The 72,089-nt window shown below is 35.4% G+C and overlaps 3 protein-coding genes and 1 pseudogene across 3 annotated transcripts; 1 reads left to right on the top strand and 3 right to left on the bottom strand.

The window, feature by feature from the left end:
• Positions 1-11,925: 11,925 nt before the first annotated feature.
• monDomV1R-ps1223 (vomeronasal 1 receptor monDomV1R-ps1223 pseudogene) lies at positions 11,926-12,900 on the bottom strand (annotated as a pseudogene).
• A 14,056-nt stretch (positions 12,901-26,956) lies between these two features.
• Positions 26,957-27,859, bottom strand: monDomV1R1262 (vomeronasal 1 receptor monDomV1R1262). Its single transcript, NM_001166788.1, is given in 1 exon segment — positions 26,957-27,859. A coding segment is annotated over 1 exon segment (903 nt).
• Positions 27,860-53,565: 25,706 nt separating this feature from the next.
• Positions 53,566-54,462, top strand: monDomV1R1263 (vomeronasal 1 receptor monDomV1R1263). Its single transcript, NM_001167511.1, is given in 1 exon segment — positions 53,566-54,462. A coding segment is annotated over 1 exon segment (897 nt).
• Positions 54,463-65,146: 10,684 nt separating this feature from the next.
• monDomV1R1264 (vomeronasal 1 receptor monDomV1R1264) lies at positions 65,147-66,043 on the bottom strand. Its single transcript, NM_001167512.1, is given in 1 exon segment — positions 65,147-66,043. A coding segment is annotated over 1 exon segment (897 nt).
• Positions 66,044-72,089: the final 6,046 nt, after the last annotated feature.

Raw genomic sequence — 72,089 nt, 5'->3', positions numbered from 1 at the left:
CCCACTACTCTCTTTTATAAGCCGAACTAGGATTTTTCCTAATACTGCCTTTTAATATAATGGAACAATTGGAAGTCCAGTGTCATTGGATTTAAATATATATGCTAGGGGGTAGCATATAAGAAAACATTAGGTTACAGGGAATTCCCTAATGGAAGGCTTTGAATCTGAAATAGAACTTATTTTATTTGTTCCTGAAGGCAATATGGAGCCACATGAAATTATTGAGTAGGAAGGGTGACATGACCAAAATGAGCTTTTAGAAAATCACTTTATAGCCTAAATGGAGGATAAATTGGAATAGGGAGAGATTTGATACAGACAAACCAAGAGCAGACTATTTTGATAATTCAGGAATGAGCTAATGGGAACTTACACCATAATGGTGGCAGAGTCAGAATAGAGTAGATGATATATTGGAGAGAATTTGTAAAAGGTGAAATTGATAGACATTTGGCAACAAATGATATCAGTGAAAGATAGAAATAGTGAGGAATCCAAAATGACTCCAAGATATTAAGCCTGGGGGATTGGGAGGATAGTGTTGCCCTCTCTATGGTAGATAAGGAAGGTAGGAGGAGGATAGAGATTTTATGGGGAAAGAGGAGTTCCATTTTGCACATATTGAACTTAAGATATGTAGTAGAATATGCCTCAGTTAATTAAAAGCTAAGTAAGAAATAGGGTTAATTGATAAAATTTATTGATAGATAAATAGGAGAGAGTTGAATGGGTTGGGTTTATTTAAGTCAGAATGGAATTTTTACAGAGAATGTGTGAACCTTAAAAAATTCTCAGACTCTACTTCATAAGGTTTGGTTAAGACCATTCCCCATTTAAACAATGAAGGGACTTAGATCAGGAATGTGAGACCTCTACTCCACCCCTACTTAAGCATACTTTAGGGGAAGAAACTCCTTGCTGAACAATGAAAAATACTTCAACCCATACTTATAGTAAGGCAAAAGTTCTTAAGCTGTGCCTATTTTTAGATCTAATACAAAAGGGTGCTAAGTACCTATAAAGGTCAGGCAACTTGTGACCTTACAAGGAGCAAAGAGGTGAGAACTTACTCAGAGGTCTTTTCAAGTGTGAACTTAATCAAAAGTTTAAGTCTACTTAGCTGTGAATTAAGAATGGTCTGTCCTTTGGAAAACGTCTACTGTGATTGGTAGATGTGAGAACTTAGGGGAGGTGACACAGGAGAAAATTCCCTTTAAAAGGAGATGAAAAGCTGAGAGAGGGGAACTCTCTCATATACTATTATAAGAAGGAGAGGAAGAGAGTATTAATAGCTAATACTTAAAATTTACTCTCAGTGATATCAATTCTGAGAGGGAAGAGCAGCTAGATCAATTGGGGCATCGAATTCTATCTTACCCTACTGGGAAAGTGAGAAGGGAAAAACCAAGGTGGGGAGTGGGGTAGGGAGTACAAAAAGGGAGGGAAAGATATGGGGGAGGGAATTTAAAAGACCCTAAAAAATAACAAAAAGTGAAGGGGAAGAAAGGGAAGTAAAATAAGGGAGGTATTAAGGGGAATGATTAAAAGCAAATCACCAGTTTTAACAGGAAATAGCAAAAAAAAAGAAAGGGCTGAACTAGGAGATGATATTAAAATGTTGGAAAATACAGAGGTGGAAATCTTAACTCTGAATGTGAATGGATTGAACTCACCAATAATATGGAAGCAGAGTGGATTAAAAACCAAAACCCTACCATATTTTGTTTACAAGAAACATACATGAGACAGATGGACACACACACAGGGTAAAAGTAAAAGGCTGGAGCAAAGTCTGTTGGGCTTCAACTGAGTAAAAGAAGGCAGGAGTTGCAATCACAATATCTGACAAAGCCAAAGTAAAAAGAGATCTGTTTAAAAGAGATAGGGAAAGTAATTACATCCTGATAGAAGGCAGTATAGACAATTGGGAAATATCAATACTCCACATATATGCACCAAGTAGTATAGCATCTAAATTTCTAAAGGAGAAAGTAGTAGAGTTGAAGGATGAAATAAATAGTAAAACTATACTAAGGGGAGACCTGAACCTTCCTCTATCAGATCTAGATAAATCAAACAAAAAATAAATAAGAAAGAGCTAAGAGAAGTGAATGAAATGTTAGAAAAATTAGAGTTAATATATATGTGAAGAAAAATAAATAAGGAGAAAAAGAAAAATACCTTCTTTTCAGCAGCATATGGTATATTCACAATGACTAATTATGTACTAGGGCATAGAAACATGGCAAAAAAATTGGAAAATGAGGGGATGCCCTTCAATTGGGGAATGGATGAACAAATTGTGGTATCTGTTGGTGACAGAATATTATTGTGCTCAAAGGAATAATGAACTAGAAGAATTCCATGTGAACTGGATTGACCTCTAGGAATTGATGCAGAGTGAAAGGAGCAGAACCAGGTGAACATTATACACAGAGCCTGGTACATTGTGGTGCAATTAATTGTAATGGACTTCTCTACTAGCAGCAATGCAATGATCCAGGACAATTCTGAGGGACTTATGAGAAAGAAAATTATCCACATTCAGAGGAAGAACTGTGGCAGTAGAAACACAGAAGAAAAACAACTGTTTGATCACATGGGTTGAGGGAGATATGTTTGGGGACATAGACTCTAAAGGATCACCCTAGTGCAAATTTCAATTATATGGAAATAGGTCTTGATCAATGGTACATGTAAAACCCAGTGGCATTGTGTGTTGGTATGGGAGGACTTAGGGGGAAGTGAGGGAAATAACATGAATCTTTTACCATGGAAAAATACTCTAAATTAATTAAAGACAATTTTCAAAATAAAAAAGAAATTGATGACCATCTTGCTTAAGATCCTCTCATTTTCTAACTCTCATAGAGAAGGAGACCTAAGAATTGAGATAAAAATCAAGAAAGATATATTAAGTTTGAGGGATAGAATCTGTTCATAATCCTCCTCTTAACTTCTTTCCCTGTCTTGAGACTACAAACTCATCGGTTTATGTTATCATAGTCACATACCTTCCTAATTCTTTAATTTCTTCAACTTCTACAGCCCGTGATTAGACTTGTGATGAAGTTATTAGAAGAGATGCCAAAATGTTAAAAAAAAAGGCTCCAAGCTATAACCAACATTGACTAAAGCTGTGAAGCAGCAAAGTGCCCGAGGCAGCAGACCCCAGAGCAAGGGACCTGCTTAGCTCAATCCACTTAGCAGGGACAGGAAAGCAACAGATTAGGGACATGTTCAGGCCGTGAAACAATAGAGGAACAGGTAACATGGAGAATTGAATCAAACTGGACAAAATAACTTCAAGTTTCCCCAGAGGAAGTCATCAGGCCTCGTTCTCAAACAAAGGCAGCCCGGTTTTCCTCAAATACCAGAGAATAGTACTCTGGAAGCTTAGAACAGTGCTTCCTCTCCTGCCAGGAAGAGAAAACAACCTGAGCAGATAAGGTAACATGAAAAAAAACTTGAAAAACATGAGTGAAAGACAAATTATAACCTTGACTTTTGAAAGTTACTTTAGTGACAAGGAAGACCAAAATGTGATGAAAAGGAAGCGGAAGATGTTCTTTTTATTGATATTTTTAAAAATCAATGTCAATAACCCCCTTTACACACCTCCCCTGTAGTTAGTTATCATTTATCTTCCTCTATTCCATTTTATTTAGTGTATTTTTACTAGAAAGGGTAAAGAAGCTTTCCCAAGGATTTTTGGCATTTTAAAAGTCTCAAGTTAAATTGCTCTTGTCAGAGTGTGCTAAAACTAATAATAATAATCATTATCTGAGGAAATAAAAAAAGACTACCCATTTTTAGTTGGAACTCTTTGGATTTGGTGGGAAACAAAAGACTTTTATTGTTCAACAGAAACTTTTCTTTATGAGAAAAGAGGAAAAGGATATGCTAACTTTTTGGGCTTATTATCTCTACCAAATATTTTATGTTAACTGTTGAATGGCTTAAAGATTTTCCATTTCATTCCACTATTGGGCTCAAATTACCAATGGATTGTCCCGAGTGATATCTGGCCCACAAACTTCCTTTTCCTATCTTGGAAAAAAAATCTTTGTTATCTGTATTTCCTTTTGAAAAACGACTAATGTTATCATGGGATAAAGTTTTCACTTGTAAGTGAATTGAATTTAAGGTAGAGTTGCTCAAAATTGTTAATCCTACTTTCTATTCCTGAGTAATCCAAGTCCGGAGGCAAGACAAAATCAAGAAGACTGGAAATAGTCCAGGGCACAGTGGATGACTTCAGTGGTGTCCTCAATGTCTGACTAAGCTCTAAGCACTCCACAGAGCCTGCCTCAGCTGTTTTATTGGCTATTGGAACAAACTGTTCTAATCTACTCATTCCTCTGGAGGAAATGTTCTTATGCTCGAGGTATTACCTAACTCACTGATGGGTTTATGCACTATTTGTTACCCTCAACCTGGATTAATGCACTTGCTGAAATGGTTTGATCAGGGTGTGCTTGCTGGCCATACTACAGCTAATTTAAGAGATTTAAAATCTGAGTCTGCCCAGCAGCAGGTTCTATACATGCCAAAGAAAATATTCAAGCTAGCCTACTGGGAGGAAAAAAATTATTGATATCAATATTTAATTTGTTGGTACTCTGAATTTCATTTAAGATTTTAAAGCAGAAAATGTCTACCTTTCTTTCCCAATAAGTACTGGACCTCATTCCAACCTAATGAAAAAATATAAGACCAAAAGCTTGAAGTTTTTTGTCTTTTGAACAAAGTACAATAAACTTTCCGATGATTAGCAATTAAACTGGGCATTAATTTTCCAACATGAATATATTTAGTACAAATATAGTGTATATTTATACTACACATTTTAAAAGTATTTTAAATGATAAACTGAGCAATTGAACTATGAAAGTTTTATATATACAAATGGCATCTTAACACAATTTTAGCCAACAGATGATCTTCTGAAGCCAGTGTGATGACAACTTTTTAGGTTTCAATTTCACTCACTTTTACTTTCCTTTTTCAATAATTTAAAAATGTTTCTTTTTCGCATCTTTGGAGGAAAGGAATACAATAAAGTTTTAATGGGACCCACTCAGAGCCATGCCATTCCACATTGTGCTCAAGTGATATATCTATCACCTTGGCCCAACAGTTATCTACCAGAACCACCATCTTGGCAGACAGGCATCCTCTGTGGATAGAGTGCAGGACCTGAAATCAGGAAGACTTCTCTTTTTGAATTTCAATCTGGTCTCACTTAGTAGCTGTGTGATCCAGGGCAAGTAAGCTTACCTTGTTTGCCTCAGTTTCCTCATCTGTATAATGAGCTAGAGAATGAATTGACAAACCAATCTTTGCCCAGAAAGTCAAGTTCTTGACATCAAGAAGTTTACAATATAATAAGTTGTAAATGAACATATAAAGCAAACTAAATATAGGATAGATAAGAAATAATCCACAAAGGGAAGGCACTATATTTAAGAGTGGTTGGTGGGGGCTATAAGGTAGCACAGTAGGTAGAGCACCAGGCCTATGTAAACCTTAAAATTTCACAGACTTATGAATGTTAAAAATTTTACTCCACATTGAGGAATCCTCCAATTCCCTACTTGAAATAGTTCCCTACCAGATAGTGAGAACTCTACTTGAATGTGAAAACTCCTTGCTATGGGAGTATCCCTACTCCACCCCTACTTAGGACTGCTTTAGGGCAGAAAACTCCTTGCTAAACAATGAAAGTACTTGAAAACCATATTTATAAAGGAAAGGAGTTCTCTGAGCCATGCCTGTTTTTGGAATTGATACAATGGGATGTTAGGTGCCTATAAAGGTGGGGCAACTTTTAAACTACTTAGACCTAAAAGGTGAAAACTTACTCAGAGGTTTTCTCTTAATGAAATTAGATGACTCAACAGCATATTTTCCTGACTTACTAAAGAGATTAATCTACTCAGCTGTGAATTCAAAATGGGCTGTCTTTTGGAAAACACCTACAGTGATTGGTAGATGGAAGAACTTAGGGGAGGTGACATAGGAGATTTTGCCCTTAAAAATAAGAGCTCAGAGAAGAGGAGGAGCATTCTGAAACATTCAGATTAAGGAGGACTCATTCTGAAACATTCAGATTGAGGAAGGACTGATTCTGAAACATTCAGATGGAGGAGGGAGCTGGTGAAAGCAGCTGAGATGATGCTGGCCTGGTGTCACTAGAATCCTTGCTTAGGCAGACCTTGTGGTGAATGTTAAAAGACTGACTGACTGATCTCTCTCTCTCTCTTATGACTCAGGTCTAGGTCATGTTGGCTTAAGGCCCTTCATACTTATTTCCTTTTTCTCTCTTTATCTCTTTTCTTTAATTCCACATTTGTATTAATTTAAATCTCTACAAAACCCAGTTGACTTGGGCATTTGAATAATTGGGAATATTACCCTGGCGACCACCTTATATTTGATTTAAAAACCAAGACACTGTAGTGAAACATATTTTCTGTGGTCAAATTTACTCACCCTCTCTTATATCTATCACAATTTATATCTTCCACTATTTTAATCACTACAGTTTAAGACCTCAACCATTTTAAATCTCACATCCCCCACCCCACCTATGGTGCCAGATTCAGAACCAATGCACCAGAATCAGAGCAAACAATGGACAATCTCTCAGTCCTTGTGAACTGGCTAAGCCCAGTGGGCATGTACTCCAGCGAACTCCTAAATTTGGGACTCTAGGAGGCTAAAGAGTGAGGGCCTTGGGCACTGAGATAGAGCAGAGAGGGGTGACACACAGTAGAATCTGTGATGACTCAAATAGTAGCCTAATGCAAAAACCACTCTTTTGCTCCATATGTAGAGAGACTGCTCTCTGCCCTCAGAATTCTGGTTGGGAAGGGAAGGAAAAACCAGCATAGTAATAGCCAGCAATGGCCAAGAAGTACAATCTTCAACCACCAAAAAGAACAATAGAAAGGCATTGACTCTGGATAGTTTTTATGAAGAAAAATCCAGACAACCAAGGAGACAGTAGAGGATGACAAACAAGCAAATACATTCAAACTTTAAAAAAAAATGGAAATTGGTCACAAGCTCTCCACAAAATCAGAGTGGAATTTGAGAATCAAGTTAAGAAGATAGAAGAACCTTAGCAAGAAAAGTGGGAAATAATTAAAAAAAAGAAAAAAAACAGTTTATAGGACAGAATCTTAACCTTAGAAAAACACATTCTGAAATCAAATGAACTGATAAGCAAATTTAAGGAAATGAACTGTTGGAAGTCATAAAAAGCAGGATAGACCAAACTGAAAAGGAAAATCAAAATGTCCTAGGGGAAAACCAGTCTTTAAATGGTATAATTGGGCAAGTAGGAACTAATCATTTCACAAGACAGCTATAATTAATAAAGCAAAGTGAAAAGATTGACAAGAGAGAAGGAAACATGAAATATCACGGAAAAAAAGACTGACCATGAAAACTGGGCTAGAAGAAACAATTTGAGTATCATTAGTCTACCTGAAAACCCAGTAATAAACAGAAACATAGACATCATACTAGAAGAAATTAGACAAGAAAACTACCCTGGTGTTCTTGAATAAGAGGGCAAAATTGACATTTGAAGAGCCCATAGATCAACCTCTACACTAAATCCTTAAAAGACAATCACCACGAATGTAATTGTCAAATTCAAGATTTTCGCAGCCATGGAGAAAATATTGCAAAAAGCCAGAAAGAGACAATTTAGATATCAAGAATCACCAGTCAGGATTACACTGGATGTGGCAATCTCCACACTAAAAGACTGCAAGGCTTATAATATGAAATTTAGAAAGGTAAGAGAATTGGGAATACAACGAAGGATCATCTACCCATTAAAATTGACTATATACATCCAGGGGAAAGTATGGGCATTCAACAAAACAGATTTCCAAGTATTTGTAAAGAAAAGACCAGAACTAAGCAGAAAGTTTGATGTCCAAACACCCATCAAGAGAAACATGAAAAGGTAAATAAGAAAGAGAGAGGAAAGGAAAAAAAATAAATTTTCTTCTTTTAGGGCTTTAATAAGATCAAATTGTTTATATTCCTATATGAAGAAATTAATAAAATTGAAAGTGAAAAACCTATTGAATTAATAAATAAGACTAGTAGCTGGTATTCTAAAAAAACAAATAAAATAGACAAATTACTGATTAATCTAATACAAAATGAACTGGAAAAACCTCCAGGAATAGATGCAAAGAGAAATAAGTAGGATCAGGAAAACACTGTACACAGAAATTGAATCATTGTGGCACAATCAAATGTAAAAGTCTTTTCTGCTAGTAGCAAAGCAATGATTGAGAACAATCTAGAGAAATGTATGAGAAAGCTATCTCTTCACATCCAGAGAAAGAACTATGGGAGTAGAAATGAAGAAGAAAAACATATGATGGATTATATTGCTTAATAGGGATATGATTGGAGTGTTGAGTAATAAAATATCACTCTATTGAAAATATGAATAATATAGAAATAGGTTTTCAACAATAATACATGTGTAACCCATTGGATGTGTTGGTCAGCTCCCAGAGAGAGGAGGGAAGAAGAGTGGGGAAAAAATCATGAATCATGAAACCATGGAAAATTTTTCTAAACAAATAAATTCAAAACAATATATATATTTTTTAAAAAAGATAGTTGTGCAGTGAGCAAATAGAGCAGCAGGCTTGGAATCAGGAAGATCTGGTTTTCCATTAAAAATCTGAGTGGTTTACACATATGCAATACTGATAATGTTTCATTATTGATAGTAAGCAGCATCCAGTTGCCCCCACCAACCATAGTTCATGTACTCTGTTCATCAGTTCCAGTTCCATACATTTTAACCCCAGTTCTGTCAGAGATTATGATTTCACTTAATCAGCTAAGGCTGATGCAGGCCCTCATCTTAACTTTATCTCTCATTTTCAGTGTGATTTTTTTTTGTAAACAACAAATTGTCAGATTCTGTTTTTTTTCTTTTCTTCCCATGAGTGAATTCATCCTATTCACACTCAATGTCATATTTACTAATTGTTCATTTCCAACTCTGTTTCTCCTCACTGTTTATTTCCCTTTTTGATTCTGTCTGCTCTTTCCATAAATACTCAGATGTCCAATTTCTTTAGACTAATCCCTATCCTATTAACCTGTTTTTCCCCAAATCCTTTCATATCATTTCCAAATTGTTCCCTTACTTTTTTTTTATTTCCTTATCCCCTCAGCTTACCACACCTCCAACTTCTTGATATATACTCCCCATTGGGTATTTTTCTTTTCCCTTCTTTTTCTTATCCTCTCTTCAACCTTTCTTTTAATCCACCCTTTCTTTTCTCATTCCCTCAGTCCCCCAAAAGGACTCTGACTTGTTCCCTTATCCTCTTCCCCTTCACTCCTCTTTTTCTGTGTTAAGAAGATTTTTACCCTTCTAATTGCCTTCTAGAATTCTCAGCCCTCCACCAACACCTCCCCTTCTCTATGGCAATTGCTTCACTTGTTCCTCTTACATATGACATTGCCATTTTGCTTTTTGATGAATTCTGTTTTTTTCTTCAGGAAAAATGGTCATTCTAGTTTGGTGTAAGGGGAATTCCAAATTTGTTATGATTCAAAACTTAGGGGTTTTAGGATCCTGCTTACACTGAGATTTTGTGATTATTGTGTGAACTTAAGGAGAATACAAAGGAAGTATTATTTTCAGATCGTAAAGATAAGGGAAATGAATTTTTGAATTCATTTTATTTATTCCTTCAATTCATTCAAATTACTTGACACAATCTCAAGGTAGCATCAGATAAAAGTCTAGAAATAAAAGTTTCTCCTTCCTGCTTCAGGGTTTTGATTTACTAATTGGACTAATCTGAAGGCAGGAATTTTAGATACTATATATTCCATTTCTGTAAGGTATGTGTAATTCTAGATATTATTATATTTTAACATGTGAGGATTTTATGCATGAAATTTTTTTAAAAATACCTCTACATGAAGATTAATAAAGAACTGTGTTTAGACTGTGCCTCTCATATTGGCAGCATGTGGAAGAACTTTGGTCCTTCATGCATTTAAGATTTTTATAATGAAGAGCTCAATTTTATCTTTCCCAATAAAATTAGTTTCCAATCAACACATTCACAGGAAACTCAAGAAGACACTACTAAATTTGAATATCATTTATTTAATATTTTTGGGCACTATCAAGAGAATCATCTTATCACAGGTACAGAGTTGAAGTTTCGGTGTCTAAGTTCACCTTTTTGTTAATGTTCAATCATTCAGTTGTGTCCAAGTGCTTGTGACCCCTTGGATCATAGGACACCAGGCCCTTTCCTTCTCCACCATCTCCTAAAGTCCAAGCTTATGTTCATTGCTTCCAAGGCACTGAATATCCATCTTATACTCTGCTGTCCCCCTCCTTTTGCCTTTAATCTTTCCCAACCTCAGAGTGTTTTCCAAGGAATCCTCTCTTCTAATTATGTGGTTCAAGTACTTAAGCCTCTGCTTGAGTATTTGTCCTTCCAATGAATAGTTTGAACTAACTGAAATATTGATTGATTTAATTTTCTTGCTGTCCACAGTACTTTCTTCACTCTTCTCCAGTACCACAATTTTAAAGGGTTGATATTCCAGCGTTCAGCTTTTCTCATCGTCCAGCTCTCACAGTCATACTTGACTACTGGGAAAAATAAGTTTTACTCTATTGATCTTTCTTTTAAGGTGATGTCTCTGATTTTTAATGTGCTATCAAGGTTTGCCATATCTTTGCTTTCAAAGAGCAAGTGTCTTTTCATTCCATGGCTGCAGTGACCATCTCCATTAATATTTGAGCCCTAGAAAATAAGATCTCACACTATTTCTTTTCTTCCTCTTCTTGGTAGGAAATTATTGAAAAATAGACATGATCTTAGGGGCTGTTCTTAATGGTAAACTTCCAGCCAGCATTTACACTCTCTTTTTTTCACTTAGCTGGAGGCTTCTGAATTTCTCTCCACATTCCACCATCAGAGTGGCATTATCTGCTTATCTGAAATTGTTGATATTTTCATGATTACCTTAATTCCATTTTTTGATTTTTTCAGTATCATGTTTCACATGATAAACTCTAAATATAAATTGTCAAGAAGGTGATAGTATATACCCTTGTAGCATTCCTTTTCAAATCTTAAACCAGTTAGCTGTTTCATGTTTGGTTCTGTTGCTTCTTGAATTGCATAAAAAGGTCCTCAGGGGACAAGTAAGATGTTATGATTCTTGCATCCCTTTGATGACTTGTCCCATTTTGTTGTGACCTACACAGTCAAAGACTTAATGTAGTCAATGAAGCAGAAGTAGATGGGGTGTGTTTCACCCTGGAACTTGCTTGATTTCCTCTTAATCTAGCAAATTTTGACCTCTCTGTTCTAAATAAACATGTCTCGATTAGCTCAGAGTTTCACTGAACTATGCAAGTCCTTTTGCCATGAGATTCATAAGGGGTAAATATCACCTAAGAGACTAAATTGAAAAGTTTAAAATGGGGTCTTTATGTAGCATGATAATCATTACTAAGTATCTTCATAGAATATTCACTCTTGGTGTGTAGCTGTGTGCATTCTGGTTAAAAAGATACTTTAGGAGAAAAAGAATAAATTTATGACTTTCAGCATGTATATTACATTTCATTGTACATATAAATAATATAATTCAATGTAATGTACTATAATATGTAATATCTATTATTAACATTAAAGCATAGACACTTCTTAATGTGTGCTCAATATTATTGATTTTCTAAGGTTAACACACAGGCTAGTCTGAATGTGCTTGCGTATTAAAGTTGTTGAGAAATAAATTCTCGTTATTTGAAATAATATTGATTCCGGGCTCCATCAACCCCAAGGGATTGGGCTAGGTGGTCTTCCATTTTCCTCCCTACTTCTAAAATCTTCATTTTGGGGGCTCCATATGTATTTGACGTGATACTATGGATAGCGGTATAACACATGAACGTTTTATTCTTTGGATTGAGCAACAGAATTTCCAAAGGGACCAGGTTTCACTTCTTATCAGCACAAGAGGACAGATTGCTTGAAAAGACATAGACAGAAACATAGGAACATAGAATTGCCAAGGTGCATATGCCTTAAAATAATCTGTATAAATAGCAATGATAGCACATGCTGAGTTGAAGAAGAAGAAGATGCTTACCAGCAACAAGATGACTTTTATGGCCCTGATCTCAGGGCAGGCTTTGGAGTAGACTTTGGTGCTATGAATATGCTGGACTTGCTGCTGATGTTGGTACAGGACAAACACCATGTATGCACTACTAACAGTCATGGCAGCCACAATAATAAAATCATAAAAAGCATTCAAGTATTGAACTTTTAATCGATCCATGTTATATGTGTCCATAAAGCAATATCTTATTTTGTTCTTCAGTTTTATCTTTGTGATATTCCTAGGACCATTGATATACACAAGAAGAGCAGCATCTATTAAGAGATTTAGGATCCAGCAGAAAATACAACAGGGAACCATACTCTTATGCAATGTGACTTTGAGAATTGCCCACTTGGTGCTGCTTGGACTTATGACAATGGCCTGGAAGATACTTAATAGGGAGGTACTGCAAATGGAAAGGCCACGGAATACTCTCTGCAGATAAGTTATGATTTTACACACAATATCATTTAGAAAATATGTCCACTCCCAAGAAAATATTGTCATGGGTATCCCCCTACAGAGAAGAAACATGACATTGGCAAAGGATAGTTGTATGAGAATTAGGTGTATGCGTCTGGGACTTTTCTGAATTTTAAAATGAAAACAGTAATGACAAATGAGGTAAAAGTTTCCTAGGACTCCAATTATAGTCTGCAACAGGTAGGCAATCCCCAGGATTTTATCATTAGAAAACATTTTTTAGATGATTTGCTTAGTAGAACTTCCCTTTAATCCAAAGTGACCTACAGAGAAAAAAAATGGAATTCTAAATATCCCAGCCTCAGTTTCCTGATGAGATTTCATAATTCCCTCATCTTTCCAAAAAGAAGCAAAGATTCTTCCTAGGTAAGCTGTATAGAAGTTACTTTAAAAAATGCTTTCCTTGGGGTGGAGACAATATTGCTGAGAAGAAACAGGTACTTGATTTCTCAAAAATTACATCTGAATAAATTCTGGAGTCAAAGAACTAGCAAAAAGATGAGATTAAATACTTTTTATGCATGACAATTTAGACGATTGGCACTAAATGCCCATTGCACCAGAGTGGGAGTGGAGAAAAGACCAATAAACAAAGGCAGGCCTCACCTTGTCAAGTCAGCAGAGGTCATGCGGGCATTTGAATCAAATGCAAAGGCTTCCAGAACCCTCGGTCCTCTAACACTAGTGGGATTGAGAACTGGTCATATGGAGATTACAAGGGTCTCTTATCTGGCTGAATTGAAGGATTTGGTTGCAATGCTCATAAATATTCAGTCAACAGTCATGGGTAACATTCGAAGGGTGAAGAGAAGAACTGAGAAACCAACATTTTTGGCTGTGAGAGAGGAAGGAACCCAGTCACAATTCTATGACAGAAAATAGTGCATGTGTTTACTCACAGAAAAGAGCACAGGTTAAGAATCTATTAAACTCAACTATACTTAGATCATAACACCTTGGAAGAAGTGACAAATTATAGAACCCTTGAGCTAGCTCTGAAATCTGGTTCACATAGCCCTTTTAAACTTGGGACAGTACCTTCTGCACCAGAAGAACAGGGTCCAACTTTAACTTTGAAAAAGTTAAAAATAAAGAAAAAGACCGAAAAGTCAGCAGACAAACAAAACAATAAATAGAAAAAATTAGGTTACAGAAATGACAAAAACACAAACTTTGAAAAAGACAACAAAGTCAATATTGCTACATCCAGCCTCAAGTAAAATATGAATGATTCTCAAGTCCAAAAAGAATGACTAGAGTAGCTCAATTTTTTTAAATCAAGTAAGAGAGGTAGAAGAAAAAAATTGAGAAAAATGAGCTTATTAATAAAGAAAAATGGACGGAGGGGAGAATGTATTTAAAGCTTGATAAAAAAGCACAAAAACATTGAAAAATTAATACCTTTAAAGTAGGGTAGGTTATCATTAAAATTCACTAAAGAAAACTCTTTAAGAGTAGAATTGATCACATAGAAAAAGATTTACAAATTAGCTGAGGAAAAGAACTTCTCAAAGAGTAGAATTGGCCAAATGGAAAAGGAGACCCAGAAGATCACTGAAGAAAATAATTCCATGAAAATTAGAATTGTTTACGTGAAATTTAGTGACTTCATGGGACATGCAGAAACAAATGAAGTTAAAATAATGACAGAATAAAAGAATTATATGTTTGGAAAAATAAGTGACCTGGAAAATATATCTATGAGAGATAATTTGTAAAGTATTTGTGTTACTTGAAAGCCATGGTGAAATAAAGTCCAAATGTCACCTTTAAAGAAATAATCGAGGGAAAGTATCTTGTTATCCAAGAAAAAGAAGGTAAAATACAATTTGAAAGAATTCACCAATCACCTCTTGAAAGAGATCTTAAGTTGAGAAATTCACATAAATATTGTAGCCAAATTCCAGAACTTCCAGGTCAAGCATAAATATGTAAATGGTGGATAACACACAGTAATCATAATGTCAAAAAATTTGCAAGTTTCTCTAATGAAGATCTCTTTTGTTGAATATATGAATGAATCAAATATATAAAAATACAAATCATTCCCCAATTAATAAAAAATCAAAGGATCTGTACAGTCAGTATGATTTCTAGCTTAGGCCATGTAATTTAACCTCCTGGCTTGCAGTTATCAGAATAGTAAAAAACAGTACATGCTTTTTTCTTAATCTGTCAATGTCATACCATGATTTCAATTCTGTATAACATAAAAGCAACTATGGAATATTTTGTCATTTCCATCTCCAGTAATTGTTTCTCATGCCTTTTCCTACTTTTTTTTTGAGAATACCTACCTGCCATTCTAATTATGCCCTTCATCTCCTTCAATAAATCAAAATAACTTCAAAGAAAGCAGGAAAATCTCATGGTGGGGGAGTTTTCTTAAGGTAAGAAGGAGGTAAATGAGTATGCCCCCATTTCATTAATGAAGGAAATGTGTAAAAAAATGGGTGGAACTGAAAGATTTGTTGAAAAATATCACCCTGAGAAAGCTTTAATGAGGAGAATTGGAAATTCATAATGACCAGATCATTTTCCACTTTAGAGGAATTTTGAAACACAGACAATATCAAAAATATTGGATACATTTCTCATAAAGTTTACAACTGGTGAATATCAAGAGGGGTTCAGTGGTGATAAGGGACAGTATAGAGAAAGGACTTAGGAGTCTCCCCTAGATATTACAGAAGGGGATTCCTCTTCCAAATGATAACATTTCTCTTCCCCACTGTAAAATTGAGATTTGAACTCTGGACTCCATTCCCCAGTAGTCCTTGCTAGCTCCCAGAATGCTTTGTGATCTCACTGAATTCTCAGGTGGGCAGAGATTGAGAAGGGATTTAACCTGATTGCAAAGGCTTTTGTCTCTCTTTTGGACTTCTGTTTTGGAGCAGACGCAGCTCTTCCATGATGTGAGATTATCTTGTCTAGGCCTCTCTGGCCTAGGCACATTTTTCTTATTCTGTATTTTCTTTAATTCTCAATCTTCAATAAACCTCTAAAAATATAATAATCCTTGCAGAGAGAAACTAATTTCTACCTGCCTCAGTCTCCTCAGTCTCCCCTAAATTTTAATCTTTACACCACCATCCCCATAGACCATGAACTCATCTCAATATGGGTAAAGTTAATTTAACCCTTTTGGGACTCAATCTGCCTTTTGGAATGGATTAATTGTGAATTTCAAATTACTACTAAACACACACATATGTTTGTATGTATGTATACATGCATATACACATATATTCCCCAAAATATATTTCAATTTATAAATTTCCCTCTAATATGTACATAGCAGTGTGCTAAGTAGGACACAAAAGAGAAATAAAAAATTATCCATGTCCATTCCAACATGAAGTACATCACATAGACAAATAGATGTAAGATGTATTTAGATTTAAATGGAAGGTAATTTTAAAAGTAAGATGTCAGCAGTTGGAGCAATGAGGGAAGGCTTCCTATAGCAGGTGGCTTTTGCCAGAGATTCCAAAAGGTGTGCATGGTTAATGGTCTTATCAGTCTTGCAACCTACGTCATCACTACCCTTTGCCTCACTGATTGGAGGGTAGGGCTATGAACATCAGATCATCATTTAAAGAGAGAACTTAGCTCAGAAATGTCCCCATTTTTCACTTAGGTGCACTCCAGTGAAATTTCTATCTAACTTCTCCATTACAGCTTGGCATGGGACATTTTATCCCTCTCCCTCTCCAACTTCTTTTCAGTTTCCTTTTGTGTATTGTCTTCCTCCATGTGGTTTTAAGCTATTTAGGGTCAGAAAATGTCTTTCTTTTTTATTTTTGTATCCTCAATGCTTAGAACAGTGCCTGAAATTTAGCAGATACTTAATGAATATTCATTGATTGATTGATGTGCTACAGATGATGTTAGGTAACTTTCAAAGTATTATTCACCTCCCCAGGGATGAAAGATCTCTAGGAACTTACTCATTGTTCATTTGCAAATGTAAAATCCATAGAATTATCATTTAAGAAACAGCATGAAAAGTTAGGGAGATGATACCTAAGTAGGCTCTAGCCAAATTTAAAATACATAAAGGAGAACATGTTGATAATTTCAAACATATATATGTACACACACACACATACACACACATATATATAAATATAAATATATATATATATATATATATATATATATTTGTTGATCAACTCAGCTTCCCAGGACTATCAGTGTTGATTTGTCCTAATAAAATGGTCACAATAAAAGAGTGGGGAGCAAGGAAGATGGTGGCAAGAATTGGTCTTAATGTTTCAGTTGGCAAAGTTAAAAGGAGGCAAAATACTAAAGTCCCTTCTCTCTGAGGAAGATGCAAAGTCATAAGATGAGGAGCAGGAATGACCTTGGAGATTCTCTTGCCCAACTCTTTTCCTTTTTAGTCAGGTGGAACATGCTGCAAAAGGGAAATGTTCCCAGAAATACACGATTAGTAGGTAGTTGAGCAAGTTTTTAAGCTTCAGTCTCCAACTTAAATGCTATTTTGAAATGTTACATGATGCTTCATGAATAGCCTCTACACACCAAGTCTGACAATTGGGCTAGGAATCCCTTTGTACAAAGTACAATTTGTAATGCAAGAAGTCAATAAATCATACTGGATAACAAGAATCAAATAACTGGGAGCAGAATGGATCCTGGGCAGGGACTGAGCAAAAAGAAGAAGGAACGGAGATTGGAATGATAGCTCAGAGGTACTACTGTAATGACCACCTGGTAGTTGGCATATCAATGTTACATTGACAAGAAGCAACCGTATTATAAAATGTTGAGCCCGGGGGGAGGGGGGAGCCTAGTACAAAAGAAATGAAGCTAAAGTTGACATCAAAGTACTTGAGTTCTAAGTCCTGGATGCCATTTATTATCTCTTTATCCTTGAATATATCTTTTCCCTAAAGATCAGTATACTTATCTGTAAGCTAAGGGCCTTGAACAAAATGGCACCTCCTTAGGTTCTAATCAGAGAGCTCTTAGGGGTGAGAACAGGATTAAGTCCAGCCATGTAAAGAACACATACACAACATTACATATTCCAATGGGAACTGAGCATTTAAGCCTATACCTTCTTACCTGGAACAAAGCCCTGGTTCACCATGGGTTGAGGACCCGATGGCTACCCTCACAAGGTTTAGCCGGCCTGTTGAAGCCGTTGCCCAGGGTGTGGCCGCTGCCACATTCTAGCAGCTACTGGGAGCCACAAGTGAGAGCTGGGTGTCAGGTGGGGGTCAGAGGCTGGAGAGCTGCCCTAGGAGGGCACAACAGGTCCTCCATACCAGAGATACAACCCCCCCTGAGCACCCCATATGTCCTCGACAGAACCAACTCCACCAGCATCGAAGTCCTGGTCCTCAAAACCCAGGTACGATGGTCTGGACATGTCATCCGCATGGACCCACAGCAAATACCAAGACAGGTATTCTATGGTGAACTGTCAGCTGGACTCAGAAAACAAGGCCGACCAAAGAAAAGATTCAAGGATCAGCTAAAGTCAAACTTGAAGTGGGCTGGCATTACACCAAAGCAACTAGAACTTGCTGCCTCTGACAGAAGCAGCTGGCGAACCCACATTAACCATGCCACTACCACCTTTGAAGATGAGCAAAGTCGACATCTTGCCGCTGCGTGTGAACGCCGACACCAGGCCACAACCGCACCTCCCATAACAACTGGAGTCCCAGGCCCCATGTGCCACAAACTGTGCGCCTCAGCCTTTGGACTCCAAAGCCACATGAGGGTACATCAATAGATGAAACTGCACAAAGACAATAGTCATTCTCGATCACTGAGAGACTACTATATATATCTTACCTGGAACAGTGTATAAGCCTAAAAGGGGGGGGGGGCAGGAGGAGAGAAAGAGGAGAGAGAGAAAGAGAGAGTGAGAGAGAGAGATACAGAGAGAGAGAGAGAGAGAGAGAGAGAGAGAGAGAGAGAGAGAGAGAGAGAGAGAGAAGTGGGGGAGAGAGATACAGAGAGAGAGATACAGAGACAAAAGACAGAGTTAATTCAGTCATCACAGCATAGAGCAGACAGTATGTTCCTTGTTAATCCCAAGGATAATATACCTACATTGACATCCTCCACAAGATTCCTGCCTTCTCTTGAGCAATCACTCAGGGATATCATCTTCTCCTAGAAAAGGCTCTTTTCTTATCAATCTCAATTTCTGAGGCTCAGCAATAGTTACTCACCTAGTTTGCTTCTGCTATAAGGAGAATGGATAGAGCTGTAAAAATTAATATGTGTCATAGGAGAGGGGGCAGGAAGGAGACTCCTTATATAGGGAAGGATATGTCTGAATTCATCTCCTCCAAGACCTCTTATTTTCATGTCATCTTCATTACACGAGCAGTGACACTTTCTGCATGGGGAATCCAGGATGCTTCTGAAAAATCAGCAAACTCTGGTCTCAGGTGCAAATCCTCATCAACAATGGCAGTCAATTAATTGTAATTTTCATAGATGTACCACTGAGCAACAGGAACAGAAACTTTTCCTGTACCTCCTGAGAGGGGAGGATAAAATAAGCATGAATAAGTGTCTTAGAGAGGTGACACTGGGAATTCTAGAGAGGCAGTAGGTAAGGGCCCCCTTTACATGTGCCCTGAGGATTCTACTGAGCTATCCTATCCTTCAAGTCAATGTAATCAATATTTATTCAGCAGCTACTACATTCCAGGCACAGGAGAAGACATGGTAAAGCATGGCAGTATCTTTGCCAAGAAAACCTCATGATCAATATGGCCATGCTCTGGTTTAGCATGTCTACAAAGAGTCAGACATGATTGAAAAATATGCCAAGCACTGTACTGAGGTAGAAAAAAATAAGGAGAAGAGACACTCCCTACCTGCATGGGGCTTACAATCTAATGGGAGAGGGAGAAAATCAAATGATAAGGTGAAGTCATGATACCCCAATGCATTCTGTAGTGGGAATCCACTGAATCTGCTGACAGAAAGGGCTAATATGTGGATAGTTACTTTTTGTTTTTCAGTTCTGTCCAACTGTTCATGATCCCATTTGGGATTTTATTGGCCAAGATATTTCTATGGTTTGATTTTTTCTTTCTCTAGCTCATGTCTCTGAGGCAGAAATGAATACAAATAGAGTAAAGCGACTTGCTCAGGGTCACATAGCTAGTGATTGTCTGAGGCTGGATTTTAATTCAGGAAGATGAATGGTCCTGACACTCTATTGACTTCACCACCTAGATACACATTCTGAGGACCAATAAAAAAACTAACATTTTTCCTTTTAGGGGAGGCCATAGTCCAACTTAGGAAGACGAATCCTTGCACATAGCTAAAGATATTGAAGATAGAACTGAATAAGGAAACCTCAAAATTCACCTTCAGTGAATTCTTTTGTTTTGTGTTTTCAGGATTAGGCAATGAATTTTTCCCCCAAAGTACAGACCTAGAGGAACAACCGAGCAGGCCTGGAAGGGCTGGAGAAGCCATCCCATGCCATCTATATTATGAGCACGAGCCCCAACATTTCAGTTTCATAGATGAATTGCTCTGCCTTACTAATTGTGTAGACACCTCTCTCATCTAAATCTTTTTTTTAACCTTACCTACAATCTTGGAGCCAATACTGTGGATGGATTCCCAGGCAGAAGAGTGATAAGGGCTAGGCAATGGGGGTCAAGTGACTGGCCCAGGGTCACACAGCTAGGAAGTGTCTGAGGCCAGATTTGACCCCAGGACCTCCCATCTCTAGGCCTGGCTCTCAATCCACTGAACTTCCCACATGGCCCTCTCCTCAAAATCTTTCCTAGAACATGGTATATGATTTCATCTCCTGTGGTGCCTTGACACATATACACCTTAGGTCACAAGAAATTTGAGATACAAGCAGTACTGATTGGGATTTTTTGCTTTAAATCACAAGCAGATATTTAAATCCTGAGCTTCCACCACCATCCACTGGATAGTCTGCTGAATGTTTGGTTTCACAAGTTACATGAGGCTGTCTTGTTTAGTTCTGTTTTTATCTGGCCATTTTTAAATCTATATTTATTATCTGGCCATGCAGGCATCTGTAATGAATTGCTTTTGCTTTCTTCTTTATTTTTGTCTTTTTTATCAATTTTTGGGGCAAATTTCTTAATTTTTAATCTTGGGTCCAGACCACAGAGGAACTGAAGGAGTTACAGCAGCAGCAGCATACAGAGATTCTGCAGGAAATTAGTGGGAAGGAGCCTGGGGAGGATGAGCTACAGTACAAGTGAGATTAAGGAAATGTAGAGGATTCAGGAAAAATTAAGTTTAACAGGTTGTGCGTTGGAGCTGTGGGACAACACTTGTTTCACACATTATTGAATCTTTCTGAAAGGGATGAAGAGAATAACTTCCATGGAAAGGTTTTTCCTGAAAGAGCCTCTAAGTGAAATTGAGTAAAGTGTGGCTAAACAGCCAAAATCCAATGAAGAAAATAATGATAATTACTTAAGGTAAAAATATAGCAATTTATTTTAGCAATAAATTGATGTGTAAAGTCAAATTTGTATTTAAATGTAGCTTTACCTGTGTAGAGAGTAAGTTATGTTGAGAGAGGGCACAAAATGGAAACCTCTGCCAGCACCTTTACCTGACCTTGAAGGTAAATAACATTTCATGAGCAAGTTTATTTCCTTACATTCTTTCTTATTATCTTCAAATATATTTATTTGTTTTTTAAAAAGAACATTTTAATATTTGAAAGCATAAAATTTGTGAAAAATTCTGTAAAAGCAAAAAATATTGTGAGTTTTTTGGGACCAGAATGAATTGAGTGCATTTCCATTCATTTAAATGGGGAAATTTGATTTGACACATGAGCAAATTGAGTTATGAGCTTGGTTGGCCATGGAACAAATTAGTCATGTGTCAAGGTGCCACTGTACTAGGAAACATCACATCCTCTTCTCCTTAGTGAGACCTTGTAATGATTACTGTGTTGGATGACATGAAGGTCCCCCCTGAATATTTTCTTGTTTCCACTTTCAGTTCTTGTTTCCCATGGCTCCTCCTTCTTGCCCTTTTTTTGACAGAATATCAGATATCCACTTTATGATCTCCATCTCCATGTTAATATGATTTAAATCACTCCAGAGTGTTTTGCTTGCTGAGTGTTTGTCACTTCTATACTTTATTATTTGGATTAAATAAAACTATGTGTTTCTATTGATATCTAGATCTCTCCAGTTCTATAGCCTCTGCTTCTAAATTGGAATTCAGTAGAGACATGATAGAAGGTGTAATGGATATACAGTCCGGAAGACCTGAGTTCAAATTCTACCTCTGATACTTAAAAGGGATATGAACCTGAGGGAGTCACTTCATGTTTCTTAGCCTTGATTTCCTCTGCTGGAAAATAAAAATAAAAATGTCATTTGCTCATGGAGTTGGGAACATTTAATGAGGTAAAATATATGTTAAGTGCTTTGCAAACTTGAAATTATATTATTATTATTTTTTATTGGCATCTTTATATATTACCCAGTGTATTAGCCTCAAGTCCTTACTTGTCCCAATTTTTTTAACATTATTTTTTTATTTGGTCATTTTCAAACATTATTCCTTGTTTACAAAAATAATTTTCTCTTCCTCCCTCCTCTTCTCCCTCCCCCCATAGTTGACATGCAATTCCACTGGGTTTTACATATGTCCTTGATCAGAACCTATTTCCATATTGTTGTTTGCACTGGGGTGATCATTTAGTGTCTACATCCCCAATCATATCCCCTCGACCCATGTGTTCAAGCAATTGTTTTTCTTCTTTGTTTCTACTCCCACAGTTTTTCCTCTGAATGTGGATGGTGGTTTTTCCTCATAGATTCCTCCAAGTTGTTCAGTATCACTGCATTGTCACTAATGGAAAAGTTCATTACATTCGATTGTACCACAGTGTATCAGTCTCTGTGTACAATGTTCTCCTGGTTCTGCTCCTCTCACTCTGCATCAATTCCTGGAGGTTGTTCCAGTCCCCATGGAATTCCTCCAGTTTATTATTCCTTTTAGCACAATAGTATTCCATCACCAACATATACCACAATTTGGTCAGCCATTCCCTAATTGAAGGGCATCCCCTCATTTGCCAATTTTTTGCTACCACAAAGAGTGCAGCTATAAATATTCTTGTACATGTCTTTTTCCTTATTATCTCTTTGAGGTACAAACCCAGCAGTGCTATGGCTGGGTCAAATCTTGTGCCAATTTTTAACAACATCCTGCCTTTACTGACTAAACTTAACTTGTGGTTCTCTCTTCTAGCTATACGTATCCTAGAATATCAAAATCCCTCTTTTGAGTCCTTGACCTAAAGTATCATATATTTTCTTGCTAAGTATTCTCTTTGATTTCAAAGGCAGAACCATTTTGAAATTAAAAAAAAAACAATTTAAGTATAAGATATAGACATCCATGGCTTGCAAAATGGTGGCACATTGGATCTAGAATGAGAAAACCTGAGTTCAGTTTGGACCTCAGACACTTCTTAGCCATGTGACTCTGGAAAAATTGACTTAACCTCTGTCTGCTTCAGTTTCCTTAACTATAAAATATGGAGAATAATAACTCCTACTTTACAAAGCTTTTGTGACGATCAAATGAGATAATATTTCTAATGTGCTTAACACAATACCTGACATATAGTAGATTTTTAACAAATGCTTTTGCCTTCCCTCTTTAGTTGAACTCTGGGCTGATAGGAATAGTGTGCCATCCTCAGTAATGACACTCAAATAATTTTCTTGTTGGTTTATTAGGTACACATCCAAAGCTTAAACCAGGAAATCTAAGAAGGTTTGTTTTGTCTCAGTCTCCTTGAGTGTAGAAAACATGGTTCCCAGCTCCCATAAAAGCATTTAATGTATAGTGTCATCACTCTCAATTATAGGATCCTTGTGCTTGGTTCTCTTTTCTTGCCAAGTTTCATGCTTCTTGAGAAATATTCCCACATTTCTATATGGATTCATGAATTTCTGAACTCTTAGAATTATATGTTGAGATTTTGGAGTGAATTCTGAATAGGGTCAATGAAAACCCTACAATATTAATACTTTTCAGTTTGAATCTCAAGGACAAATCCAGTCTCTATGCACTGAGAGTTGAGAGTCATTGGACCCAGACTTTCTCTACAGTTTTTTGTTTTACATTTTTATCTATGACATGTCCTCTAATTTTCAAGATTTCTACCCTTGTCCACTTATTCATTGACTTACTTATTTTTAAATTTTAATTGCAAAATCAGTTAATCCTTGCTTTATTTTATCAATACATATTATCAAAAATTTAATGTATCTTTTTTGAGTCCTGTTATGACAGGGCAATGGCTTCGACAGGCTGGCTAAACCTTGTGAGGATAGCCATCGGGTTGTAGACCCCTGGTGAACTAGGGCTTTTTAAAAAATAGACTCGAATACAGGACTACAATCCCCACGAGCCTTTGCTCCACTTCCCCAGAATGCCTTGTAATCTCACCTGGGCTGAGATGGAGAAGATATTTAAGCTGATTCAAAGGCTTTTGAGGGACCCTGGGACTTCCATTTGGAGCAGATGTGGCTTTTTTTCATAATGTAGGTGAGGTTGTGTCTAGGCCTCTCTATGGCCTGGACACATGTCTCTTATCTTGTATTTTCTTTAATCCTTAATCTTCAATAAACCTCTAAAAAATATAATACTCTTTGCAGAGAGAAACTAATTTCAGATGCCTCAGTCTCCCCATCTCCCCTAAATTTTAATCTTTACACTTTGCTCATCCAGCATGTGAAGACTGCTTCGGCCGAACAGATGGAAGAAACCAACAAGAAGGTTCAAGGGCTGAGATGGTGACGCAGCAAAGCACTGTGGAGTGCTTAGGGCGTGTTGGAGCACAAAAGACAACACGGCCATCCAATGTAGCTGAGGAAGTCTCCAGGTGTAATGACCTTTCGTGCCACTGGACCCAAGCTTCCAACGCCGAGGGAGTGGGACTGTCTCTGTGCATCGACTTTTCCACTTAAATCTCCTTCATGCACAAGTGTCTTTGTGCACAAAAACACACAAAGACAATCATCATCCTTGGTTACCGAGAGACTACTACTATGTGTTATGACAGTATGCTCTGAATTTTGGTCACTTGTGCCTCAACAATACCATTTTCTTTCATGTAAGTGTGTGTAATGATAAAAATAACTATCAATTAATATTTTCTGAATTATAATCATTGTTTTAATCATATTCTACCTACATAAACTGTATAACTGAAAATATGTTACCCTAAAAGGGAACTACATTTCCTGAGAGCCCACTGACTTCTTGTCATTACGTACTTCCTGTAGACAGGTAATAAATATCCAGTGGGTAGTCCTGCTCCTCCTCTCTTTACTTCCTGTTCTGAGCTTGGTGGTGGTAAGGTGGGCTTTTGAACTGGCTGATCAGCCATGGGCAAATGGTCTTTATTTTGTATCCTCTTTATTCCTTGATTTCTAATGATCATTTAATAAATCTTCTAAAATATAATTTTACTATATGAAGATTTAATTTAAATTTTATCCATTGAAGGGATAAGGGAAAAACTCTCAATTATTTTTAAGTCATGTTTCTCTTGCCAAGGCTTAGGTGGGTGGGTGGGGTAAATGAAAAGCCTTGGAAGCCCCTTGAACTCTCTTTGGAAAAAACATATTTTGCTCTATATTCATTGGTTTCCAACTTTCCACAATGAGACTGTGAGCTCCTTTCCACAGAAACTACTTTCTAAGTATTCCCTACAATGCTTTTCATATAGCAGGTACTCAATAAAAATATTATGAAGGAGTTAAATTTTCCCTAAACCCTTCAGCTATGGAAGTAGTAATCATCATCACTTTCCTGCCAAGACTTAAACAGCACTTTGAAATGTGGAATGAAGGGGTTCTATCTCTTCCTTTCACTACAAAAAATGAGACATAGTTTCTGATTTTTTCATAGCCTATGAAGACTTATTTTCTGGCTTCTCCCTCACATCTCAAGGAAATTTTTAAAATTATATTCATCCCTTCAAACAGTATCAGTGAGCAAAAAAATTATGACATATAAGCTTCAAAACAATTGGGAGATATCTTCTTGGAAAGAAATCATCTGTTTTTCTTTCTGTTTTCACATAGGGATAATATTTTATCTGTCCTGTTCTTTTATTCTTCAAAGCATTATTTTTATTTTTATATCTCTTTCTACTTTGCACCCAGGTTGTCAATTCAGTGAGAAGCATGACTGAAAGTGACTTAATTTTGGTATCCTCCATGTACTTCCAGAGCAGAGCTTTACACAATAAAGTCTTAACAAATGATAGTCAATCAATAAATTAATCTTATTTTTATTTATTTTTATTTTCATTAATTCTTATTTATTTGTTAATTTGTTAATTCTTAATATATTCCAGATAACATGATGAGCATGACACAAAGAGCTTATACCCTTAGAGATCTGGCTTCCTAATGAGAAATCCAACCTGTAAATAGATAATTCAAAGATACATGCAGGACAGATAGAAATTAACCTTAAAAAAAGAAGATGAACAAAGTCCTCCTGCAGGAGGTAATATTTGTCTGAGCATTTGAAGAAAGCCAGTGATTCTAAGTGGTTAGATGGGGACACTCCCTTTGCCTGATTTTCTTCAAGCTATTATTTTCCCCAAACTCATAAGTTTGCTAGTTATTAATGATTCCTTTGCAAATTCCACTAGATAATCACTCTAAGAACAGCACTAAATGTCCCCAAATTAATCTCTTCCTAATGCCTTTCATTTTTCTCAGTTGTCATGTTCTCCAGGCCCAAATTTAGCATCTTCAGTCCTACGCTAAGCAGCTAAGTATATCTCACCTAATTAACATGTGCTGTAATCTTGGCATACTAAAAGTCCTTTGTGCTCATTCACTTGAGTTCTGCTATTGTCCATGTGAAGAGTTAGAAGAAAAAGGGAGTGTTACACTCTACAGCCATTGTCACGTTTCTAAGGTTACTGGTTTGTGTGTGTGTGTGCGTGTGTGTGTGCGTGTGTGTGTGTGTGTGTGTGTGTGTGTGTGTGTGTGTGTGGTAAATAGACAGAATAGAAAAGAACTGAATTGAGAAATTTTTGAAATATTTCTTGGAAGGAATTTTGACCTGGCTCTCATTTCTTCCACTAATTGAATGAGGACTTTAAGCTTACTTCACCCTGTATTCCTTCCACTGCCAGTATCCCAACTCTATTATTCTGTGTATTCCTGGTTTAAAATTTTAATTCCATGGAAGATGGCCTTTGCCTCCTTCAATGGGCACAGTAGGAACTTGTAATCTGAGTGTCACTGTTGAGCAGTAGGAAGGGGCTGACAGTTGGAAACAACAGAGAAAGAAAAACTGAGACATGAAGCAACATAGGATTAGCAACTTTTAAAAAAGTCATATACATCACAAAAAAGGAACTCATTAAGTTAAAGCTAGCAAAGGTGATCACCAATAGCAAGACGGCTTTGGCAGCACGGATCTCTGAAGAGCCTCTTTGAGACAGCGTAGTCATGTGAATGTGTTGAACTCGTTGGTGATGTCTATACAAAAGAAGCACAATAAAGCCACTGGTAATGGCCATGACACTCACAAAGAATCCATCATAAGCAAACTTCCAGATCAGGAATATTGTAGTCTTCATTTCATGGAGATCTAAGGCACCAAATCCAATGTTGTGGTCCACTTTACTGTGTGTTCTGTTCCCGAGAACAATGACATACAAAGGCAGAACTATATCTGCCAGCAGATTCAGGACCCAACAGAGAAGACAACAGAAAAAGATACATTTCAGTGCTCTGGTTTTTAGCTCTGCTATTCTGAGACTGCTTGGACTGATGGTGATGGCCTGGAAGACGCTTAGGAGGGTGCAACTGCAGAGAGAAAGACTACGAGCCACTCTCTGCATGTAAATTAGAAATATACTCCCAGGATAATCCACAAAATATTTTAATTCCCAAACTTCAAAGGTCTTGGGAATTCCCCTGAAAAGGAGCAAAATTATATTGGTAAAGAGAAAATGTATGAGAATCAGAATTATGGATTTTTTATTTTTGCGACCACTGTTCAACTTAAAACTGTAAAAGAATATGAGGAAGGAGTTCCCTAAGACTCCAAATACAATCTGGTTCGGGTAGGCAATCCTCAGGATTTCATTCTGAGTAATCATTAGATTTATTTAGATTTCTTGATCGGAAACTTTTTCACCAGATAAAAAGTGACCTGGAAAAAATACAGAATAATGACAGTTAATGACAACATTTCCCCGGAGAATTTGCCTTCCTCTTTTGACCTATATCATGAGAAACAGAAATCTTATGTGTATCAGTGGGGAAAGGATGTTGTTCCCAAAGAAATGTTCTTGCTACATAAATCCACTAATCCTTCAACCAATGATATGGCTATTAATTGCTGACATTGTATTATAGGAAAAAAAACCACATTGTCATTTAACAATAGACCTGACAAACTAAAATCCCTAATTAAACATATCAAGTGTGTAGCTGATTATTTTCCTTGATTTCCATTTGAAAATGCACATGTGTATTTGATTTTGATTTGATAACTATATGTTTAAGAGACAGAATTCTGGTTTGCTGCTGAGTCATAAATGAATTTTATTCAGAAGGCAAGGACTATCCGAAGTAGCCCTCTTATCTTTTACTTAACTGACTGCAATAAAAGGGAGATCTCCTTTAAGCCTCTATACTGGGAGATATCTTGGTATCTCCCAATCTTAGGCTAGTATATAGTCTAGGAACCTATGTCTTTATTTCTTGTGCATTAAATATGCTCTTTCCAACTATTATGTGAAGGGGCATTTGAGACAGCAACTATGATGTGAACTTTGAAAGGTCAAAATGGCAAACCATTAGGACCTGGAGTCCATGAAACTGTACAAACTTTTATATCTCTGGGCCTCACTTTCCATGTTTTTAAAATTAGAATTTTGTTTTATTACATAGAACTCAGTGTAGGCAATGAGGCTCATATTGAAGACTCATATCTCCACATCCATAATAATTGCCACTATGTTAAAAAGAGCTAAATTTGACTTCTGGGCTAAGATGGCCACAGAGAAGAAGCAAGGGTCTTTCTCTCCTCACCACCAACTGACATAAGGCACCTCAAAAAAGACAGAAATCAAAATCATAAAATAGAAAAGGCTCTATTATAGGGCACAACCTTGAAGTTAGGCAGGGTTTGGGCATTTCCAAGCTAAAGGGGAGAAAATTACTCCTACCAAAGCATGACCTGATCATTCCTCCCCCTCTGCAAATACTGTGCCATAGTCAAAGTGAGTGCAGGCAATCTCTAGGTTCTCAGGGGACTGTCTAAGGACACCACAGACTTACCCCTGAGACCAGTGAGACTTGGAACCCCAGGAGGCTGAGAAGTATGAAACTTTGACACAGATATAGGGCAGAGAGGGGCTGCCAACAGCACACAAGGCTAAGACTGAAAAATAGACTCAGGGCAAAAACCACTTTGTAACTTGATACAGAGAGAGCCTGCCCTACTTACTCAGACTTCTGCCTGGGAAGGGAAGAAAAAACTAACACACAAATGGCCACCAACACCCCAAAATCACAATCTACAACTCCCCCCACCAAATAGAAAAAAAAACACTCTGACTCTGGATAACTTCTATGGTGAAAACAATAGACTACAGAGGAGACAGCAGAGGGTGACAAACAAGTAAACACATCCAACCTCTCCCCACCCCCAAAGGATATTGGTCACAAGCTCTCTAAGAACTCAAATTGGAGTTTAAGAACCAAGTAAGAAAGGTGGAGGAACAATGGGAAGAAAAATGGGAGAAAGAAATGCAAGTAATTCAAAAGGAAAATAACAGTTTAAATAACAGAATTTCCCACTTAGAAAAAGAAACCCAGAAATCAGATGAAATTATGAGCAAATTAGAGACTAGAATTGACCTACTGGTAACTATGAAAAGCAGGATAGAACAAACTGAAAAGGAAAATAAAAAAAATCACAGCTGAAAACCAGCCTTTGAAGACAAGTATTGGGCAATTAGAAGCTAATGATCTCACAAGACAGCAAGAATTAATAAAGCAAAGTCCAAAGACTGACAAAATAGAAGAAAACATGAAATACCTCATGCAGAAAATGACTAATCTGGAAAACAGGTCCAGGAGACACAATTTGAGAATTATTAGTCTACCTAAAAACCTAGAAATAAACAGAAACTTTGACATCATACTACAAGAAATTATCCAAGAAAACTGCCCTGATGTTCTTGAACAAGAAATTAAAATGGACATTGAAAGAGTCCATAGATAACCCTCTACATTTGATCCTCTTAATTCAACCCCCAAGAATGTAATTGCCCAATTTGAAAGCTTCCAAGCTAAGGAGAAAATATTGCAAGAAACCAAAATAGAGACAATTCAGATATCAAGGAGCACCAATGAAGTTTACACAGAATCTGGCAGCCTCCACACTAAAGGAATGCAAGGCTTGGGATATGATATCTAAACAGGCAAGAGAATTGGGTCTACAACCAAGGATCATCTACCCATCAAAATTGACTATATGCTTCCAGGAGAAAATATGGGCATTTTAAAAATAGAAGATTTCCAAGTATTTATAAAGAAAAGATCAGAACTAAATGGAAAATTTGATGTCCAAATACAAGAATCAAAAGAAATATCAAAACAAGAATGAAAGGGGAAAAATTAAGGCTTTAGTAAGACAAAATTTTGTATGTTCCTCTTTGGGAAAATGATATTTATAACTCTCAAAAACTGTATTCACTATCATAGTAGTTATAAGAATTATTCACAGGTAGAGGTTGGGGTTGTAAGTGGTTTAATATGATATTAAAAAAATAAAAGGGGGATAGAAGATGGCACCAAGAAAAACTTTAAGGAATGAGAAAAATAGGATAATTTATAGCACAAAAGAGGCTCATGGGAGGGGGAGGGAAAGCACAGTGTTATAAGGAAAGGAAGATAATGCTAATAAGTAGTACTTAAACCTCATTCTCAGTGGAATCAATTCTGAGAAGGAAGAGCATCAAGATCCATTGGGGTATAGAATTCTATCTTACACTATTTGGAAGTTGAGAGGGAAAAATCAAAGTGGAGAGTGGGGCAGGGAGTACCAAAAGGGAGGGTAAAAGAAGAGGGAAGGAATTTAATAGATACTAAGGAAAAATAATAGGGGGATAAGAAGGGAGGGGGTAGGAAGGGGAGTAAAATAAGGGTGGGGATTAGGAGAAATAATTAAAAACAAAACAGCGGTATAGAAGGAAATAATGAAAGAAGGACACTACTAGGAGAGGAAAACAAAATGACGGAGAATACACAGGAGGTAATTATAATTGAATGTAAATGGGATAAACTCATCCATAAAAGAGAAACAAATAGCAGAGTCAGTGAGAAACCCAAATCCCAGTATATGTTGTCTGCAAGAAACACACATGAGGCAGATAGACACACAAAGGGTAAAGGTAAAAGACCAGAGCAAAATCTATTTGGCATCAACTGAGAAAAAGAAGGCAGGAGTTGCAATCATGATATCTGACAAAGTCAAAGTAAAAATAGATATGATTAAAAGAGATAGGGAAGTTAATTACATCCTGATAAAAGGAAGTATAGACAATGAGGAAATAGCAGTACTCAACATGTATGCACCAAATGGTATAGCATATTCAATTTTTTAAAGGAGAAACTATTATAGCTTAAGGATGACATATAGAGTAAAACTATCCTAGTGGGAGACCTGAAACTTCCTCTATCAGATTTAGATAAATCAAACCAAAAGTAAATAAGAAATAGGCAAGAGATATGAATGAAATCTTAGAAAAATTAGAGTTAGTAGATATATGGAGAAAAATAAAAAGTGACAAAAAGGAATATACCTTCTTTTCAGCAGTACATGGTACATTAACAAAGATTGACCATATACTGGCCATAAAAACATTGCAAACAAATGCAAAAAAAGCAGAAATAATAAATGCAACCTTATTGAATCATAATGCAATAAAGTAATAATTAGTAAGGAGATGCAAATCAAAAATTAATTGGAAATTAATTAATGTGATTCTCCAAAATTGATGGGTTAAAGAACAAATCATAGAAACAATTAATAATTTTATTCAAGAGAATGACAATAAGGAGACATCATATCAAAATCTATGGGATGCAGCCAAAGCAGTACTTAGGGGAAAATGTATATCCCTGAGTAAATATATTAACAAAAAAGAGGGAAGAAGTCAATGAATTGGGCATGCAAATTAAAAACTAAAAATAGAAATTATTAATAAAATATGAACTGACTACAAAACACTTTCCACACAATTAAAACTAGATCTAAACAATTGGAAAAAATATTGATTGCTTATTGGTAGAATGAGCTAACAGACAAGCCTACCTAAATTAATTTACTTATTGAGTGCCATACATACCAAAGTACCAAGAAACTTTTTTACTGAATTCGAAAAATTTATAATAAAGTTCATTTGGAAGAACAAAAGATCAAGAATACCAAGGGAAATAATGAAAAAAATGTGAAGGATAAGAAATAAACTTAAAAAAATAAAGTAGGACAGTCTATTATATTTCATGGCTAAGGAGGTAGAACAAACACTGAGGAAATATCATGATACTTTACATGTGTAAATTTCTATAAACATAGGTTCCCAACCAATAAGGGGTATTGGGAGAATGTCATGAATATCTTAGCATCACTCTGTGGGTTTCAGACAGAAAGTGGTACAAAATATTTTCTCTCTTAGTAAAGAAATATAGAGAGGGTAGAGAACTTCAAGGTCATGTGATCTAGTACCTTCTTTTTGATGAAAAAGGAATACTGTCCAAAGGAAAGAAAGTGATTTAATTAATGTAATTCAGGTAGTAACTTAAAGCCTAAATTTCACCCATGTCACATAATACTAAACTAACTGTTGTTGTTCTTTTCTTTAATGACGTAATATATATATAGGCACTAGCTATATAAATAGACAATCTATTTTTCCACACAGAAAACAGAGGAAGGCACTAAATCTTGCTTTAACATAACCATTAAGTGGCTTGCAAACACAGAAGATACTGGCCAGCAACAAAGCAAAAACTAATTGAAGGACAGCAAAGTGAAAGACTATCTAAAGACATACATAGAAACTTTTTATGCCTGAACAAAAAGGGAAAAACTTTGTCATTTGCTTTTATAGTCAATATTATATAAAAACATAATAAGATGGGACAATGAGTTCCCTCTAGTAGGTCTTTCACTACCCTTTGATAGAACTTAGAAATGTGAAACTCTTGCTTCTCAAATTATACTTAAAGTCCACAATTAAGACTCCTTCCTATGAAGGATAAAGATGAATCCCATGAATATAGGTTTGCTATTAGAGCAGAATTGATCTTCAATATATCACCCTTGGGAGGTCTTTCCCTGAATATAATCCCCTATTATATCTTAGATGGCAACAAGACTAAGAAATAACATTAGCAAAGGTCTTAGTTCTGCCTCCAAATCAGGCTTAGGTTCTTTGACTTCTACCATGCTTAATAAGAGAAATTCCCTGTCCAGTTCCTAGCACTTAGTGACCCAGGGCCCTGGTTTCCTTTGCTCAGAAGAAATTTTCCCCCTATCATATTATTTCTATGGAGAGAGACTAAGCTAAGTTCACTTACCAGGTTGGTCTCTGTTGCCAAGTCAATAGATAGATCTGTAGCAATGACTCTGTGTATGTAGATGTCCATGTATGTGTATATATATATATATATATATATATATATATATATATATATACACACACATGACTGGATATGGCTAGAAGTAGAATTACAAATTAAATGAAGTTTGAAATAATCTCTCTGGATCTGTGATTATCATGTCATCCTTAGGAAAAAATTATATTGTCTTCATAGAGAATATTTAACATGTCTGTTAAGCAATTTATGAAAAAAAAATTTTTCTCTAAGGTGTTAATTACCATTAACAATGCTTATTAACTAGTCGTAAACCCCTAAGGAACATCAGTGAGTAGAAGGGAGAGAAAGTTTCCTGTGCATCAATAGAGAGAAGAGCAAAGTGAGATTCAATGTGTGTCACACAGGGAGAAATTGGATTCTTTCCAGAGGGTAGACTGTGGGTCCCTCTGCATGTGATTTTCCAAATATTGAAGCTAATTATATACATCATTTATACAAATTTTCTTCAAAAATGGGTCAAAATGGTAGAATTTGCATTTCTCTTCTTTTAGGGGAGAGACTTTATGGAGCTCAGAGATGAATGTTAAGTGAAATAATGTTCTATATTAAAGTTTTACACTTAAATTCATTACTTGCTTATTATCATGTCTATAGCAATTGTGTGATGTTAACATTAATGGAAGTCAAAGACTAGAGGGCTAAATAAAGAAAATGTTCTTAGTAAACATGCATTTATCCTAGTTCTCTGGAACATGAAGGGGAGGGACAATCCAGGTGTTATGGAACAGGTGATGAGTGTTGAAAGAAGGAATATTAACTTACACTGCAAACCTGAGTAAGGAAGAACAGTAAATTTTAGATCTGAGTGACTTCCAAAAAGTCACATTAATTGAACTGATAAGAAGCTTTTCTTTCATGGGAGCATGCCACCTTTTATTAAAAACTTGCTCTTGTTTTAGCAAGGGCCAAGAAATGTCTATTATAAATGCAGAAGGTATTCAATTATTTCTTGTCATGTCCTCAAAATTAACTAGTTTTTCTTTTATAATTGCCTCTTACTTATTTAAGGATAGATATATTCATATCTATGAATATTATAAGATCTGCTTATTTTCTTAAATTTATGGCATTATCTTAAATATCAGAATTAAATATCCATTTTGAATTTGTTGGGAAATTTGGTATAAAATGTCAATCTATGCCAAATTCCTGTGAGATAGTCTTCTAATTTTTTTAAATGACTTTGCTATAATATATATTAAAGTTTATTGAATGTTGGGTCAGTTAATTACATTATTTCTAAATTTCACAACAGAATTATAACATTTGTCTTTTCGACTAATGCCTTGTATATATTTTTGTCTGTATGTAATATCCTTCCTTCAAGTAGTCCTTTTTCATCATTTATTCTGATATTCTGTATCTTCTGTTTCTTCATATGAATTTTGTTTTTTATGTAGCTAACAGATATGATTTGCATAGTGGTTAATATTATTTATCTATCTTATACCCAAAAGAACCTTGTGAAATAAATGCAATTATCATTTCATTTTAAATATAAAGAAACTGAGCCTGGGAAAGGTTATGTGATTTGCCCAAGGTCATATACCTAGTAAGTATAAAGCATGATTCAATATTTATTGATTCCAAGTTTTGCATTGTAAGCAATTTGGTGCCATAAAGTATTCCTCAGAAAGTTTTAATTTTATATAGCATTAAAATAACTAAATTTCATGACAATGTCACTTATGTTACATTAGAATGGCCAAGCCATGAGAAATAAATATTTATTTCTTTACCTATTTGGATTGTTCTTTCTTTAATCAAGGTAAGTTTTGTAACTGACTCTCTATTAGCACTGGGTTAGTTTTGGAATTTTAATCTCCAAATATTTTATTCATTTTGAAGTGACTTTTAATGGTATTTCTCTTTATATCTTTGCCACTTTAGATTTGCTATTATTATATGGTTGTTATTATAAATTATTACTAATATCCTTACTTATTGCTCAGGACTTTTTAAAACAGTCATATAATCAGTAAATGTGGTGGTTTTATATTCTCTTTATGTTTTCATGAAGAATTTCTTGTTTTTACTCTGATGTACCAGCTTACACCAAGTAGATTGGCCAATATGGCAGCAGAGGAAAGTGATAAATGTTGTAGGGGTGATCCAGCCATATCACTGTGTGTTTGTACCCCAAAGAGGTAATAAGGAAAAGACCTGTACAAAATATTCATAGCTGTGTTCTTTGAGGTGGCAAAAATTGGAAAATGAGGGGATATCCATCAATTGGGGAATGCCTAAACAAATTGTTGTATCTGATGGTGATGGAATACTATTGTGTTGAAAGCAATAATCTATTGGAAGATTTCTATGTGAACTGGAAAGATCTCTAAGAATTAATGTAGAGTAAAAGGAGCAGAACCAGGAAAACACTGTACACAGAGATGGATACACTTTGGCACAAACAAATATAATAGATTTTTTCTATTAGGAGCAATGCAATGATCCAGGAAAATCCAGAGAAACTTTTGAGAAAGAACGTTATCCAAATCCATAGAAAGAACCATGGATATAGAAATGCAGAAGAAAAACATATGGTCAGTCACATGGTTTAATGAGGATATGATTGGGGTATTATCATTAAAATATTGCAAATATGAATAATATGTAAATAGTTTTGAAAAATTATCTATGTATAAAGCAGTGGAATTGATTTTCAGCTCCAGGAGAGGGGAAGAAAGAGGGGGTGGGAAAATCATAAACCATGTAACCATGGAAAAATAATCTAAAAAATAATTTTTTTTTCAAAAAGAAAAGAAAACAGCAACCCTATTATAAAAAAAAGCAATTTCTTTTTTTCCTATTGCTGCTCTTAGCATTTCTAGAACCATATAGAATACTAATAGGGAGAGGAGACACACTTATTTTGTAACTAATTTACTAAAACATAGTACAACAGCATTGCACATGATGCTTACTTTGGTTGTATAATAGGCAAGGTGATATTTTTTTAAAAGGTCACATTATACTTACCTTCCTAAGGATTTTTAATTACTTTTTAAATTACTGTTTGTACTTTGTCAAAGGCTTCTTATATGACTTTTGAAATAATTATGCTTTTGATGTTTCTATTTTAAGTATAATTCATTATGATGACTGTTTCCCTAAGGTCAAACCATCTTAGCAACCTCAATATAAATCTCAATTGGTCAGAACATTTTATTCCTTGGATGAGTTGGTGTTTTGTTGTTTGATGAGGCTTTATTTATATATTTTTAAATGTAGAAAACATTTGGATACTTTTAATCAGGTTAGATTTATGTTTATAAGTTTTGTAATTCTTTTGTTTTTGGTGTTTTAAATAATTTCTATAGCCTTTTTGGTTTCTGTTTTAAAAATTTATCCCAGAAGTATCCCCACTTGTGTGAATCTTTGTTGGTTTTCTACATAGAATGCATTTAGTGTCTTAAATATCTTTTGTATTTTGTTATTTTATGTATGTACAAATATATGTACATATTTACATACACATACCCCCAACATTTATGTGATTATAAATAAAGCCATATATTAACCAAACAGAAAAGTAAATGATTAAGAAACCAAATCAAAATCCAATATCATAATAATTAAAATAGTTGAGGCCATAAACTGTAGTGATTAAATAGTGGAAGACTTAAATTGTAGTAGATATAAGAGTGGGTGAGTAAATGTGACCACAGGAAATATGTTTTCACTACAGTGTTTTTGTTTTTAAATCAAATATAAGGTGGTCGCCAGGGAAATATTCCCAATTATTAAATATATACCCAAACCAACTAGGTTTTATAGGGATTTTAATTAATTAATACAATGAGGAATTAAAGAAAGAGAGAAAGAGTAAGAAAGGAAAAAGTATAAAGGGCCTTAAGCCAACATGGCCTAGACCTGAGTCTTAAGAGAGATCAGTCAGTTCTTAATCACTCACCACAAGATCTGTCCAAGCAAGAATATAGACACCAGTTCAGCCATCCATCCTTCTCCAGAGAGGGATTCTTCTGACTGTCTCAAGAGACTGCCTTCAAGAGACTGTTTCCAGAGCTCTCTCCCAACAGCCTCCTTAGAGACTGTCTTCAAGAGTCTGTCCCCAGAGCCTCCTTAGAGACACCTTATATAGGGAATTTTCTTCCATGTCACCTCCCCTAAATTCTTCCATCTACCAATCACAGTAGATGTTTTTCAAAGGACAGGCCATTCTTAGTCCACACCTAAGAAGGTGTAAATTTTTGAGTAATTCACACAAGGAAAGCTCTGAGTAAGTTTCTCAGCTCTTTGTTCCTTATAAATTCACAAGTTGCTTGACCTTTATAGGTACTTATCTTAAGAACTTTTTGCCTTATTATAAGTATGGGTTTAAGTGCTTTTCATTATTCAGAAAAGAGTTTACAACTTTATTTAAAGTGATTTCCTTGTCACAGGCAGACATAAGTAGGTGAAGTAGAGTTCTCACATTCCTTATCTAAGTAGAATTCACTGCCCAAATGGGGAATGGTCTTAATCCAATCTTATGAAGTAGGGTCTGGGAATTTTTAAGGTTCACAATATATACATCCAAATACATACACATATGTATACATGAATATCTGTATATATGCATATATATGTATTATGTATAAACAAAAATAATCAATACATGGAAACAGCCCATAAATAGGTACAATGAACTACAGCAGTGCATGTCCTTCTTCAAGAGAATTGGTTGGAAATGTCTTTTCACATCTCTTCTTTGTAGTCATAATTATTTCTTGTAATTTTACAACATTTAGTTTTGATCTCTTTTTTCACATTTTTGTGGTCACATGTTATATATGTTTTTTTGTTTCTGTTTACCTCATTCTGCATCATTTCATTTGTCTTTTTGTTCATCACTTTGTAAAAATGGAGATTTGAACCCCAGACTTCAATCCCCAGAAGTCCTTGGTACTTCCCAGAATTCCCTATAATCTCACCTGATTCCTCACCTGAGTGTGAGAACACAATTTTTATTTAAAGGGCTCTCTGCCTCCCAAGACTTCTTCTTCTGCTTCTAAGCACATGCATCTCTCTTCTTGTACTCAGAGATTGCAAGGATGTAGTGAGTAAACTAAGCATGGGGGTTCTGAATTTTACTAAATCAATCATGGCATGTGGTTTATTATTTTGTATCCTTGATTTATAATAATCTTTAATAAACCTCATAAAAATTTAATATTTTTAGTAGAGAAACTAATTTAAATGTTAAAACTTCAGTATTCATAATCATTATTTCTTAATGTATGGTAATATGTCATCAACTTTTATGTACTAAAATTTGTTAATCTTTTCTCCAATCAGTGATGATCTATTTTTGTTTACAATTTCTTGCTGATCACAAAAATTCTGCTATAAACATTTTTGTGTGATTTATAAATTATTTCTTTGTAACAAAGGTTGAGTAGTAACTGTACTTGAGAAACATGTATAAAATAGTTACCTCTACTTACCTATTTTCACTGTTTCTTAACTCTTTACTTTGGCTTCTGACCTGATCATTCAATCAAACCTTTTCTCAACAATGTTGTAAATGATATTCCAATAGGAAAATCTAGTGATTTTAATCAATTATCATTTTTCTTGGAGTCTTTGGCACTTGATCACCCCTTTTTCTTTAATGTCTTCTTTTACTTTTTTTTCCCCTGACTATTATATCCTGGGTCTTTGTTACTGGTCCTCACCACCTCCTAGCTAGATTATTTTTATAATTTCTTGGTTTATTTTCTTGCTTAAAATATCTCTTAAATTTAGTCCATTCTCCACTCAATATTATATTTCCTAATTAAATTAAATTAAGATTAAACTTCCTAAAATTCAGGAGTTAAGATATCATTACTTTCTTTCTACCCTGTTTAATAAAATGTTGTGTCTCCCTGTCAGGTCAACTTAATTTTCTGTTGTTTTTTAATTATGTCTGACTTTTTGTGATTCCATCTGGGATTTTCTGAGTAAAAACACTGGAATGACTTTCCATTTCCATTTCCTTTTCCTGATAATTTTACAGATGAGGAAACTGAGGCAAAGAGGTTTAAGGGTCTCTTCCAGGGTCATAAACTTGGTATGCATCTGAGATCAGTTTTGAATTTATTTCTTGTTGACTCCTGAATCAAAACTCTATTTTCTATGTAATTTAAATTAGATATTCTATATCTTATGTTATATATATATATACATATATATATAATATATATAATATAATAGTAAGAAGAAATATATATGTAGGATGTGGTAGTAATCTATTTAGGATATGTAAAAACACTAGGGATGAAAAAGAGGATTGCACTAAAACAAATGGAAAGAGAAAAGTAAAGTGGAGTAAATTATATCACATAAAGAAGCACAGAGTTGGAATATTATTACAATGGAGGAAACGATAAAGGTCATGATTGGTCATACTTAAATCTTACTCTCATTGGAATTGGCTCAGAGAGGGAAAAACAGCCAGATTCATTGGGGTATAGAACCCTATCTTACCCTATAGAAAAGGAGAAGGGTTATAATAAAGGGGGTGGTGGAGAGCAAAGTAATATAAGAAAATTAGAACTTGGAGGGGGATATTAAGAGACCCTACAGACAATTAGGAGGTGAATAGGAAGGGAGGAGGTTGAAAGGGGAGTAATATAAGGGAGGGAGAATGGGGGAGTGGTTAAAAGCAAAAGAATGGTCTTGAGGAAAGAAGTGAGAGGAGAAAGGACAAGATTAAAAGAAGAAATCAAGATGAAGAGTAATATGCAGAAGCCAATCATAACTGTGAATGTAAATGGGATGAAGTCACTCATAAAATGGAAGTGGATAGCAGAGCAGATTAAAATCCAGAATCATAGTATATGTTGTTTATAAGAAACACTCTTGGGGGAGATAGACACACTCAGAGTAAAGGTAAGAGACTGGAGCAGAATCTACTGGGCTTCAACTGAGACAAAAAAGGCAGGAGGAGCAATAATAATCTCAGGCAAAGAAAAAGTAAAATTAGATCTATTTAAAAGAGATAAGGAAGGGAATTACATCTTCATAAAAGGTAATATAAACAATGAAGAAATCTCTGTACTCATCAAAATGCACCAAATTTTTAAAAGAGAAACTAAAGGAGTTTAAGAAGGAAATAGATAGTAAAACTACACTAGTGTAGATACTTAACCTTCTTTTATCAGAACTAGATAAATCTAATAAAAATAAATAAGAAAGAAGTAAGGGAAGTAAATGAAATTTTAGGAAAGTTAAAGTTTATTTTATCTGGATAACTGAAGAAAATTGAATAGGGATAAAAAGGAATATACCTTATTTTCAGCAAGCGCAAGGTACATATACAAAGGTTGACCATGTATTAGACTATACAAACTTCACAGCCAAATGCAGAAAAGCATAAATAACAAACACAAAATTTTCAGGTCATAAAGCAATAAAAATTGTAAAAAATAAGGATTCATGGAGTGATAGATTAAAAATTAATTAGAAATTAAACAATTTAATTCTTCAAAACTGGTGGGTCAAAGAATAAATCAAAGAAAAGGTCACTGATTTCATTGAGAAAAATGACCATTAGGAGACAACTTAACAAAATTTGTAGGCTACATTCAAAGCAATACTTAGAGGAAAATGTATATCCCTGAGTACTTATCACAATAAAATAGAGAAATGGCATATTAACAAATTGGGATTGCAACTAAAAAACACTAGAAAAAGGGCAAATTAAAAATCCCCAGTTAAAGACTAAATTAGAAATCCTAAAAATCAAAAGAGAAATTAATAAAATTGAAATTAATTATTGAAATAATAAGTAATTGTAGGAGCTGGTTCTATTAAAAAACAAATAGAATAGATAGAACTCTGGTTAATTTGATTTAAAAATGAAAGAAGAGAATCAAATTATCAGTATCAAAAATGAAAAGAATGATTTCATCTCTAATAAAGAAGAAATTAAAGAAATTTTTAGAAGCTATTTTACCCAATTATATGACAATAAATCTGATCATCTAAGTGAAATGGATCAATATTTACAAAAATAAAATTGAATAAATTAACAAAAGAGGAAGTAGAATACATAAATAATCCTGTCTCAGAAAAAAATTGAACAAGCCATCAAAGAACACCTAAGCCAGGAATCCCAAAAACAGAAAAATAAAATTACAGCCCAATTTCCTTCAAGAACATTGATGCAAAAATCTTAAATAAAACACTAGCAAAGAGACTACAACTATATATCACAAAGATTATTCAATGTGACCAAGTGGGATTTATACTAGGAATGGAAGGTTGATTTAATATTAGGAGAAAATTGGGATATTAACATACTGGTCATTGCATTGTTAACCTGAAAAACATAGAACTACTAAAGTAGTCATAAAAACCAAGACTTTAATCAGGAAATAGGTCCAATAATTGGTCACTATCACAGAGCCTAGTCCCAAAGACTACACAGAGTCAATACCCTGGGGCTCTGGGGATATATCCCTGGGAGAATGCACCCCACTAGATGTTTCTCTAAAGAACAATAGAAATTGGGGGACTTATAAACCATTTGGGCTATTAAGGACAGGGAAGTATGATTGATTGACATTACTATGGCTATATGGAAATGAGAAGTTCAAGACAGGATTATCAGGGAGAGGTTGATGCTTTACAATGGATACAAAAGGTAAGGGTCCAACCAAATGATGGAAGAGGACTTTGATATAATAGGAGAAACTACTAGGACAAAAAGCTATTTAACATTTGATTAGGTCTATAGTCCCACCTGGACTGGGATCCTTAGGTACCTTAAAGTCCATTGTTCATTCTGAAATGGGCAAGTCTCAGACTTCCCTCAGGTGAATTCTCAAGAGACAGGGGCAGACTTGGGGTCTCCAGATTTCAAGTATACAGTTCTAAATTGAAATAACCATTCTGGAGAGTAATTTGGAATCAAACCTGAAAAGACTATAAAAGTGTAAATACCTTTGGATCCAGTTATACTAGTAAGAGATGTGTAGCTAAAGACAATTTTAAAAGGTGGAAAAGGTGTTATTTGTATAAAAATATTCATAGTAGGTTTTTTTTGTGGTGTCAAAGAATTAGAAACTGAGGAATCTCTATCAACTGAGCAATGACTAAACAAATGGTTGTAGATTATTGTAAGGTAACAATATTGTGCTATAAAAAATGATGAACAAGATGATTCCAGAAAAACCTGGAAGGAATTATAAGAACTTATTTAAAGTTAAGAGAACAGAATGAGGAGAACATTGTAGTAGTGATGGTAATGTCCTTGTTGTATGGAACCCCCAAATATACCTTTGTCTCTTGGGAACTTGCTTGCCTTCAGTGAACTCCCTGACTGATCTTTGTCTTAGATGAACAAGGAACCATTAAGCATCCATTAAACACCCTGAATAAGAGTGATAGAAATACTCAAACCTCAAGTACCATTTTTGTCTTCTTAGTCTTTCTTAGACTACTCTTTGGTACTCCAGCCTTGGTCTACAAGCTCATTCCCAAGTCTCTTTGAAACTAATCAGTTTTTGTTTCCTTTCCTTCCATCCCCAGAGTTTATATAGGACCCCATGTTCTTTAGTTCATGGGAAAATTCCATTTTTCTGCCTTTTAATGTCTAGATATCTTCATATGGCTGTCTGGAATATGTATCTCTGCTTCCTCTTCACTCATTCTCATCTTAACTTCTTTCTGACTTCTCTGTCTTCTGTAAAGATTAAAATTTAGGGAAACTGAGGCAGGTAGAAATTATTTTCTCTCTACAAGGAGTATTATATTTTATGAGGTTTATTAAAGATTAAGGATTAAAGAAAATACAGAATAAGAAAGCACATGTCTAGGTCCAGAGATGCCTAGACAACCTCACCTACATCATGAAAGAGAAGTGTCTGCTGGGAAGCAGAAGCAGGAAAGAGACCCAGTAGCCACAGCCAGGTAAAATACCCTATCTCCCTCTCAGCTCAGGTGAGGTTACAAGGCATTTTGGGAAGTGAGCAAGGATTCCTGGGAAATGGAGTCCCGAGTTCAAGTCTCCATTTTTACATTTCTGACCTCTTTGTTCAGTTCAAATTCCTCACTGCAAAGTTACTGATGAATTCTTAAATCATAAATGTAATAGATTATTTTCTGACCTGACACTTAGGCACAGAAGGGGAACAAGACCTTGGATTTCCATGAAGGAGATGGCCCCCAAGGTTTCTCCTTGCAAAGGTAGGTTGCAATTGGGACCTCAAACTGTGGGACAGGAGGACTGCTTGGCCTCCTTCCACTTGGGGGGTCCATGATCATGCTCACCAAGCTATATATCTGAATAGGGCTCTGGACTGGAGAACAAATGGTTGGGCAAGATTGGGCTAGCCAGATGACCTCCCAAGCTTAAATTTAAGTCATGTTTGCTTAGGCTTAGGTTAGGGGGAAAAGCCTTGGACAAAGGGGGCTGGAAAGAAAACCAGAGTACCATTTCCACCTCAGCCTTTCTCTGGCTGTGTGACTTCAATCAAGGAACTGGGCCTTTCCTGGCATCAATTTAAGAATCTGTAGCCTAGAATTCTTTCGGTTTTGATGTCCTGGGAAGTCTTTGGAGGGAAGAAATAGCATCTCACTAAAGGTCAAAGAGGACCTCAGAGCTCACTAGGCAGACAGACATCAATAAGGTATTAGGAAAGATTCATTGAGCATCAAAAATTAACAGAGTTAGGATTAGGCCTGGACAAGAATTTTCTGATCAATTAAACCAGTTAGAAGATGTCAAAAGCAATGGTGATTAAAAGAGATACTATATAAGATATCCTGAAAAAAAATTTGCAACTGATTAAAGAAACTGGCAAAGCTAAGATGAATACAAGGATAAACTGAAAAAAAACTTAAAGAAGGTAAAATTTAGATCATGAAATTAAACAAGAATTAAGATAGGGAAAAAAAGAAGTAAAGAATAATGAAAGAAATGACCAATTAAAAAGCTATGATTTTTTTAAATGCAAAAGACCTTAGATATAAAAAAAATCATCAGACTTATTCTGCAGAATTCAGAGGAGCTGGAAACTTGGATCAAAGATCACTTAATCATCTAAATGCTTCATAAACTGGCAGACCCAATTGGCAATCCTAGAAGATAGATTTTAAAAAATTGTAATCTCATTTTACAGAAACAAAATGTCAGGAAATGAAATATTAGAGAATTTCTTACTTGTGCTTTTGCTAGCCATGCTGATCTACCATTGAGAAATCTGAGGAAGAAGTTGGTGACTAATCATACCTTGATGTTTTTTGCTCAGCTATTAATATATTTTCTTTTGTTTTGTAATACTTATTCAGAGATGGAAGGACTTGTTTGGATATCCTGGGACACTTTGAATTCTATTATTAGGAATTTTCTATAAATGTACATGCTTGTGCTTAAGATTTTTGACTGAACTGCCTTATGATTGAGAACTTTGGTAAAATCAGTCTTTCTTTACTTATAATTTTCCCTAATTCCCTTACAGATTTCATACCCTTTTATAATGGATCCCTTGGCTGCTAGACCTAAAAACTATTTCAACCTCTTTCCACAATGTGAAATTTCCTTTTTATTGACTTCAGTCTATGCCTGAAATGATTTCAAGTGGTCTGGATATGGACTTTCTGAATATTAGTCCCCACCTGCTTCTTCTCCTTATTTCACTAGTTGAACAAAGTGACTGTTAAAATTATACACTTCTGCCCTGGATAGAGCAAGCTTCCTGGTTTTCTGTATGTCTACCTTCCTTGTAGAGAGTGGGAATAATGGGGGTTGAAGTGGGTTGTGGTGTCAGAGCTGAGTTCTGATTTTTCATTCCCTAAATTCATAGAGTAAAGGCAGGGAAAGTTAATATGTAACAATTTACAGACACTGCAACAATAACAAGGTAATTGGATTTCAGAGCAAAAGTACATATTAGCTTACTGTTCACTATAAATTTGATGGTGATTTTATATGTAATGTACTTTTGCTTTAATCTACTCAGATCACTGAACATGGTGGTCACAAGGAACATGCCAAATAACAACTGGTATAACATTATTACCTTAGTGGATAAAAAAAATGTTAACAAAATGATAAATATAGGTGAGGAGTATTCCACTGAACAACTTGTATCATCACATTGACATTGAGCCTCAAGGTAGGAAGATAGAGGAAGGATAGAAGTTCTGGATGCCACAAGGGGGATGGCAAAGCCAAATTAGAGATATGAAGTGGCAGGAATGAGTCAGAAATCCAGGCCTTATTAATTATCAAGGAACCACAGCAAAAACTCTGATCAGTGGACTACTCAGAAGGCTTATACCCTTCCAAATATCCAAATTTAATACCACACAGGTCGAAGACATGATAGAGAGAAGAAAGTGCCTGGCCGAAGGCCAGGTCCCAGGTGGAAGAGGTAGAGAAGGAATGGAATCAAAGATGGAGCTTGGCCAGAGGCCAAGCTCCAGCAAGGACAGGCATCAGTGAGAGCTGAGATCCAAGAGAAAGAGAGGGGCAGAGCTTGCTGCGGCCCTGTGTTTAATCTCTTTGATATGCAAATATACACAATACATAGGGATGATTATCATTGGTTAACAACAAGGTATAGGTGTGATTTCTCTTAGCCAGGTGAACATAAAGAAACCTGTTTTCCCGCCTAACATGGGGGAAGCTGGGGTCAAGGGTCAGAGGCTTTCCCAGCCATGTTCAAGACTGAGCATGCTCTCTTCTAAGCCACTCTGTACATTCTGTTTCCCTTGCCCATAGCTAGGGGTGGACTGCTACAGTTTTCTAGTGTTTTTAATAGGAATGGGTGTTGTATTTTATCAAAGGCTTTTTCTTCATCTATTGAAATAATCATGTGATTTTTGGCGGTTTGCTTGTTGATATGGTCAATTATGTGGGTGGTTTTCCTAACTTTGAACCAGCCCTGCATCCCTTGTATAAATCCTATTTGATCATGGTGAATGACTCTTCTGATCACTTGCTGGAGTCTTTTTGCTAGTATCCTATTTAAGATTTTTGCATCTATATTCATTAGGGAGATTGGTCTATAATTTTATTTCTCTGTTTTTAGCCTGCTTGGCTTTGGGATCAGTACCATGTTTGTGTCATAAAAGAAATTTGGTAGAACTCCCTGTTTGTTTATTATGTCAAATAGTTTGTATAGTATTGGAGTTAGCTGTTCTTTGAATGTTTGATAGAATTCACTGGTGAATCCATCAGGCCCTGGGGATTTTTTCTTAGGAAGTTCTTTGATGGCCTTTTGGATTTCTTTCTCTGATATGGGATTATTTAAGAAATCTATTTCTTCTTCTGTTAGTCTAGGCAATTTATATTTTTGTAAATATTCATCCATATCACCTAGGTTGGTATATTTATTGCCATATAGTTGGGCATAGTAGTTTTTAATGATTGCCTTGATTTCCTCTTCATTAGAGGTGAGGTCTCCCTTTTCATCTTGGATACTGTCTATTTGGTTTTTTCTTTCCTTTTTTAAATTAGACTGACTAGTACTTTGTCAATTTTATTTGTTTTTTCAAAGTATCAGATTCTAGTCTTATTTATTAATTCAATAGTTCTTTGACTTTCAATTTTATTAATTTCTCTTTTGATTTTTAGGATTTCTAATTTAGTCTTCATCAGAGGATTTTTAATTTGTTCACTTTCTAGTTTTTTAATTTGCATGTCCAATTCATTGACCTCTGCCCTTCTTAATTTGTTTATATACAAACTCAAGGATGTAAATTTCCCCCTAAGTACTGCTTTGGCTGCATCCCATAGGTTGTGAAAGGATGTCTCACCATTGTCATTTTCTTCAATGAAGTTATTAATTGTTTCTATTATTTGTTCTTTAACTAGCTGGTTTTGGAGAATCATATTGTTTAATTTCCAAATAATTTCTGATTTATCTCTCCATGTACCCTTACTAATTATTATTTTTATTGCATTGTGGTCTGAGAAGGTTGCATTTATTATTCCTGCCCTTTTGCACTTGTTTGCAATGATTTTGTGCCCTAGTACATGGTCAATTTTTGTGAATGTACCATGTGCTGCTGAAAAGAAGGTGTATTCCTTTTAGTCCCTATTTATTTTTCTCTATATGTCTACTAACTCTAATTTTTCTAAGATTTCATTCACTTCTCTCACCTCTTTCTTATTTATATTTTGATTTCATTTATCTAGTTCGGATAGGGGAAGATTCAGATCTCCCACTAGTATAGTTTTTCTGTCTATTTCATCCTTGAGTTCCTCTAGTTTCTCCTTTAAAAATTTGGATGCTCTGCCATTTGGTGCATACATATTGAGTACAGATATTTCCTCATTGTCTATACTGCCTTTTATCAGGATGTAATTACCTTCCCTATCACTTTTAACTAGATTTATTTTTACTTTGGCTTTGTCCCATATCATGATTGCTACTCCTGCCTTCTTTCTATCATTTGATGCCCAATAGATTTGGCTCCATTCTCTTACTTTCACCCTATGCGTATCTACCTTCCTCATGTGTGTTTCTTGCAGACAACATATGGTAGGGTTTGGGATTCTAATCCACTCTACTATTCGCTTGTGTTTTATGGGTGAGTTCATTCCATTCACATTCAGAGTTATGATTACTAGCTGTGTATTTCCCAGCATTTTGATTTCTGCTCCTGATCCTGCCTTTTCTTCCTTCACTATTTCTTTCTACACCAATGTTTGTTTATAGTCAGTCCCCCTAGTTTCCCCCCCTTATTTTACTTCCCTTTCTACCCCCCTTCCTTTTTATTCCCTCCCTTATTTTCCCCTGTAGTCTTTTTAAAAAAAATTTCCCCCCACCCTCTCCCTCCCTTGTACTGCTTTCCTCCCCACCAGTCCGTTTTTTACTCTTCTACTCCCCTATAGGGCGCAAATCTATTCTCTTCCCCAATGGATTGGATTGTTCTTCCCTCTTTGGGTCAGTTTCAAAGTATGTAAGAGTTGAGTATTTCCTATCTCCAACCTCTTTACCCTTCCAGTGTATTGATGTTCTCCCTCCTCCCGCCATGAGCTTCTTTGTGATGTATACATTTACCCCCATTTGTTTCTTTTCCCATTTCTTTTAGTCATAACCTCTTTTTTTAGCTCTAGTCATGTATATATATATATATATATATATTTATATATACATGCATACATTCATATATGTATGTATTTGTGCATGGATATATCTATATACTTATTTATGTCTTGTCCTTTCATCCTATACAATTTGTCACTGTTCCCTCTGAGTGTAATTCTTCTATCTGCTCAGATGATAGCAACAGTTTTTAAGAGTTACCAATGACCTCTTTTCTTATAGGGATACATATCATTTTAACTTATTGAGTCTCTTATAAATTTTTTGTTGTTGTTTTGTTTGTTTTTTCCCCTCTTTTTTAATTACCTTTTGAGATTCTCTTGAGCTCTGTGGTTGGACATCAAATTTTCTGTTCAGGTCTGGTCTTTAATTTATGAATGCTTGGAATTCTTCTGTTGTGTTGAATGACCATACTTTCTCCTGTAAGAATATAGTCAGTTTTGATGGGTATTTTATTCTTGGTTGTAGACCTAGTTCCCTTGCTTTCTGGAATATCATATTCCATGCCTTTCAGTCCTTTAATGTGGATGCAGCCAGATCCTGTGTTAACCTCACCATTTTTCCATGGTATCTGAATGGCTTCTTCTTGGCAGCTTATAATATCTTTTCTTTCTGATTGTTTTTGAATTTGGCTATAACATTTCTTGGTGTTGTCAATTGGGGGTTAAATACAGGGGGTGATCTGTGGATTCTTTCAATCTCCACTTTCCCCTCTTGTTCTAGGATCTCGGGACAGTTTTTCTGGATAATTTCCTCTAGTATTATGTCCAGGCTTTTTCTTTTGTCATCGTCTTCTGGTAGTCCAATTATTCTTAAATTGTCTCTTCTTGAACGATTTTCTAAATCGTCTGTTTTGTGAATGAGATGCTTCACATTTTCCTCAATTTTTTCATTCTTTTCGTTCTGTTTTATAGTGTCCTGCTGCCTTGTGAGGTCACTTAATTCCAGTTGTTGTATTCTGGTTCTTAAAGATTGGATTTCATCTCTTGCTTTTTGGTCATCCTTTTCCTTCTGGTCTGATTTTCTTTGAAGATCGTCTTTCATCCTCTTTACCTCGTCTTTCATCTCCTTTGCCTCATCTTTCATCTCCTTTGCCTCATTTTCCAGCTGATTCATTTTGGCTTTCAAGACACTATTTTCTTGTTTTAGTTCAAGTGTCTCTGTTTCCAGATGACTTATCTTAATGTTTAAGTTCTTTTCCCAATTGTCTTCAGCCTCTCTTAGTTGTGTTTTGAGTTCTTCCACAGCCTGTATCCAATTTGCTGGGATTTCTGGTTTATTGTTTGCTGATCTCTCCCCCTCTGTTCCATTTGCTGAGTAGTACCTGTCTATTGTAGTTTCTTTCTTCTTTTTCTGTTGTTTGCTCAAATTCACCCCTTCTTTACTCCCCGTATTTGTCTGTGCTCTTGTTCCTCTCATTTTTTTTTTGTTTTTTGGGGACTTCTATCAGTCTCCCCTCTTGGAGCTTTAACAGAGGCTCTCTTGGTGTAGTCTCTGGGGGAGGGTTGTTGGGGGTTTGAGCTTCGCTGTCCTCTGGAGGCTTTTGATTGGCTTAAAGTCCAGCAGTCAATGAGGATGGGTGGGGAGCCTGGGCTTCCGTTCTGGAGACTTTTGATGGGATTAAGTTCAGCTTGGTTGTGCTGGGTTTGCTCTGAGTTCTAAACTTCCTGGAAGGCTGGAGCAAATATGGAGTATCTCCAAAGCTCTGGCTGGGCTGCCAGGTCTATGCTCCTTCTAATTCTTCACAGAATTCTTTAGGATAAGATTGTCTTGACTCCGCCTCTAGGTATCTGTTCTTTCAGAAGACCCTGCTCTCTAAGGGGGGAGAGGTCCTGTCCTCCCTAGGCTCTGAGGGCTCCTGATGGGATTGGGTTCAGCTGGTGCCCTAAAGCTGGAATCTCCCTTGAGACTCAGATGGAAGGACCCAGCCAGGGGGCTACAGGCTTCTCCCTTCTCTCTATGTTTTCCTGCTGTCTGTGTTGGGGAGACTGGCTCAGGTTGTTTTCAAGGTGAGCCTTTCAGAATAGCCAGCCCTGAGGCCTTTTTGCCGGCCCTGAGCTTCCCACTGCTGCCTTGGGCTCAGCACTCTGGGGTGGGGAGGGTGGGTCCTGGGACCTTCCTTCTGCCTACCCCTTAGATCCAAGTGATCTAGGTTCTGGATTTTGAAGGGCCATACCTTTTGATCCAGGAGGAGGGTTCTCAGGGTCTATCCTGTTGTTCAGTTTGAATTTTGGTGTCCTGGGAGCATTCAGTTTGTGATTGGTAAGGAAGGGGTTTCAGAGCTCTGAACTTTCGCAGCCTCTAAGCCGCCATCTTGACCGGAAGTCACCCCCCATTTATCCATTTTTTTAAATTTATTTTTTATTTTTTTTAAACCCTTACTTTCCATCTTGGGATTAATACTGTGTATTGGTATGGTGATGTAGAGTGGCAAGGGCTAGGCAATGGTGGTCAAGTGACTTGTCCAGGGTCATCCAGCTAGAAAGTGTCTGAGGCCAGATTTGATCCTAGGACCTCCTGTCTCTAGGCCTGGCTCTCAATCCCCTGAGCCACTCAGCTTCCCCCTGTTTATCCATTTGTAATGAGGAATCAATACCAGTTTGTATTGGGAACAACTTGACCTTCTTTCTTCTTTCTCCATTAAAAGGGATACAAAATAGAAAGACTACAAAAAGAGGTAAAGCAAGTAGATGCAATGATGTCAATTGGATGAGTGAGGGTGTTATAACCAAGGGAGCTCTTTACCAAGAAGCCCATTCCACTGATTAAATGTTCTCATTGCCATTCTCTTAGAGTCATCTGATAGGCCTTTACTTCTTCCTCTACTCTCACCTAAACAAAGATGTTTCTCTACTCATTGTTGCTACACTAGAGATTCTAAATTATCCAGACTCTTCATAAAAAGGCATAAACTCATGGGACAAAATTTAACTTTCTTTTTAGACAGGTCCCAGCTAGCCACAGGCAAACAGGTTATTTTTCTTTACAGATGACATGATGATTAGAGCCCTGGAGGAACAGATCTCAGCAAGGCAGGCTGCATAACTGCAACCCTGGCCCTCCCCTAAATATGGCATGCCTTCCTCATACATGCATATATACTCCCTCAAACACTGATTACTGATGTTCTGCTTTCTCCTCTATGGACAGAGACTAACCTGGTAAGTGACTTGTGCCTTAGTCCCAGATACAGATATTGGCAGAATTGAAGAGTATCTTTAATTTAATGATGATATACCTAGAACTCAGCAGAAGCTGTTACTGAATGCCTAAAGGATGAGTCAGTGAGTGAAAAAGCACTATAGGAAATTATCTATGTACCAATCGCTATTCTAAGTGATAATCTGTCTTTTTATCTATCTACACACATATTTGGACATATAATTTGGACATACTATCAGGGGGAAGTCATTTAGATTATGGGTAGGTAACAGCTTTGACTAAGATTTAAAGGAAAGTTAAGGAAACCAGGATGTGGTGGACAGAAAGGAAGTTTAAGTGTTCAAGAGAGTATGGAATTTAAAGATAAAAAGACCATTTTCCAGGATCTCTCTAAGGAAACTCCCTCCAAAAAAAATGATAATGAAAAGGGATGAGGCCTCACCTGATATCAGGATCTGACATTGTATCTACTCTAGAGGTTGCTGCTATAGGCATCTCAATTCTTCCTGCTTCATATATGATGAATTCTTCTGGGTTTCATATATGATGAGTCAAAGAAGTAGGACAAGGAGGAATACATTTACATGAGATTCTGACCCTGACATACTCTGTAAGATAGCATCTCCAGGTCTTAAATGCCTTTGATGAAGAAGAAAGGAATGGGATCTTATCACTTAGGTAGACACCCAGCATAAAGGCTAGATAGGATTTTAATATCTAAGCTAATTATGAGCGAGAAAACAGGTTCTCTGTCCCCATTTAAAAACAATGACTGTACATGCAACATGATTTTGTATGGTGTTGATTTTGATTCTGTTATTTGAACTTAGACGAATCGAGTTCAAATTCTGAATCTACTACTTACCACTCATCTTAATTTGGGCAAATCCCATTTTTTTCTTTAGGTCTCGATTTCATCTTTACAAAAAAATAAAAAGCAATCATTAAAACCAGTTAAATTCAAAGGTTCATCCCCACACTGGATGGAATGCCTTGGTCTCTCTGGTGAGTTATGAAAGATTCTGAGAGTCTGTCAATAGCTTACATAAAGAAGAGACTTCAATATTCATATTCCCCACCTAATTTAGACATTTAAAATTTAAAATATCAATGGAGCATCCATTCTGACCATCTAATAGTCATGTATATATAAGAGAATATAGGTGAGAAGAGAGGTTTGAAGAAATAGATTTGGAATCAGAAAAGAAAAGATACTTAAATTCATGGGAGGTTAATGATTTTAGCAAGTGAAATAATACAGAAAGAGAAACAAATATCAAGAAATGAACCTGGGAGATATAAACCAACCACCCACACAATTAGGTAGATTAAGATACATCAAAGAAAACTGAAAAGAACAGGTAGACAGGCAGGAGAATAGTGGGAATGAAACTCACTATGATGAAAAATAAGCTCATGGATCTTAATGTTTTTGATTTGCTGATTAATCATATCCTGTTCTTTTTGTCCCTGTTCTCTGCTTTCTTCTCAAAGTTATGGAAATTGTTGGCCATTTCCTTCTCCAGCTCATTATACACATAATGAAATTGAGACAAATGGGATTAAGTAACGTGCCTAGGGTCACAAAGCTAGTAAATGTCTGAGAATATATTTGAAATTAAGTTCTTTTGACTGCAGGCCAGTTAGTCTAAACACAGTACCATCTTAGCTACCTGAATGTTTTCATGCATTGTGAAGGATGGAATGATTCAAGAGTTTCATCTAAGTAGGGAATTTTGGAGTTCAATAAATTATCACTGCCCACTGTCCAAGAAGAATTTTTACTCTTCATATGGAAGAACAGAAGAAAATGGAATTTCAATGGGAAAATCTAAGTATTTACCAAACATAATGCCAAACATTCTTCCATAGATCACATTGAATTTGACAGCACATCTTCTTCACAAGGCAGATAAGGAATGCTTACTTACAATGAAATTCTTGGCATAATATACCTGTATATGATTGGATTTGGATTCCTAGGCAATTGTATTCTCCTATTCCTAAATATCTTTAATTTCCTCATTGCTCATAGAACAAAATCTAAAAGCCTAATTATCATTCATTTGGCTTTTTCCAATATTATGTCACTACTCTTCAGGGGACTGCCCGCTACCACAAGACTTTGGAGGGTGAAATGTTTACTGGATAACTTTGGGATTACAATAATAACACATATTCAGATAATAACTTGGAGTCTATCTATGGGTAGCACCTGCCTTTTGAGTACTTTCCAGGCCATTTCTCTTATTCCTAACAATTCCAAATGTTCACAGCTCAAGACAAGAACACCAAAATTCATTATTTTGTACCTTCTTCTTTTCTGGGTCTTCAATTTGCTTTTAAATGAGGTAGGATTTCTTCAAAACATTGTTCCAAAGAATATCACAGATATTAATGAGGGATGCAACACTGGGTATAGGAGAATGGATGTACATAATAAGAATCATATGAAAATTATAATCATTTTATGTGTCTATGATGCATTATTTATATGTCTAATGATCTGTTCTAGTGGCTATATGGTCTTAATATTATACAGACACAAGAAGCATGTTAGGCATATTCATAGTAATAGTGTCTCCATAAAACTATCCCCTGAAACCAGAGCAACCCTAGCTATCCTGTTTTTGGTGTGTACCTTTGTTTTGTTTAATACACTCAGTCCTATTTTTATTCTGTATATGTTCCATTTTAAGTACACAAATAATTGGATGATACATAGCTCAGTCATTCTCTCTGTGTGGTATCCAGCAGTTAGTCCTTTTATTCTGATAATCATTGATAATCAGATCCCCAAAACCTGTACTCATTGATGGGGTTAAAAGCGAGTCTCCATCATCCTATAATGCAGACCCACACAGAAGTACTTTATATAGAGATTTGAATGTTTCACATAGAAGGAACTTTGAAGAACATTTAATTCAGTTATTCAACAGATTTATGACAATGAGGTGCAGGATAAGTGAATTATAAAAAAAAAAACATTTTCTTTCTCAACTTTAAATTATTTTCCATACTGGATCTTCCATGAAAAATGTGAAAGATTGAAAATGCCCTAATGAACAATCACTCCTCCGGTTTTATTAAGGAAACTCCTTAGACATGTCTGATACAAATTTCTTTCCCTGTTAACTACATTTTCTATCTCCTTTTTAAGCTTTATTTAGAAGATGCCATGCCAGAGAACACTTGTGGTAGTGGGCTTCTAAAGTCAGATAACTCCACTTATAATACTGGTCATTTAATTTCCTTGAATGAATTTGCCTTTAAGAAACACACTTGTTGAAATAAGATAAATAATCTCAACTTTCAGGGATAGCTCTTATTATTTATTTAAAAGATGGGCCAACAAGTTTATGAAGTACTCAACTCAGTTTCATGTTGTTAATAGATATTTTGTAAAATAGGCAAATAAAGAGAAATAACATAATACAGTGGCATGGTGAACTTAGCACCAAACGACAGCCGAGGAGACCCCCCCAAATGTTGCCTGTATATAGCCTTAACTTTATAAAAGAATGAGAATATATTTTCTCAGGGAAATAGAAATCTAATTAAAGGCATATTAAAATAAAAAATATGGGAAATAAGCAATTGTACATGTATACCCTAATAAACACATACCATAAATATATATGAATATTAGTATTTATATATAAAATAAATATATGTAAATATGTATAAATATCATAATATATATCTCCTAAGTGTGTGTGTGTGTATGTGTGTGTGTGTGTGTATGTAGGAAAACTATAAGGAAAAATGAGAAGGGCACATACATCCAGCATTCTGGAAAGTATTCAGATAATATGATATCTCAGTTCTGAAGCAACAAGAAGTCACCTTGGCCTTTATCACATACTAAATTGATGGGCCTTCTCTGGTCACCCCTCTAAGAAAAAAATGTTCAGAAGGCCACACTCTTTTAATGGGTAGGGGTGTTTGTGTACTCTGACTCTCTCTATATATAGTTTTTATGCATAAGCATCTGTAGATTGAGAGAGATACACTCATTTGCTCATAGTCATGCAGTGAGTTAAATGTCAGATTCCAGATTTGAACTCAGGGCTTTGTAATAAATACTTTATGTATATATGTATATACATGGAATTTCTTTGTGTGTTAGGCAGGGAACTCTGAATTCAAATCAGACCTCTAATCGTAGTTATGTGACCCTGGGAAAGTCAGGTAACCTGTTTGCCTCAGTATTCTCATCTATAAAATTATAATGATAATAGCATTTACCTACAAAGGCTATTATGAAGAACAAATGAAATATTTCTGAAGTATTTAGCATAGTAGCTGACAAAAAGAAAACATTGCAAATCTTTCATTATTTATTAATACAGATAAACAAATAGATAATGGGAATTATATACCACGATGGAAAAGGAAAATGACAAATTGAGGAGATGTGGAAAAATTTCCAACAATAATGCATTTTGGGGGGAGCTATAAACTAGCTCAACTATTCTAGAGAAAAAAATATATCTACATTGAGAGGCTATAAAATAACTCTTACCATTTGACCTAGCAGTGCCACTATTAGGTATCTCCCAAATAGATAAATGAAAAGAGAAAATGACCCATTCATGAAAAAAAAAATTATAGTACTTGTTTTGTGTAACGGTAAAGAATTAAAGATTGAGGGAATGTTTGTTAAATAGAGAATGGATGATTAAGGTGTGCTATGATTGTTATGGAATACTTATTATTATTGTAATCTCTCGGTAACCGAGGATGTAGATTGTTTTTGTGCATTTTTGTGCACAAAGACACTTGTGCATGAAGATTTAAGTGGAAAAGTCGATGCACAGAGACAGTCCCACTCTCTTGGAGCTGGAAGCCTGGGTCCAGTGGCACAAAAGGTCATTACACCTGGAGACTTCCTCAGCTGCATTGGATGGCCATGTTGTCTTTTGTGCTCCATCACGCCCTAAGCACTCCATAAGGCCTTGCTGTATTGCCATCTCAGCCGTGGAACCTTCTTGTTGGTTTCTTCCACCTGTTCCGCCGAAACAGTCTTCACATGCTGGGTGAGCAAAGCCCTAGTTCACCAGGGGTCGACGATGACCCGATGGTTACCCTCACCTGAGCACCCCATACACCCCTATGGAATACTATTTTATTCATAATTGACAAGCAGTGTGGTTTCAGAGAAACTTGAGGTAACTTATATGAACTCATGAAAAGTACAGTGATCAGAACCAAAATATGTTACATAGCAGTAATAAGGACAATTAACTCTGAAAGATTTAATTATTCTGATCAAATAATGCTCAAAGACAGTTTGAAAGGATCTATATGAAAAATGTTATCCATTTCCAAAAAGAGAACAGATGAAATCTGAATTAAGACTGAAGCATATATATAAATAAATACAGATATAGATATATGTATAATGTATGCATATATGTATATAGTACAAATAAATGTATATATATATTTACATGTATAGTTATATTTATAATTTTATTAAATTAGTTTATACTAATATCCATTTTTTCTAATTCAAATAAGAATAAGTATAATAAAAACTACATTTGTTGCTTTCTTTTTTTTACTGTTTTATATTGTTTGAGATTTTTTTAACTTGAGTAAAATGGAAACTTTTTGCATGACTTCATATGTATAATCAATATAAAATGATTTTCTTCTCAAAGATGAAGAGAAGGTGAGAAAGAGTAAGAGAAATGTGAAATAAAATCTGAAAAGTGGTTTTAAAAATTGTTTACATGGAAGTTTGAAGTGCTTAATAAAATAAAATAGTTTTTAAAAAAGTTATTTTTGTTGTCTTTTAAAATTCATTTTATTTTAACAAAAAATTTACACATACATTTTCCAAAGTTATGACTCATGTTGTTTCCTCTTCTTCCCTCTACCATCCAGAAGTTGAAAAGCAATTAAATCTGGGTTGTACATGTATTATCACACAAAACACATTTCCATATTATTCATTTTTTTAAGTGAATGATCTTATAAAATCAAAACACAAACCATATATCCAAATAAGCAAGTGATAAATCATATGTTTTCATCTGCATTTCTACTCCAACAGTTCTAGAGCATTCTTTTTCATAAGTCCCTCAGAATTGTACTGGATCATTATATTGCTTTTAATACCAAAGTCTATCACATTTGATCATCCCACAATATTTCAGTTACTGTGTACAATGTTCCTCTGGTTCTGCTTATTTCACTCTGAATCTGTTCATGTAGGTCTTTCAAGCTATTTCTGAAATGATACTGTTGACCATACCTTATTTCACAATTACATCATCTACCACAATAAATTTTTATATCTTGTCTCCTCATTGTGATTACCTTCATGGAAATCAATGATTTTTTTATCCTATGATTTGTTCTTTGACCCACCAGTTTTGAAGAATTAAATTATTCAGTTTCTAATTAATTTTTAATTTACCTCTCCATGAACCTTTATTGATTATAATTTTTACTTCATTATGATCTGAAAATAGTTGTGTTCACTATTTCTGCTTTTATGCATTTGACTATGAATTTTTTTATGGCCTGGTATGTGGTCAATCTTTATTTATATGCCAGATATTAATAAAAATAAGGTATATTCCTTTCCTTCCTTAATGTCTCTACTAATTAATTTGTCTCATTATTTTTCTATTCATGGCCTTTAGATACATAAACTGAGACTCCTCAATTCCTCAATGTCCATATTAAGCCAGTTTGGGCAGTTTGTCTTAAACTAATCTTTGACACTCTGCAACAGTTATTTACAGACTGTATCCTAATTTTTCCAACATCTCTCTCTTTGGAGAGATCTAGATCTATATATCTGCCTCTGAGCTAAATAAGTCTATCTACAAGCTGTGAGGGAGTTTCCTTCTCTGATTTCTTAAGACTCTTAAACTTTGTCCATGTACCCTGCCTATCAAAAAAATTCTCAATGCTTTTAGTAATGTCTCTCAAGCCTGACATAGTTGTAAATAATCCCCCTCATCATTAACATCCCATTTAGGGTCTTCCTATGCCCAGTGAAACAGTTTCTTTTCTCGGGCCTTATTAACAAAAGGAACAATTTTATTTTTCTCCCTTTCTATTGAAAAAACTTGGAGAAAATTTTCCATGTCCTGATATGCAGGATCATATCTATGAAAAATTTTGTCAATCTTCTTAATAATTACAATAGGCTCATCTTTGTAAAAATGGAGACTTGAATCCAGGACTTCAATCCCCAGAAGTCCTGGCTCCACTTCCCCAGAATGCTTTGTAATCTCATTGATTTCTCACCTGGGCCGAGAGCAAGATGGGGTATTTAACCTGGTTGTAAAAAGGCTTGGCCCTCTTCCCTACTTCCGCTTCGGAGCACACGTGGCTTTCCACCTAGCAGGCAAGATGTGAGTGGTCGTGAATAGGCTTACTGGGCCTAGACATGTGCTTTTCTTACTTCTTCTTACTTCTTACTTCTTCATATTTTAATCTTTAATAAACCTCATAAAAATAATGCTCCTTACAGAGAGAAACTAATTTCTACCTTGCCTCAGCTCCCCGATAAATTTTTATCTTTACATCTTCAAAATATATTTTACTTGCATCTCTCAATATCTTGGTGGGGTAAAAGAAGTGTGGTGCCTTAAGGACAGCAATTCTTCCTTAATTAATGTAGGCATTTCCCTTAAGGGGAAAATAAATTTAACAGAATTATTTGTGGTTTTTGTCTTTTGGCTGTGAGGGAGGCCAGAGCAGGAAATGCCCAGCCTTGGAAGATCAGGAAGGCCTGAACAGGGAGTTGCCTAACCTTGGGAGTGTCAGAACCATAAATGTGCCAAAGAGCCCAGCTGCAGTGGGGACCAGATAAAGGCCAAGAAGACCCCAATAACATAAAATTGTCAAGGTCCCAAGAATAGTATGTAGCAGATAAGGGCTGAGGGGAGCCATACATGCCAGCAATGTTCCAAGAATCATATGTAGCAGATAAGGGGCTGGAAGGGGGGCCATACATGCTGGAGAGTACTTAAGCCCCAGCCTCTCAGACGCAACTTGGAAATCTTTTAGCTGAGTTCCCACTAGTGCGTACTAGTTCAACAAATGGCCTTTCTCTGCCTGTTTGCATTGTCCATGGGTCTTCCTTGGTGGTGGGTGAAATCCTGGACCTTAACAGCTACATGTCTGTGTTGTTATGGAATAAGAAAGGGGAAGGGTAGGAGGAGGAGGAGGTGAGGTGAGAGGGAGGGGTTATTTTGGGGATGGGGAGGCAAGAGGAAAGGGGACAGGGAGAAGGGACAGGAGAGGGTGGGGCAGACAGGAGCTTCACTAGGTAAGAGAGGAGGTATTCAATCTGAGATGTAGATGGGGAGTGATCTTCCTTTTGCATCTTGAGATCACTCAAAATTCCTTCAAAATTTTCCTTTTGGGTATGTAATTTAAGCAAGCTAGCTTTCTATTGTTTATTCTTGAGGAGAAATAAATAAAATGGAACATGTCCAATGAAAATAAATGCTTCCAGGAACCAAAGTAAATGGAGCCAATCTGAATTTTTAAGCATTTTTAACTCAGTAAAATTCTCTGGGAATAAAAATTGTTCCCTTAGAGTTTAAACTCTGCTTGATAGCATCACTACTCCCCAGATAAGCTCTATGGCTTTTGATTACAAAGAAAACAAAAGATACTTGCTTGAAGATAAAAAAAAAACACCTGTTTTTATTTTCTAAGAGATTTGGAAGACTATTCTTCCTTCCACTCCCCCCACCCCCCAGGGGCAAAAATGCCAAGAACAATAAAAGGATGCTTGAATATGGAGTACAGGCTTCACCTAATATTTGGGTCAGGAAAATCCTGAGGCTAATTTCCAAAAATTCTAACTTCCACCCACCTGCTACCTGCCCCCACCCCCATTATGCTGGGTTTTAGAGTATAGAGGGTGTCATGGGAGACCTCTCTGTGGGTGAACCCCTCAGTTTCCACCTTCTCAGCCAGGAGAGTTAAAACCTCCAGGGTCAGCTTAAAAATCAGCTTAGAAGTTAGGAGGGAGTTGGGGTGGGCAACATGTAAGCAGTTTCCTACTCCCTGAACTGCTGGTCTAACAGCCTCCTCAGCTTCATGCTGGAACTTCAAGAGGCTATCTTGAGCTTGAGACCCATGTGGGGTGGAGAGGGGTTTAGCAATGACTGGAGTCAAGAGAGCCAGTGCTGCAGTGCTGGCTCATCTGTTAGCAATATAGGGGAAAGTTATATTTTACCTTCTGTGTGGGGAATCAGCTGTGGGAGGAAGCAGTGAGGGTGCAGTGCTGGGTGGGGGGGTGGATGAGGGACAGGTGCAAACTGCCATGGGGAGTCACTTATCTGTTTTGGCTAGCAGTGGGCAGGCAGAGAGGTCACTATCTGGCCCCCATTGTGAGTGGGCCTCCATCACTGGGAAAATTCCGTATTCTTTACTCAAAAGCTTTATTGTTGAAAACAAAAACAAAAACAAAACAAAAAAATTGAGAATTCTTTCCCCAACTTCACTGGTTGCCAGAAATGAAAGATTTAAATTAATATCCAATAATTCAAAATATTATAATTTATAAGACATTAATAATCACTAGATGTAGAAAGAAAAATAAACTAAAAGAAATAGAAGTTTAAACCTAATTATCTAATGAAAAGTAAAACCATGTGTGTAGATTCTCTTTCTTGGCATTAAGCCAGATTTTTCTGTCACAATGAGGGGAAAAAGACTGGAGATGCAGAATCACATCAAAATATATCCTACGTATGTAAACACTTAATGTGAGAAAGTGTGAATTTTAAAAATCTCCATCTTACTCTAGCACCCAAAAATTGTGCACACCCACACTACACAGGCATGTGAGGCATGTGCTAGTCAATGACAAATCAGAAATAACTAACTGCCCACCTGGGCTGTCCTAAGCCAAGCTTGAGCCACCATTGGCACTTGTGAGGCACAGGAAGTGACGGAGAAAGCAGCCTCTGAAATTCGCTCACTTCCTGTGGATAGAGCGAGATGGGAGTTGGTGTTAGGAGCTTGGACAGGGAGGATGCCCACAGACAGCTTCCCTTCAGATCGGTCACGTGAGTCAAGGACTGATTCCTTCCACCTTGGCCCTTTGGGCCTAAACTCCCTCTGCCTTGGTCAGAGGTTGAGTAACCCCTTTCCCTTTTCTCCTCTCTCCTTCTCTCCCTCTCCTTTACCCTACTCCCATTGTGATTAAACCTCCATAAACTCCATTCTGACTTGAGTGTTTCATTTTAGGAATTTCATAAGTAAATTCCTTGGTGGCCATTGTTCAATATTATAACAATCTTAAAAGGTGAAATTTTTACCACAACAAAAGAAAATGGGAAATGCTGGGAAAGGGAGTCCTGGAAAGACAATTCTATGAATATCTTAATAATTGATTTTAAATGTCTATTTTAAAAATTGTTCTGAATTCTCTCCATTCCTCCTCCCTGTCCTCCAAATCCTGAGAAGACAGGAAATAAGATATCAAGTATACATTTGAAATGAAAAGCATTTACATATTAATTATATTGTGAAAAATAAAAAAAAATAAATTGAAAGATTCTTCTTTGATATGCCCTTAGACTTTATCAGGTCTCTTTTTAAAGATGTATAGTATCTTTTATTAAGGATACTTTGAAATTTTTTGGGATTATTTTCTTTATCAGAGTAACTTCTTTTCACAGATGTTTCTCATAACATTGCTGTTATTGTGTGCAATTTTCTCCTGGTTCGGCCCACTTGACTTTGCATCAAATGATATATTTTCTGAAGTTACTCTGAAATAATTTCTATTGTAATTTAACAGTATAATAATAATCAACCATAACCATATATTCCAACCATTTTATTCCAACCATTACAGTTATATTTAATCCATTTCCCACTTAATGGACATTCTTCCAATTTCCAAGTCTTTGCTACCAGAAAAAAAGGGGTTGTTATAATTATTTTTGTATATATAGATTCTTTTCCTTTTTCCTGTGATCTTTTTGTTTTATAGACCAAGCTTTATTATTGTTGTGTCAAAATTTATGTAGACTTTTTGATACCCTTTATTATGCATAGCTCCAAAATTTTCTCTGGAATGACTAAACCAATTTACACTCCATCAATAGTACATTAATATTACATTTTTCCCACATTCTCACTATCATTTCTTTTATATCATTTTATGTGATAAATGTAAAATTATACATTGGAATCATTTAAATTTTCATTTCTATCATTAATTGTGATTTAAAATATTTTTCACATGATTATGAATAGCTATGGTGTCTTGTTCTGAAAATTGCTTGCTCATAGCCTTTGACTAAGAATGTAATTTCTATTATTTTAATAAATTTCAATTAGTCTCCTTTATTTTTCAAAATTAAGGCCTTAATAAAAAAAAACACCAAACAACAACACTATTTCCTTCCCTCCTTCTGATCTTGGCATCATTGGATTTTTTGGGGGGAGAGATATTTTTTAAAATTTTATGAAATTAAAACTTTTTTATTTCCCTTAATTTTCTGAATCTCTTATATGGGCATATATTCTTCTCTTTTTATAGGCACATCAAGTAAATTTTTCCATGTTCCCTTAATTTGCATATATCAACATGTCTAAATTGTATGCCTTTTTTTGGTCTCATTTTTATAGGGTATGAGATATTGGTATAGCACTGGTCTTTGTCAAAGAGCTTTCCAGTTTTCCCAGAATTTTTTTTAGATAATAAAAATTGTTGCTAAAAAAAAACAAAAAAACTTGGCTGTTTGGATTTAAACATGATTTTATTATGGTTACTTACTTCTGCATACATATTTCATTCTTCTGATTTATGACTCTGCTTCTTGACAATCCCAGGTTATTTTCCATAATTATTGCTTCATAATATAATTTGATATCTAGTAGTATTGGGGAAAGAAGTTTGGATTATTTAGGGGACTCAAAGGAAGACCAAGAGTTCAGTAGTTCATGTTGGAACAGGGAACATTCTAGGTGTCAGTGACAGCTAGGGGAAATGCCAGGAGCTAAGTCAAGAACCATTTTTTTTAATGGAGAAGAGAAGAAACCATTGTTATTTTATTAAAGGGCATGTATCGGGAGTAATGTGTAAGAAACATCTAAATGTTGGAAAGGGCTTGGTTATGAAGAGCTTTGAGCAGAGTTCTTTGTATTTCTTCCTGGAGGTGATAGGAAGTGGAATGATAATATTGGAAGGTAGGTTGTAAAGAGTTCAGAAGAGAGTGAGAGGAGAGAGTGGGAGTACCTAGGTTTTATCCTTGGTCTCAATAATACCTACTCTTGATTATTGTCTAATCTGTGGTTCTTTTTGCATGGATATTTGAGATAATAGGCTTCAATATTTGTTCTTTTCGAGGAATTTGTCTCCTGTGGAATCCTAGGTATATTGTTTCTCATTATTCTTTGTAGATTTTCTTCATGGTATATAACTTTGAGGACAGACATACACAATCTTCTTTGCTCCCTTTTCTTTTCAGTTGAAAGTGGCTTTAATTAGATTTCCAAGATATCTGAAAATATTTTCTTCTTGTATTTTTCATCTGGGGCTATTTACTGGCACCACATTTGGGGTCATCTCAGTCCTGGTTTGGCACTCAATTCTCTATAGTTCTGTATTTTATACATTTTCTTTATTAGTTTATTTTATTAAAATCCATTAACACCATGAAATCTCAAGAAAGTTATTTTTTAAATCAGTTTGATCTTCCCTTAATAATGATAACAAGTCCTGGACTGCAGCTAGGTGGTGCAGGGAATGGTGTGCACTGACTGGTATAAGGAAGACTTCTCTTCCTGATTTCATATGTGACCTCAGAAACTTCTTAGTCTTGTAACCCTGGGTAAATCACTTAATTATGATTATTTCTGTTTCCTCTTTTGTAAAAAGAATTGGAGACCGTAATGGTAAACCACTATAGTATCCTTGCCCAGAAAAACTCCAAATGGGGTCCTAACTGAAAAAAAAAAAACCACTGAACAAAACAGCAAAGTTGAGACTGCTGATACTCTGATACTTTCCAATGAAGAGTGAGTTCTTGAATTGACAACTTCATTCAGAAGATTAAATTACCAGAATTGCAAAGGGAACTACATTGAGCTAGAAAGGATCAGGGAACATTTATATAGGAATAAACTGACATGATATCTTGAAAATAAGGCCTTGTCTGGACAAGTGTAATGGAGTTAGCAGGTTATGGGATTAGTATCACAGAACCCTAAGGAAATCCCACAATTTCAGTCTAGAAGAATGATTGTTCCTTAGAGGTTCAATTGAATGCTTTGTAATTTTTCATGATCTACAAAATATGGAACAGAGTTAAAATTGAGCAAGTAAATACTATTTGCAATCAGTTAATCCTGCTCTTTACTTTCAGGAATATTTCATATGAATAGCTTTGATGTTCTTCAATGTTCCTTCCAGTTGAAATATTTCAAGTGTCTATGCCTATATAAATATTTGTGGTGAGTTTATTCTTCAGGGTGATAGAAACCTTGCAGTTCTTCAACCTTTCAAAGAACATAAGTCTTGGGAATCCGGTTGTTAATGCTGATCAGAAGAAAAGGACTGACTGTTGGATAAGCCAGTGAGAGAAAGACTGAGGTAGGTATTATCCAAGTGTTTTGGTTTTTAAAATAGAACATATACAGCATAAAGACAGGACTGAATATGTTAAACAAAACAAAGGCACTCACTAGAAGCAAGATCATTTGAGTGGCTCTTGTTTCAGGCAATATTTTTATGGATCTATTATTATTATGAATATGATTGACATGCCTCTTGTGTCTGTACAGTATTACAACCATGTAGACACTAGAACAAGTCATGAGACACAGAAAGAAACAATCATGGACACATGAAATCATTCTGATTTTTACATGATTCTCATTATTTATATCTAGGATCCTATATCCAGTGTTGCATCCATATTTACTGTCTGTGCTATTTTGGGGGGTAATTGGGCAGAAAAATACAATCATATCTAAAAGTAGATTGAATACCCAGCAAAGAAGAATGCACTGAGTGATGCATTTTGGTGATCTGATTTTGAGCTGTTCCCATCTAGATTTGTTGGGACTAATGGTAATGGCCTGGAAGGCACTCAAGAGGCAGGTGCTACCTAGGGAGAGACCTCGACCCATTGTCTGCCAATATGTTATGATTCTAATTCCCAGCTCTTCCAGTAAACATTTCAATCTCCAAATCCGTGTTCCATTGGTTATTCCTCCAAAGAGAAGCAAAATGATATTGGAAAAAGCCAAATGGCTGATAATTTGGTTTTTAGGTTTTATCCTGTGAATAGTGATGAAATTCTGGATATTTAGGAATAGAATGATACAGTTCCCTAGCAATCCAATTCCTGCTACTTGCAGATGTACTATTCCCAGAATTTCATTATAAGTCATCATTCCTTAGCTGTCTGGTGAAAATGATTTGAAGTCAAATTCAAGGTGACCTATGGAGAAACACATGACATTATCCTTTATTTACTAAAATATTCTCATTCAAATTCAATTGCCTTTTGATCTCCCATATGAGGACCAAAAAAACTTCTGCAACTGAACGTAGTGCTTTACTACTGAACTCTAAAATTCTCTCCTGGGATACATTTATTTTTATTATTATTTCTTCTTTCCCTATTCTTGAAGACCCATGGATATATAGGTGCCTCAACAAAGTGTGTGATGAACATGAAGTCAGTAGAACTTGAATTGAAATTCATTCTCATTCACTTAAAATAGTCCAATTGCTCTGAAGTCACTTAAACCAGTTTACCTCATATTTCTTATCTGTAAAATGAGATGGAGATGAACATAGCAAACCACTTCAAAGTCTTTGACCAGAATCCTCATAGATAAAATAAAAACAAGTCCTCTATGCTTGTTTTTCCTCACAATGACCTTCTTTCTTCTCCTTTTCCTTTTATTTTTCTTGTCTTCATTCTTGCAGAGGATAAAATCCTTTCTTTCCCTTATCTTTCCTAACAAGACTCTGGATCAGTCAACAACTCTTTATCTTCTAGTTTTGTGTTCCTTGTTCATTTGTCCGATAATTACTCTTAAACATCTACCTCCATATTCCCTCATTTGACTCTGAGGAATTATAAAGGAAAACATTAATTTTCCTAAATAAGTCCACTGCAAAATTGTGTCATGCAATTCATTTGGAATCCACATTGCAACAAGATCAATATTCTATCCTCACTAGTTCAAGTGTAATCACTTTTTCAAGCTAATTGAAAAATCTTGACATTTCTTCTTATGTTTCCTATAGCACCACATTCATCCACCTTTTAAGATGAGAACCTTGTTTCTCCACACATTGATTGAATATTTATAGTCACTCATGGGAAGTTTCTACTTCTCCCCTTCTGCTCACTTCATATCATTTTGATATCTTCCCATTTTTTCCATTTTTCATTTTAGATAAAGAAATGTACCTAATAGGAAATTCTTGACTTTCCTTTACTAGTCTTATCCATGACATTTAGCTTCCTCCACTCTCCACCTTTCTTTATGTTCTTTCTATTTATCTACAACTCATTGTTTTCTATCATTCCTTTTATGTCTTTCCCTTACATAATATACCCTTACTTGAATCCACTATACTCATTAGCTCACAAAAAATATATATATTTAAAATGTATAAATATTGTTCATATGTTTTGTTTTTCATCATTCAAATTCCCACAATTTTTCTCCCACTCCTAGAGAGCCATCCTACCTTACAAATGCAAAAAAAAAAATCAGCAAAACTAAATTATGAATCAAAAAGTTCAATAGGTATAAGAAAACATCCATGAACTTTATACTTCTGCAAAAGGTTGGAAGTCTTTTGTTATATCTCTTCTTAAAAGACATGCTTATTTTTTTTAAACTCCTGCCTTCTGTCTTTTCAAGGATCCTATTTTTTAGAATTCTTGCTTATTATTTCCCAATTAAAAGTTATCTGAAGGTATATGCTCCAAAATGTCTCTCCTTCCCCACCCTCCCCCAGTGCTGGCAAGCAATTCAATCTCAGTTATGCATGTATTATCGCACAAAACATACTTCCATGCTGTTTATTTTTGTAAGTGAATAATCTTATAAAACCAAAACACCAAAACATATGTCCAAATAAATATGTGAAAAATAATTTCCTTTCATCTGCATTTCTACTCCAAGAGTTCTTTCTCTGGAGGTGGATAGCATTCTTTGTCATGAGTCCCTCAGAACTGTCTTGGATCATTGTATTACTGATAATAACTAAGTATCACATTTGATCATTCCACAGTCTTACCATTACTATGTACAGTGTTTTCCTGATTCTGTTTATTTCACTCTGCACAGTACATGTAGATCTTTCCAGCTCTTTCTGGAATCTTCCTGTTCATTATTCCTTAAAGCACAAGAGTATTACATCACCAATATGTACCACAATTTGCCCAACCATTCCCCAATTGATGGATATCACTTTAGTTTTTAATTTTTAGACATCATATATATGTTTAGCTTATATTTATACATTCTCTTTTATTTTATAATAACAAAGCTTTGCTATTATTGTGTATATTGCTTTTTAATTCTATTTTGTTATAGTTCAGATTATATAAGCATAATCATTTTTCTACAGTCATCATATTAGTAATTTTCATAGCAAATTAATGTTTCATTATATTTATGTTCTACAGAGTTTAGTTATTTTACAATTAAAGATTTCCTTTTTGATTTAAAATTATTTCCTATCACATTAAGGGCATCTAAATGGATTTTTGAGCAAATTGGACTTTATTTTGTTTTAAGGTGTAAATTCATTTTCTAATTTCTCACACTTGTTTTTATTAAAACCCTTACCTTCTCTCTTAAAATCAATATTGTATATGATATACTTGTTCTAAGGCAGAAGAGTGGTAAGGGTTAGTTAATGAGGGTTAAAAGTGACTTACCCAGGGTCATACAGGAAGGAAGAATTTGATGTCAAATTTGAACCCAGACCCTGGCATCCCTAAGCATGACTCTCAATCCAGTAAGACTCTTGGCTCCACCATTTTGTCACTCTTTTAAACCCTCTGACACTCATCTTCTGACCTAATTGTTCCATTGAAACCATTTTCTCTGAATTGTCATTGATCCCTTATGTGTTATATATAATTGCTTTTCCCCAAACCTCCCTATCTGTACTTCTGTGTAATCATTAATATTAATGATTGCTTTCCTCTCTCAGATACTCTGTCTTTTATAGGAGAGTATATCTACATCCTATTCAAATCTATCCTACTTCATCTCCTATATTGCTTCTACTCCTCTTTCATTATGTTTTTATGGTTCTATATTCTGGTCATGAACATTAAGCTAAAGTGTATTTTAGAGAAAGAAGATCTGAAATCTCATTCTCCTTTTCCTTTTTCATTTGATTAACTCCTATAATTTAATTATCATCTATAAAATTACTTTCATGTTTACACATACATTCATGGTAACATTCATATATACATAGGAATACATGTATAGTTTCAAATAGATACATATATTTTACACATATATTAGGATGGTGATTATATTCATGCATGTGTATATATACATATCACTTTCAACTTATGTGTCTTACATTTAAAGGACACACAAGTTATTTTCTCTGATTAATAAATGCTGAGACTTTCATCTACACTCATTGCCTTCATGGCAAATAGACATGTGTCATACCCAACAACCAATATTTCATTGGATTCCAATTGGGTTATCAATTCAAAGATATAAAGAAATAATTTTTTGAATTAGAAAATTGGAATAATATCATGGTGGTGTATGTGATATGATTGATTTTATTTTCTATGTAATAATGAGGTGGTATTATTAGAAACAAAAAACTTGATCATCTACAATAACCAGTATGAATAACAGCAAAAACAATAATGTAATTGTAGAACCCAGAATCTTTCTTACTGTTTTCCCCATGATAGATTTTGAGGCATAAAGATAGCCCAGAGTTTAGAGCTCTTGACTTGGAGACACAATCATTTGATGACATGTTACACTGGACAAATTTTTAAACACCTATATGCCTCAGTTTCTTCCTTTGTAAAGTGGGAATAATAATTATCTCTATTTTCCAGGGATGCTGTGAGGACAGCATTATTAGAAATAAGAGAATTGATCATCTATACTAACCAGTAAATATAACAACAAAATCATAATATAATTGTATAACGTGGTCTCTCTCAGTGGCTTCCCTATGATAAATTTATGGGCAGAAATATGACCCAGAGTATAAAGCTCTTGACTTGAAGTCTTGAACCATTGATGATGTGTTACCCTGAACAAGTCAATTAACATCTATATGTTTTAGTTTTCTGTTAAGTGGGGATAATAATAATATCTATTTCCAAAAGATGGTATAAGAACAAAAATAAATTTAAAGTACTTTGCAAACATTGAAGTGCTTATATAGATATTTTATTACTATAATCATTTCTACTACTATTTCTAATTCTGTGACTACTGCATATTAAAATGATTAACTTTGTAAGTCTTTATATAGTCAAAATAAAATTTTCAAACCTAATACATTCAATTTTTCTCTATTTCTGTAGAGGATATCTTTGTGCAAAGCAGAGCCATTTAGTTAAATATTATGGAAAACTTATTTTCAAGAGAATCACTCATGAACTTAGGACATACTGTGCCTTCATATATACAATAAGGGGTGAATGTGGGAATGTATGGGGCTAAAATGATGATTAGACATATGGGACAGTCATGTGGGAATTCAAATCTCTGCATGTCTTTCAGGGACATGATCACTCTGTTAAGAGGGCATTTCTGGTGAGCCCACAGTTCTGCTGGGATGAAGCCACATAACAGCTGGTTTGCAAATAGTCTTTGTTAGTACACTTATATGGTCTTAGTTTTTTCTTGAGAACAGATCTTACTGTGTGATACTCTTACTCATTTCAATTTCTTGTCTTCTTTTTCTTCATCATAAAGTCTCTTTAAATTGCCTTTAACTCTTTCCTTTATTTCTCCAATTTTGGACAAAGGAGGGTTTCTTTCTTTTTTTTTATTAAGTAAGGTTTGTCCTTCTGAACATATGTTTCATCTGATTCCAACATGTCTCCTTTGCAAGCTATTTTTCACTATATTTCATCTCTTTGCAAGCTATATTTCATCTCTTCTCCCCATCTCATCTAAATTGATAGGAAAAACAAGAGTCTACTTCAATAGCATCTACCTGAGCTTCCTCTTCTTTTCTTTTCTCATCCTTTGAAATGTGATTTCTGACCTTATCATTCAAATGACACATTATTTTCACAGCAACTTCAGGCTCTGTAGCCCCTTGCCCCTGAATGAATTAGATGGAAAATAGGGACTACTGAGAACTACTCTATGTGTTAGCCATGGAGAGAACCATTGACTCTTTCCTACCTCAGGGTAGAGATGAAGGCATTACAACAAGAGTGGAAATTAACATTTGAGCCTAACTGGTTCAAATTATTAATTAAAAAAATTTTTTTTGTAGTGATGAAACTGAAACTTAAAGGAGGAATGACATTTGTCCAATGAAACATGAACAATAAGTAACAGTCAGAATTTAAGCACAATTCCTCAACTTCCAAAGTAAACATTTTTTTTCTGGAATACCATTATTATGAATGGAGAGACATTATTTGTTTGTTTGTTTGTTTGTCTGTTCATTCAGGGGTTCTTTTATTTATCCATTTATTTAAAATTTATTTTTAAAAACCCTTACTTACATCTCAAAATTAATACTGTGTATTGGTTCCAAGGCAGAAGAGTGGTATGGGCTAGGCAATGGGGGTTAAATGATTTGTCCAAGGTAACACAGCTAGGAACTGTCTGAAGTCAAATCTGAACCCAAGACTTCCCATCTCTAGGCCTGGGTCTCAATCCATTGAGCCACTCAGCTGCCCCCAACATTGTCTTTTATAAGACAACAAAGACTTTGCTTACCTAATCTAAATAACTTTTTTTTAATTTGAGAAGACAATACATCATATATATGAATGTTTTTAAAGACAACTGAAAGAAGAGAGCATATTCATACAGGGGGAAAGAGATGGTGATATGCAGGAGGCAGAAATGAAGACTCAGAGACTAAAATCAGTGACCTCTAAGTTTACATACAAATTGAATTCTCGAATGGGGGGCTCTGGATTATTGAATGTAGACAGAGTATTTGGATTACTTTTCTTTTATCCAGAAAAGCTCTCAGCCTTTGGTCACTTTCTTTTAGAACACAAGAGACAGTGCTGAGTCACATTGGATGAGATTATTTCTTTATCTTGAGTCTCTTAAATTCTCAGACTTTTAAAATTACTTCCTCATGACCACCTCCTATTTCCCTAGCTTCCTACACTTTTGGGTCCTAACCATGCTTTTTGGATAAATTCTTTCCCTGTTATCCAAAATTTAAATATCTGTTCTCAGAATTTGGGTCTAAGTTTCTCTATCTCTGTCT

This window comes from Monodelphis domestica, chromosome 6 (assembly GCF_027887165.1).
Source record: "Monodelphis domestica isolate mMonDom1 chromosome 6, mMonDom1.pri, whole genome shotgun sequence".
NCBI lineage: Eukaryota > Metazoa > Chordata > Mammalia > Didelphimorphia > Didelphidae > Monodelphis > Monodelphis domestica.
This window is presented reverse-complemented; position numbering and strand designations above follow the sequence as displayed.